The sequence below is a fragment of the Nicotiana sylvestris genome, chromosome 5 (assembly GCF_000393655.2).
Source record: "Nicotiana sylvestris chromosome 5, ASM39365v2, whole genome shotgun sequence".
Classification (NCBI taxonomy): Eukaryota; Viridiplantae; Streptophyta; class Magnoliopsida; order Solanales; family Solanaceae; genus Nicotiana; species Nicotiana sylvestris.
Genome location: NC_091061.1, coordinates 164558423 through 164630511, shown reverse-complemented (window position 1 = coordinate 164630511; position 72089 = coordinate 164558423). Strand labels below are relative to the sequence as shown.

Sequence of the window (72089 nt, the reverse complement as noted above, 5' to 3'; positions counted from 1 at the left end):
ATATATTTAGAGTATTTTCTAATATAAATATAGTGTTTAAATAAAGTTATTAAATTTGTCCGAATCCGGAATTAAACCCCTGCTCTTGGTTCTTGCTGCAGCAGTGTTAATAAACATTCCTGTTTAATCAGAAAATAAGAAATTCGGTCAAAGCTTAATTTTAGAAGAACTCAGATTACTGATAATCAAATATAAGACAAATAAGAAGAATTGACTTAAATGATAGATGAGTAAGTAAAAAAAAACAAAGTAAATCAGTGTATTCCAATAATATTCTCTGTCCTTACAAATGTTTATTTCTCTCCTTTTATAGCTATTTCTAAGTAATACGTTTCTTTCCTCTCATAACAGAGCCATTATGAGCAATTAATGACATTAATGTAACGTTATAATTGACAATCGTTACTGTTTCATGAAAATTCTATAAAGTTTTCCATCATTGATGCTCATTAATTACGGATAATATGTATCTGTACTTTTTGCTATCTAGGTTCATTACTCCGATGTCTCTTCAAATTACCAAGAGGTCCGAGTAACCGCTCCTTCCTATTTTCTTGAATTTTTGCCTGTATCTATTAAGGCTCGTGTCTCTTCGAATACTCTTTGCCAACTGTCACTCTTTCATTGATCCACGTGTCTTGACATGTCAGCACATAATTAATTCCATATGTTAACTTGATTTTTCCCAATACAGATAGTCCCCCCACTTGCCATTTATTCATCAATTGAATATTTGGGAAGTGGATCTCATTAAAGCGGAAATTTTTGCCGCCATTCTACGTATCATTATACCTTCTCCAGAACTAACGCTTCGCATGTGACTTCCATTTAATGCATGTGACACGTGATGACGTTTGATTGGTTCTGCAACTCTTTAGTGCCTTTTAAGGCTTTTTTACGGCTTACATCAATCACGAAGTGACAGTTTCTATCATGACGTTCTCATTATTATCTTTTTGTTTGACGGTTGCTTCTGAGTATAAATATAACCTTTGTCTTTTTCTTTCTCATAAAAATTTTCCATCTTTGAATATTCAATTTTTCTTTTCTTCCTCGTACAGCTATGTCTTCTTCGAACCCTAACCCCCCAAAAGTTCTTATTGTTGATGAACTTCCTCTTGCTCCTACTAGAAGCAGAAGAGGGGAAGATTACGCAGTTTAGGATCAACATCTACTCGAGGTGCTTCTTTGCCTCTTCCTAGTTCTACTCCTCTTTCTTCTTCTAGAACTATGGGTTCTCTTCCACATAGATCTTCTGCCAGAAGTAAGGACTCTAATGAACCAGTTCGTGAACCCATAGTAGACAAAATTATCCCCTCTGAACTTTCTTTTTAAACTGATAGAGAGTCGATTAGGAATCAAGTTTTTTCTATGTCCTCTCTTGATCGTGTTAATGTTTACCCGTCTCAGATTACTAAAGGTTTGATATCTGTTGTCCGTAGAGATCGCCATTGGAAATTTAACTTTCCAATTATAATTCCTAATGCAAATCAAAGGATCACGTCCTTCAAGGTTGGCTTTTATTTCGTGTATACGCATCCCTTTACACTGAATTTTAGACCCCCCATTGATCCTGTTATCATCGAGTTATGTCGATTTTTCAATTTTTGTTTAGGATAAATTGGCCACATTGTGTGGAGGGTTGTTGCTTGTCTAAGGTACTTGGCTAACTTGGCTCAATTTCCTTTTAACTTTTTTCATCTGACCTACCTCTACTCCCCTAAATTGTTCCGACATGGGATCTTTACTTTGGTAGCGAGGAGTAAGAAGGTTTTAGTCAGTCTTGAGGATGACAAGGACCATGGCTAGTACGCCAGATTTGCTGCTGCTCCTATTGTAGGGTTAGTAGGTGAAGAAAATATACCATTCCCTGAAAAGTGAAATTTTGCACGTAAGTGTAATTTTACAACTTTCTCTCTTCTCTTTTTCCCTTTTTTTTAGAAAAGGGTTTGTTCTTCCCGTGACTGTTTCACTTTTCTTTTTTCAGCAACCATGGGAACTGTAAGAAATTCCCAATTTTCGTGGTTGGGTAGAGAAATTATTGACCATTGCTCCGATGGAGATTAGATCTTAAAAATACCTTTCAAACAGGTTTGGTTGGAAGGTTAAGACTCATAGTAAAAACTTTACTTTTTTTCTTTCTATTTTTCTTCACTCTTCCTTTAGAATGTATTTGACCCTTTTTTTATCAGGGTATTCTATTCGTGGTGTTAGTGCTGAATCGATTGCAGCTTCTAGACTTTCTTTGGCAAGAGCTCAAGAGATAATCTTGGGTTCTTCATCGAAAAGGAAAACTGACAAACCCCAGGATTCTGAGGAGGAAGAGGAACGGGATGTAAGTTCTTTGGTTAGAAGGACACGGGCCAGAAGACGCGTCATTTCGGATGACGAAGCTACTCCTCCCCATTCTGTTCCTGTGATCGAGCCTGTTGAAGCCACCTTGGTGAGTTCTGACGAAGATACTCCTATGGCAGCTCGTGACTCAGTTGAACAACTTTTTTCACGTGGGTTTAATAGTGAAGGTTTTAATTTGGTGTATGATGAAGTACCTCTTGCCTCTTTCCCCGTGTCTATCCCAATGGAATGCTCTTTGCTTGTTTTTACTTCTGCTGTTTCTCCCCGCCTCAAGTTATTATGACTTCCTCTACAGTCCTCACTGTGAGCACGTGATTTTTGCCTTACGAAAAACTACTCCAAAATAAATCAAAAATAAAATAAATTTCTTTTACTGTGTAATTTCTGAATTTGCGTGGTGTTAAATATTTGTTTATGTCCGTAAATGTTTACTTTGTCATGATAAGATGAAAAATAAAATAAAATACATGTTGCATGCATATAGGATATAACTATGCATTTTAAAAGATAATTGAAATAAAAAAAAACATATGCGTTGGTTCTATTTTAAATATCCCACTGTGTGTTTAATGTTTTTGACTATGTGTTAAATAATTGTTATAAAGTAATTAATATTTTTGTGTAAGGTTAAAAATTGTTTTATAATTTTTATTATGATTTTTTATAATTTAAATAAAATTAGAAAATATATATAAATTGTGAAAGGAAATTGGACCTGGATTAAAATCCAGGCCCAAGTGAATTAATTCCCCCCAGCCCAATCCAAAATAGCCTGTCCGGTCCAATTCAATGCAGCTACGCCAAACGACGTCGTTTGGTGATCATTCATCAAGGGCCGTTGGATTAAGTCCATCCAACGGCCAAGATTTCATCACCCTAACCCGTGATCATTACCCGATCCACTGCCCCGGTTCAACCCGTCCCCCAACTTAAACCAAACGATGTCGTTTGGTTAAGTGGATTGATCCTAGCCATCCATTCTACTTTATCCAACGGACGATACCAATCCACCCCACCCCTATATAAATCCCAAGCCTTACCCCGGCCCCTAACTGAACCCCCCCTCCTACACTGTTCATCATCGTCCCCCCAAACCCCCACTCCTAACCCTAGCCGCCCTAGGATTCCACCGCCTGAAACCCGGCGGCATCAACGCCGCCAGTCACCATCTTGACACCCCAGAACCCTCTGAACGTCCCCTACACGAATATGACCTTAGATTCCTTCGAATCAGGCCCCAACCCTTCGAATCTTAAATCGAAGGTTGGCCTGAAAACCTGATCTAAACCAATCAGCACCTAGTTAACACCATAGCTTCCCCTAGTCATCCTGAGTATGGATCTGTTGTTTGTTTGGCTCGAATCAGTTCCGAGCTTCTCGAATCTTCTTTTGAAGATTCGGACCAAACAAGAACAAGCTCAGATTTGTTTTAAGCTGACACCAAATGACCCCTAGGCTACCCTCACCCTTGTGTCATGTTTGGTTCTTCTCGAATCTGACCAGAAATGGTTAAATCCCAAATCGAATTTTTAAGAACCCTAAAAATACCAAACTTTCGGATTCTGTTCAGATTAAGTAAAGATTGAGGTTCAATCGACCTTAGTCGAAGTATTTTCAGTGGAAAATACTTCGACTAAGGTCTGTTTGATTTCAAACAAAAATCCAAATCCAAGCTGAGTTCGAGTCGGATTAAAATTGAAGATTCAAAGGTATTTTTTCTATTATTTTGTGTATTCTACGTGTGTTGTTGTTTGTCTTAATAGCTTGTTAATTTTTCACGATTTTATTTGATTAATTCTGTCACTTTTGTCTCATGCCCGTCTATATGGTCAAATATGAAACTGTTTCAATTGGTTATGATTGTTCATAATGTAAGTAATCGACTCGATTAAGTTCGTCGATTAGTTATATTATGAATTCTCACTTATGATAATGCTAATAAAAAACAGTCTGCTTCTATTGTTTTAGACTAATTATTGACAGATGTTGTAAATAGTCAACTGATTAATACTCGTCAATTAAATCATGTTTGTTTGTGAATCAGTGAATTCAAATGTATGCTGTATATGTTGTTTTCTGAACAGGGCATTGTCAGTATATTGACAATGCTCCTGTGTATGTTTGATCTTAGTTCAATTATAAGTTCAGTTTGCATTATTATGCTGAACCCAGTGTAATATTGTCAAGTTTGAGTTCAAGTTTACAAATGATGATTAGATGTAATTGTGATAGAATGTTTACATTCTTAGGATTCAGTCCAGAACCTAAGAGAATTGGTATTAGCTGTGTTAAATCAGGTTGATAATTAAGTTTGAACAGATTTTTAAATCTGTTTTGTAAATTCTGTTATGATTTTTACATTTAAGGCAGTAATAATAGTGATCACAGTAGGTATTTCTGGGTTAGAAACAGTAGGGTAATGTGATAATAGTAGTGGGCTGAAAGTGGAATGTAATGGCTATAATTTAAGTAATAAAGGGGAACAAGGGATAATGGGGCTGCTGAAAATCATGTTAGGATCACATAAAGTATTAAAAAGTAGTTTTAATGGAAACTTTTTAATTTTTAAAGGGAAAAAGGGTCCAGCCACCATGAAAAAGGTGCAACCAGCCCTGTATAAATACAGGGGCTGGACAGACCTTAAGGCAGACGGGAAGAGATTTTGGAAGGGAGAAAAAATCAGTTTCCAGAGAGAGAGAAATCAACTTTTCATAATAGAGGGCAGTCAGTTTTTTTTTTGACTTTAAAGGAGTTTTAAGAGAAAAAGAGAGTATGAAATTGGGGAAGCAAACAGATTTTTAGGATCAGTTTTCAGACAGAGAGATAGAGCTTAAGGCAGATTTTAGGAAACCGAAAGAAAACTGAAATCTGATATTATTTCTTTTCAGTAAGTCTGTTCGGATTTGTTCAATAACATTGTTCAGTTAAAAATTCTGAAAATTCTTAAAGAGTGCTGTCACTGTGCATCTGGGTTCTTTGGGTCTTATTATTGTTTAAATCTGTGGGAATACTGGTATTTTGCTGATTTAGTTACTGCTGCAACTGCTGAAACTTACTTCTTCTACCTCCATTTCCAGGTACATATCCTTTTAAATTCTATGTTGGAAAGAGATTCAGTATGACGGATAAAATGAAGATTGAATTGTAATACTATCTTTATTCATATGAGTTCTTTAATTAAAAACTCAGTTTTATTTTCTGGATCAAATAAGTAGTATATGTTGATAGAATGACTGTAAATTAAATATCTTTTATTGAAGACTGCATAAGTGTTGTAACAAGGTTAATTTTTCTAAATTTTCATTAAAGTATGGTTGTGATTAAGATTGTCAAGATAGGAAACAATGGCATAAAGTGGGCCATTATTTAAATTTTATGGTGTTGTTAGTTAAGTAAAGAGTAATGTAGAAATATCAAGAAAACTACACTACTAATTCTTATTGTTAAATAAGGTTTAGATGGTCTTGATGGTATATGTTTATAAAGATAATAGATGTGTGTATAAGCGTTGGTGAAAGGTGATATGATATAGCTTGTTACGATATTAAAACATTATGAATGTTTACGAAATACAGTTAGGTTGTATGTAAGGTAATTTTATTGAAGTAACTTGTATAATAACTCCTTTCCTATAAACTCGATGCCTATTTGCCTTCATAAAACAAAGTGACCAAATAATTAGGCCTATTAGATTAAAAGCGAGTATATGAGAATGAAAAGAGATGTACAAGCATAAATTGCCACACTTTACATCAATGATAATTAGAAATAGAATTTGCATTAAGTAAATAATAAAAATTCTCGGAAAATATTTCCTTCCTTTATGAATCATTTATTTTCAGTTTCATATGCAATTTATTCTTTGGCATATATATATATGACATATTTGTTTAAAAAAATCATATTTTTATTCTGTTCTTTGAATTTGAATAGTTGGAATGAATATAATTTATATTCGGAAATCATAATCGACGAACAACCGTTAATAGATTGCGAACTCTTTTCAAAGAATTTATAGGCCTCTAAATAGGAGTTTCTCATGATTTTCACATAAAAGAAATACATGAATATAATAAACAATTTGTGGAAAATCCCTAAACCATTACAAATATTTTGCGCAATTAGGGATACGTTCGCGTACCCTGATTATATTTTTAAAAAATAAAAATTCGGATTATGCGTACGCGCAATTTCGAACGAATATTTAATAAAAGGATTTTTCCAAAGGCGTTAAATCAATTTCATAAAAACCCGAGATGTACGGTTCACTATTCAAGAAAAACAGATATTCTTGATTCGACACAATTTTGAAAAAGGATTGCTTAATAAATATATTATCAAAAGTTATTGTGTACACGTACGCGTGACACAAGTCCGCAATTTTTAAAACACGAATATATGTACGCGTAATTCGATTCAAAGAAGGGTCCTCAAACACAATAAGTATAAGCGGTAGCAAACAATCATGTAACATCAATATATTTAATAAAAATCAAGATAATTAAGCCAATAATAAAAACAGTTAAGCGACCGTGCTAGAACCACGGAATTCGGAAATGCCTAACACCTTCTTCCGGATTAACAGAATTCCTTACTCAGGATTTCTGGTTCGCAGAATAATAAACAGAGTCATATTCTCCTCGATTCAGGGATTGAAATTGGTGACTTGGGACGCCTTAAAATTCCCAGGTGGCGACTCTGAAATAACTAAATAAATCCCGTTTCGACTGTCCTTTAATTGGAGAAAACTCCCCAAGCGCCCCGCGGGCGCGGCAAAAAGGAGGTGCGACACTCACTACTAACGTTTCTCGAACTGAAGTTGGTTCTTCAATTGGAAGTAGAGTGATGAAGCAAATTACCATTGAGGTTCCTGCCGATGGTAATATTCTAAAGAAGTCTGGCCAAGATGACGTATGGTTGAAACCCATGATTGGTTCCGTTGAAAAGTCCAAGCTAGAAAGTCATAGTTCTTTGACTTGGATGAATGACATAGTGCAATCATCACTGAAGGTGTTGATGTTTTTTTCATGTTCTATTCCATTTTCTTTCTACTGAAATTCTTACCCCTTTGCTTATATATAGATCAATCACATCGATAAAGAGATGATGAAAAGGGTTTCCCATATAGAGCAATTGATGCATGATTACCAGATTGAGGCAGATAATTGGAAAGAACAGTATGAAAGTCTCCAGCTTGAGATGGAAGTTTTAGAAGAAAATAAATGTACCTTAGAGCAGCAGTTGAAGGTCATGGCATTGGAGTTAGCAGTTGAAAAGGCTTCTTCCAACCAAGCAGGCAAGGATAAAAATCTCCTCGAGTCATCTTTTGCTGAACAACTCTCCAAAGCCTCCGAGGAGATCAGAGGTTTGAAGGCCTTGTTGAATGAGAAAGAGGTTTATGCAGGTGAGCTTGTTCAAACACTCACCCAGACCCAAGAAGATCTCCGTGTGTCTTCTGATAAGGTCAAGTTTTTGGAGAGTTCCCTTGCCCCTTTACAATCTTCTTACGATGCTGCTTTGAATGAGAGGGAGGAACTCAAGAGTGAAATTGATCATTGGAAAGAGACTACGAGGCTATTGAGGACAAAGCTGTTGTCGAAGTAAGTTGGGCCATATACGCGCCATGATACCCTTATGGAGGTTAGCCAAGAAGGTTTTAACTTGGATGCTGAGTTAGTAAAGATTAAAGAGACCATTGAAAAACTCAGCAAGGCCAAAGTTTTTCTTCTCCCATGGCTGATACTCCCGAGAATGTTGAAGCTGATCCTGGTGCGGTGGATGTCCCAGCTCCTTCAGACCAAATCGAGCCTTTTGTTGCTAATGATGTCGTCTTGAACTCTTCTTCTGAACCTATTCCATAGTGAAAATTTATTTGTGAAGTTTGACTTCCTTTTTTTTCTTTTTTTTGGTGGAATGTGTAGTGGTATTACCCCTGGTCTCACTTAGGGGTTACGTTTTTTGTAACAGTATGTCTCCAGTTCTTTTCGAGGCTTTTAGAATGACAATCAGTTTATGACTAAGTTCATACTTAGTTTTAACTTAATATTATAAAGTTTTCGTTTTAACTTAATTCTCTCGAGTTTCTGCTATACTCTTTTAGTAATTTGCCTTGCTTTTTTATAAGTCCAAGGTCTTGCTTTTTAATACATGGGTTTTTGCTTTACCCTTTTGACTTTTTGCACTTTTAGAAATGCTTAATTAACTTCATGGATTTTTTGAATCAAACATGAATTATAAAATAGGGCCCTTTTATATACGACATTTAATGAAGAAGACGTCTCAACTTCATAATGGTGTAAACATATGAAAGGAGAAATAGGAACACACATGTTTCTTGGAATAACTTTGATAAAGTTTTCATTTGAACTTTGTCAAGTTTAAATAACATCTTACATGTATTTAAATATCTTCTATTACGCTTCCATAACTAATTTCTTTACAACAGATTTGCAAAAAAGAAAATCTAAGGGTTTCTTGATGACCCATGGCTAAATACTGCCTTTAACCTAAACATTCGTGATTTTGAAATTCGTATCCACGAGTGTATTCTTCATAGGTTTTTGGTTCCGGCTTGCATTTTTGGCTCGTGACTTTGCTCTGAACTTGATATTTATTGAGTAGACTTTAGGCTTGACTTGAAATTTAATTGTTTTAGCCTTCTTTTCCTTCCTTATACATATGATATATGTATATTATATAGTCCCCCAAGTGTTTGAGCTTTGAAGTATGAAATCTCGAGTACTTGATTATTCCTTCTATGCGGTCCTTTTCCTGAAAAGGAAAAATATACGGGACTCGGAGGTACGATTTTAGATGAAGACTGCTTAATCCATTTAAATTTCCATCAGAATAGTTGTAACCCTAGACTAGGAATTATGTTCTTTCCACATGTCTTTCAGGTCGTGATTCATCATTTATTGCGGGCTAGCTTTTTGCCTATCATCTAAAATCGTTAGTAAATTTAATTATTCAAAAATAAAAATCGTGAGTTGGGATACCTGACCGTTGGTATTTCTTTTCCTTAGAAGTAGTATCTCTTCAGATGAACATCATTCCAATTTGAAGGTAGAATCTTGGCATCTAATGTTTCAAGCTCGTATGCTCCTTTTCCTGCGATACCATGAATCTTATAAGGCCCTTCCCAATTTGGACTCAACTTTCCTGCGTTGGTTGTCCTCGTGGATTGGAAAACTTTCTTGAGTACATAGTCCCCAATCTTGAAGTATTTTCCAATTATAATATCATTCAATAATTTATTTTTACGCTGCCATCTTTATTAATGCAGTTTCCCTCCTTTCTTCAAGTAAATCCAAGTTTACCCGCATCTCCTCTGTTCGATTCATAAGTAGCTTGAGTATATCTCGTACTTGGTTCCCCTATCTCGACTGGAATTAAGGCTTCAGCCCCGTATACAAGTGAAAACGGTGTTTCTCTCGTACTTATTTTTGTTGTTGTTTGGTAAGCCCACAAGACTCCAGGTAGTACCTCAGGCCAACTACCTTTAGATTCTTCCAGTCTTTTCTTCAAGTCGTTAATAATGACTTTATTTGTTGATTCAGCTTGTTCATTACCCACCGGATGGTAAGGCGTTGAGGTGATTCTTTTAATTCGCTAACTTTGGAAAAATTCTGTGATTTGTGCACCTATAAATTGCGGACCGTTATCACAAACGATTTCCTTTGGCACCCCGAATCGGCATATGATGTTTCTCCAGATGAAGTCTCAGACCTCTTTTTCTCGTAATTGTTTGAAAGCTCCCGCTTCTACCCACTTAGTAAAATAGTTAGTAAGCACTAACAAAAATCTTACCTTGCCTTTGGCTTGTGGTAGTGGGCCTATGATATCCATTCCCCACTTCATAAAAGGCCATGGAGCAACGACTGGATGTAATAATTCAACTGGTCGATGCATGTTGTTACCATATCTTTGGCACTTGTCACATTTTACCACAAAATTTTCCGTGACTTTTTCCATTTTTGGCCAATAATAGCAGGGTCTAATCATGGTTTTTACCAAAGATCTTCCTCCAGCATGATTTCCACTATGTCCCTCATGTATTTCTCCCATCACATATTCCGTTTGAGAATGCCCGAGGCATCTTGCTAGAGGATCACAAAATATTTTTCGATAAAGATTGCCCTGATTTAAACAGTAACGAGCAGCTTTTTTGTGAAGTGCTTGGGCCTTTTTATTATCTTCAGGTAATATTCGATACTATAAAAAATTGACAATCTCGTTCCTCCAATACCAAGTTAGATTATTGTAATTTACCTCATTTTTGTCTTGATCAAGTACTGAATGAAACAAATGAATCACGGAAGCGTTTTTTTCATTTGTTACTTCTGCAACATATGCAAGATTAGCTAGAGCGTCTGCCTTCGCATTTTCCTCCTTTGGTATCTGCATGACTTTCCAAGTTTGAAATTGCCTCACCAAATCCCGTGCCTTTTCTAGGTATTGTTGCATCCTCGCCTCTCTGGCTGTATAAGTCCCCTGCATCTGGTTAACTTCAAGCTTTGAGTCGTTTTTTATTACGACATGGTATATTCTGAGCTCTTGTGCCAATTCCAAACCTGCAATCACACCTTCATATTCTGTCACGCCCCGAACCTGGGCCTGGACATAACACGACACTCGGTGCCTGACTACATATGACCGAACGAACCAACTAGCTGGCTGAATCAACATGTGATATCAGAACATACTAAATGCGAGAGATAAACTAACACATGCTGATATTGAATATGATAACTGATAACTGATAAATGAAATGATAACTAATAAATGATAACTGGACTGATAACTGGTAACTAAACTGATAACTGGTAACTGATATGATAACTGATAACTGATAACTAAACGGTAACTAATAATTGAACTGAAAGGAAGTAAGGATATGAATACTCCCTCTTCTGAATGATGAACAACATGTTTATCTGAATATTAAACTGTAGCCTCAGGCCCAATATATATATGTGCACAAACTGCGGCCTCAGGCCCAAGTATACGTATATATAACTGCGACCTCAGGTCCAAAATGCATAAAGCATAAACTGCGGCCTCAGGCCCAAAGATGCATAAAACATAAACTGCGGCCTCAGGCCCAAATACACGTGTTCAACATTCAAGGATTTAAAATTAGGAACTGAGAATCATACTGCAATATATGATAGTAAAATACTGAATCACATTGAGTTACATAATACTGGAATACTGGATCACACCGAGTTACATAATACTAGAATACTGAATAGGACTAGACTGAGACATTTATTCTTGAACTGATTATGAACACTGAAACTTCAACTGTTTATGGCATACTGAGTAATCTATACTAAGACGCGGGGGCATCAAGACCAAGTCTATATTGAATACACACTGTGCTCACAACGTTCAGAATGAAAGTCATGAACGAGTTATGAAGCTAGAGAATAGAAGCTCTACAACTATTCAAGGATCTAGGCTTAACTATATTTTTGAGGCAATTGATACATCGTAAAAGAAACGTAGTGTAGGGAGAATCATTAATCCCAAACATAGAGAGTTAGTCTCACATACCTTAACTTCCTGCTCTTGAGCATAATACAACATTCGCCAACACCTTCAACTTCAATCTATATCAATACAAATCAAAAGGATTCCGTATTAGCAATAATACTCGTGTTTTGGTCACTTAGGCATTTTCTCAAACACTTGGTGGAATAAAGCTTCATAGTCCTTATTAATGGTGTCTCTACACCCAATAACCCATTCTCTTGCTCCTAGATAAATTCTAAAGTCTCAAATAGTTATAATCAACATTATTTTTTATCACCCATAAGGTAAACAACACCCTTAACCAATAATCAAATATCAACAAGCCAAACCTATAATTGTTCATGCTTTTCTATCAAAGCCATCAACTCGTATCTCATGAACTTGAGGCAATAATCATTAATCCTATGCTAGAATCAATTAGAGGGTGAAGACATTACCTTTTTGACGATCAATCTTCTTGAATTCGAGTTCTAGGGTTTCTTCTCTCAACAATGATGCCCCAAACGAATATATAATGATATGGAGGGTTTACACATGTTAATAAGATATTGGGATATTGAAATTAACTTAGAATCACCATTAGAACTTACCTTGGGTGGTGGAAGGACCCTTAAGGAGTTAGGTTTTTGAGAGTTCTCCTTTCTAGAGCAAGTTTTTATGTTTTAGGGCTGTGGGGGACAAAATATAGCTTTAAAATGACCCCCACTAGCGCGCCCGCGCATCTGGAGGCCTTCCCGCACTACTGACCGCGCTAAACGGCAGTAACATTGCCTCAAAATTAGCGCGGCCGCGCTACCGGCACGCATATCGCATACTGTTCTGTAAAACGTGCATAACCTTTTGCACAGAGATCTGTTCAGGTTCTATAATATATCGTTGGAAATACATTTCAAAGGTATACAACTTTTATTCTTTAAATTTTCCCAAATTCCTTACTCATTTTCACTAAAACCTGCTGGAATACAAACCTTCTGCAAACTTAGTCGATTTTGTCAAATCTTATGCACCTCACTTTCCATCTTGATTTTGAAATAACTATTTTCACCCATAATCATCCTGATGGGACTTTACATGTCCAAAATATAACCTTACTACTCCTTTAACTCATTCATACCTGAGCCAAATTTACGGGGTGTTACATATTCTGCCTCATTATTAGTGATTGGATGTCACTTTATTACTTGTCTTATGGTTTCACCCGTAGGTGGTACCAGGACAATGCCCAGACCTGCTCCTTTTACATTTGATGAACCGTTAGTAAATAAGATCCATGTACCTAGATTAGATCCGTTAAATATCTGCAGTTTGTTTTTTGCTTCCAACTGTATCCCTTGGCTAAAATCTACCACGAAATCTGCTAAAACTTGTGACTTTATTGCAGTTCTAGGTTAATAGGTAATGTCATATTCACTTAGTTCTATAGCCCACTTGTCTAATCTACTAGATAACTCTTGTTTATGCAATATATTACGTAAGGGGTAGGCGATTACCACAGAAATAGGATGACATTGGAAATAAGGTCTTAGTTTCCTAGATGCCATAATCAAAGCTAATGCAAGTTTCTCTAAATGAGGATATCGAGTCTCAGCATCTAGTAAAGATTTGCTAATATAATAAGTCGGTGATTGTTTATCTTGATCTTCTCGAACTAATACGGCACTTACCACCAGTTCTAAAACTGCAAGGTAGACAAGTAATTTCTTCTCATCTTTTGGTTTGGCTAGTAATGGTGGATTTGACAGGTACGCCTTTAAATTTTTAAGCGCTTGTTGACATTTTTCAGACCATTCAAATTGGTTTTGCTTTTTTAAAGCTGAAAAGAATTTGAAGCACTTTTCTGATGACTTGGAAATAAACCTGCCCAAGGCTGCTATTCTTCCCGTCAGCCTTTGTACTTCTTTTTTGCTCGTGAGTATATCCGGAATTTCTTCAATAGCTTTAATCTGCGCAGGATTTATTTCAATGCCACAGTTAGAAACAAGAAATCCCAAGAACTTACCTGATGAGACTCCAAATGCACATTTCTCAGGATTTAACTTCATGTTAAATTTACGAAGAATCTGAAATGTATCAGTCAAGTGTTGAATATGGTCCCTTGTTTGTTGTGATTTGACTATCATATCATCTATATACACTTCCATGGTTTTGCCTAAGTGTTCTTGGAACATTTTGGCCTTTGGTATGTGGCCCCAACATTCTTTAAACCGAATGGAATGACTTTGTAACAGTAAGTCCCCCTATCTGTGATGAAGGAAGTTTTTTCTTCATCTAGAGGATCCATTTTAATCTGATTATAACCTAAATAGGCATCTAAAAACTTAACAATTCATGCACTGCTGTAGCATCAATTAGTTGATCTATGTACGTTAATGGGAAAGAATCTTTAGGGCAAGCTTTATTCAAATTAGTATAATCTACACAAACTCGCCACTTACCATTCTTTTTAGGTACTACAACAGTATTAGCCAACCAATCTGGATACTTTACCTCGTGGATGGACCCAATTTTTAAAAGTTTTTGCACCCCATCTTGAATCACCTGGTTTTTAAAGGAGCCTTGCTTCCTTTTCTTTTGTTTAATAGGTGGGTACGATGGATCTTCATTTAATTTGTGGGTCATTACCTCCGGTGGTATACCTGTCATATCTGAATGGGATCAAGCAAAACAATCTGCGTTAGTCTTTAAAAATTCAATCGACTTACGTTTCATTTCTGAGCTGAGGTTGGTTCCAATGTAGACTTTTCTGTCTGACCAATGTACAAATAACACCACAGCTTCTAGTTCCTTGATCGTTGTTTTGATATTTTCATTTTCTTCTGGTTCCTGAATAGTATCGGGCCTCGAATCTACATCTATTTGCCCATCTTCAGTTGAGGTTTGTGTTGATGTGTCCTCAACTGCATTCTGTGATTGCTATTTTTTGTCACGTTTTGTGTTTGAAACTGCCACGGAATTAATGCTTCATGAAGCTTGCTAGTCACCACGGATTTCTCGTATCCCCCATTATGATAGAAACTTGATAACTTGATGTAAGGTAGATGGAACAATGTCCATTTCATGAATCCATGGTCTGTCGAGAATTATATTGTAAGCCATATCCATTTCTACCACCTGAAATTTCGTATCTTTGACCACTCCTTCTGCGAATGTGGTGGGTATTATCTCCCTTTTTGTTACGACGCTCGAGTTGTCAAAACCAGACAAGGTGTGTGCCTTGGATATCAGCTTATCATCAGTTTGCATCTAGTTTACCGCTCTTACTAGAATGATATTCACGGAACTACCTAGATCAATCAAAACTCGCTTTACATTAGTGTCATGTACAAGTAAAGATACTACTAGTGTATCATTATGCGGGGTTAGTACGCCATTTGCATCTGCATCATCAAATGTAACACTATCTTCTTCCAAAACCTGTCGAACTTGCCCGTGTGTAACTGTAATTTTTGACACTTTCTTTGATGTCGTATATGTTATGTCATTGATCTCTTCTCATCCACTCATGACATTAACCGTCCTTTTTGGTGAAAGAGGTTTTGGGGGCTCCTGCATGTTCTTCATATACGTTTGCTTTCCCTATTTTACTAAACAATTTGGTTAAATATCCTTGTTTTAATAAATGTTCAACTTCACCTTACAACAATCTACAATCCTCCGTTTTATGACCGTGATCATTGTGAAACTCACACCAAAAATCAGGATTTCGCCTGTTTGGGTTTGATCTCATTTCCTTTGGCCGTCGTACCTTGTCTCCCATGCTCCTTAAAACATCCACAAACTCGGATGTGCTAATATTAAAACTGTAACCCCCGATCTTTGCCTTCGAGCTTCTGTCATCATCTCGTGTCTCTCGCATGTTTCATTTTTCCCGAACCTTGATGATGAACCTGACTCTCTATCTCTCGATCTAAGATCGTACCTTGAGTTTTCCTGTTTTGAACGCGAGTCTCTTCCTACTGGTCCCATGTAGGGCTCGTACCTATTTTTACCGGACCTTTTTTTAGTTTCAGCTCGTCTTGAACTTACCCTTTCATCTTTTTGAGACTGAATGATGGTATCTTCTTCTATCCGCAGCTTTGTGTTGTATCTATTATAAACATCATTCCAAGTTGTTGTTGGAAATTATCGTAAACTTTCCTTGAGTCTCCTCGTGGCTTTTGAACTTTTTTCATTTAGATTATTGGCAAATGCCTTAGCCGCCTAGTTATCAGGTACACGTGGCAACATCATCCTCTCACGCTGGAATCTATCTACGAATTCCCTGAGCAGCTCCGTATCTCCTTGTTTTATTTTGAAAATGTCCTCCATTCTTTTTTCAACTTTTTGAGCTCACGAGTATGCTTTGATAAATGAATCTGCAAGCTCAGTAAAAGAATCTATAGAATTTTTGGGTAAAAGAGAGTACCATGTTAATGTTCCCTTAGTGAGTGTTTCTCCGAATTTTTTAACCAATACTAATTCAATTTCTAGCTTGGTCAAGTCGTTTCCCTTTACACCGGTTGTGAATGCAGTTACGTGATCCCATGGATCAGTTGTTCCATCATATTTCGGAATATCAGGCATCTTGAATTTCTTCAGAATTGGTAGAGGAGCAGCACTTGGCTTCCAAGGTTGTTGTGAGTATTTGTCCATACCTATTCCCTTGATTACAGGCGGCACTCCAGATATTTGCTTTATGCAGTTGCTCTTCTCCTTGAGCTGTTTCTGCAAAGTTAGAACTAAATTTTGTAAATCAGAATTAACTAGGTTACTTGGCCCTCCATCACAAGATTCGCTTGGGTTCCACCACTGCCTGAGTTAACGAGTCCTGAGTGAGGATTTTCTAGGGTGTTGTTGTTTAGAGTTGGTGTTAGCGATACAACCGACAACCGGTTGGTAAAAGCCTGAAGAGCATTGCTGACCTGTTTAACGATTAATTTTTTCAAAGCTTCATCGATAGCTTGATCATTTGCAAGTCTGTCATTTTCATTCGATTCAGATCTGTCATGAGTCCTCTCTCGTGATTGTCGAGGGGAATGTTGTGGTGAGGGAACTGGAGTTCTGTCACCTTGTTGGTTCAGCTGATGTTGTGGATCTTCTTGGTGTGGTAAATTTTGTTGGTTGTTGTCGTTGACATTCGACATGATTGTTTTGATAAACGAATTGATTTGGAAAGCAAAAGATTATCAGATTTACGGTAACGAAACCAATTTGTTTAACCAGAAAACAGGAATTTCGGTCAAAGCTTAATTTTAGAAGAACTTGGGTTACTGATAATCAAATATGGAACAAATAAGAAGAATTAACTTAAACGATAGCTGAGTAAGTAAAAGAAAGCAAAGTAAATTAGTGTATTCCAATAATATTCTCTGTCCTTACAAATGTTTATTTCTCTCCTTTTATAGCTATTTCTAAGTAATACGTTTCTTTCATCTCACAACAGAGCCATTATGATCAATTAATGGCATTAATGTAACGTTATAATTGGCAATCGTAGCTGTTTCGTGAAGTTTCTATAACGTTTTCCATCTTTGATGCTCATTAATTACGGATAATACATATCTGTACTTTTTGCTATCTAGGTTCATTCCTCCAATGTCTCTTCAAATTACCAAGAGGTCCGAGTAACTGCTCCTTCCTGTTTTCTTGAATCTTTGCCCGTATCTATTAAGGCTCGTGTCTCTTCGAATATTCTTTGCCAGTTGTCACTCTTTTATTGATCCACGTGTCTTGACATGTCACCACATAATTAATTCCATATGTTAGCTTGATTTTTCCCAATACAATTCCGCATTGGTGACAGCCCATATGTTATGGATTAATGATCACGCCCAACTATGCCTTATAAAAAGGACAATGCGGTCGTTGCAAATATAATCCGGTTTACAAGTCCGGAGTCGAATCCCACAGAGAACTAAGGCTTAGCTACAACTGTTCACTATCACCAAGAAGACAAGCTTGAACAGTTCCTAACTTATAGATATTTAGATTCTTGTATTTAACTAATTGATTAAAAAATTAAAATAATAAATTAACAACAAAAGATACTAAGAGTTAGAGACAAGATTAAGGAGGTCTAGAGTTATCGATTCCCCAATTGTCGGAATCCTTCCCGCTATGTCTTCTATAATTTCGCCTAAGTATTCTCTACCGATCATGAGCACTCTTATTACCGTAAATCTCTCCTGAGTAATCACGACAATTTACTAGACACACTCTCCCGAGCTACGCTAGCTGGCTTTTGATACAGCTCACTTCAGATCGCACCCAAGACTTCGTTATCCCTAATCCCGCCTTTAAACCCTTGGTTATTGATCCCTCATATACTCTGGGAGTGGTGTTGTTCAACAATTACCTAAATATGCACTCTCTCCCGAGTTATGCATACTAAATAGGCACAGCTAATTGAGAGCTCTTCAATTAACTACAATAAGAACGTAGTTGAACAAATAGAGATTATACTACGACTCAATTATATAAAAACATAACAAAAATTTATCCTATAAAAGATTCTATCAAAACTCTAGATAACAAATTAGCTATTCATAATAGTATGTAAAACTACATTACTAAAAGTCATAACCAACAACGAAAAATAGGAAGAGGAAAGAAAAAACTTGTAGAAGAATTCCCAAGCCTTGCTCCTATTGTGTCTCTGCATCCTTAGGTCAAATCTATGTCAAAAATATGTCCAATTCCTTTTCTTGGCAGGCTTCCTTGATTTAATATAGGGTTTAGGGCTTAAAATCCCGTGTTTTACACTTTGGTCCCTGAAATTTACGCATCCTGCCGCGGTTCCACCGCGGTTACGCCGGAACCGCGGCCAAACACCCTCTCAGGTTCTTCATTTGTCCGCGACTGCCTTCTGACGCGTTTCTGCCGCGGTCCTACCGTAACCGCGGTTTTTCACCCTGTTCCGTTTGGAATTTGGAAAAACGTAAATCCTGAAAGTTATAGCCCTTTGACTTATCTTTCCCACCATATATTATGGAGTCCAAATAGATTTCTGAGAAAAAGGTTATGTCTATTTTACTAGACAGTGCGCAATATGCCTTCGAGTTTTCGTTTTGTTGTTTTATCATCCGTTGATCCCCAAACGCGATCCCGGCTTAATTCCTTGAGCTCTTACTCAGACTTCAAAGCTCCAAACCACTTAAATTCATTCCATAACATCTATATAGCTCGGAATCACACCTACAAGGCATAAAACACACAATTAGTGCAAAACACTAGCGATTAAAGTGCAAACTCAACTAAAGTGCAGTAAATTAGTGTGTAATAATCGACTAAAATACGTAATTATATCCTATCATCAAAACCCCACACTTAAACCATTGCTCATCCATCGAGCAATCAAACTACATTTTTTTTATAGACACGACCTTTTTAAACAATTCTCCTAACTCATCACACCAAGAGTATTTAAAATAGACTAAGCACAAAAGCGTAACATCTTCACTTCAAGATTTGACTCATAAGTACCACGCATTATTCACAATTCACCTACTTACTCTAACATAGAGGTCACTAACATTACCTTTCTTTCATGAATCAAGTGCCTTCACACAACAAAAGAGAGTAGTTCCACACAATAAAATTTAAGAACACTTAGGAACTCAAGATAGAAAGAATTCACTCACTCTCAGAAATAACATTCATATGCCACAAAGATGCACCATAAGCTTGCCCGTAGTGTACTACTCTACTAATGGAGCTCATTCAATCTAGGATTAATTAGGACTTTATTTGGTTGTAATGTAGGCTATGGGACGGGTATGATACATTTAGATATAAGAGTAACTACACCTCCCTAAGCACTTTAATACATATACTTTAATATTCAAACCCCATACTTATGTCAAGCCAAACTCCACCTTCACATCAATATACATCAACTCCCAAATTATTTAAGCCCAATTATATCAAGAGTCACCACTATCAAAGAATATATACTTTTTTTTACAGCAATACAACGTTTTTTTTCTTTTTCAATTCAAGAGGCTCTTGCTTTTCAAATCAGTGCACCCTTTCTCCTTATTTCATTAGTTCCACTCAAAAGCCAAACCAACCACCCCACACTTTAACTTTTGCAAAGTTCATAAATAATTCAAGTGCTCATGAGAGGTTACAATGGTTCAATAGATGGTTAATTCAAACAAATGGGTTAGGCATGTAATGTGGTTGCCAAAGAAACAAGATTACAGGCTCAAAGGGGTTAACTACAATACATAACAATTAGGTGGGTAACATATACATATTTGGCTCAACAAAGAAATGTCTATATCACTTCCTAGACTGAATAAAACTACTATTTCACTTTGCAAACATACGGGACAAGTTCTAGGCATCAAATGCAATGCACAGAATATAACAAATTCTTGCACACACATAGCACATGACTCACTCAAGATTGGATCATCAAGACACTCTAGTCAAAGCAGTTAAGCAAAGTTAAGATCATACAATTTAAGGTACTTCTACTAGAGTCAAAAACTGAGCCTAAGAGTCACAACCAAAGTACTCACTATTCTCAAGGCATAACAAAGTCAAGAGATATTGCTTCACTTCAAAACACAACACAATGGCTCCTACTCCCAAAAAAACTAACTACACCCGGTTCAAATAAAACCCTTGGAAAAGAACTGTGGTTTAAAGAAAAATCAAGGGGGAATTATTACACTACCTAACAAAAAAAAATCTTTTTGTACTTTTTCTTTAGACTTAAATCCCTCAAGAAAATTGTCTAATAGATCCATCGTCGGGAAAAGTCCAATCTTTTCTATTTAAAAAAAATTATTAAATTAAACTAACACAACTAAAATAGCATAGAAAGTCACCTAGACAATCTCCTCACCCCACACTTAAATTTGTGCATTGTCCCCAATGCACACCATACTAATAAGAGGGTAAAAGAAACTCCCTGGTAGGCCAAAGGCCGAAGCATTAACAGCTCATGGGGTACACAGACTTCTCCCAAGCTTGGTCTTTTGTGCGGGTACCTTACACTTAGTTCCAACCATTTGGTTTGCTGTTACATCCTTCTAATACCTTTGCTTTCCATGCTCCTAGAAAATAAAAAATTGGCACTACAAAAATAATACAATTAAAAAAATAAAAAATAAATAAAAGAAAGCAATAAAGTTAGTGTCACGACCCAAACTGAAGGGCCATGACTAGCACCCGACCACACTTGCCGAGCACCAACGTACATTTCATCTAACCTTCATTATTATCTTTTAAGGCTGACGAGATCAATATAAATGGTAGACCTAGATCATGGACAACCAGCAATAAAATATGACGGCATGAACATACATAGCAGGGGATGACCAGACAATCAAGAAACTACGTATAAGGTATGAGCTACCACGCTACTATGAAAGACTATACAACAAAAACTAGCCGACAAGGCATACCAAACTATACATGAGCCGACACCTGTCTATGAGCCTCTAAAAGAACATAAGTGTTGCAACATAGCCGGAACAGGGCCCCGACATACCCATAATGTCTATAACAAAAATTGCATACCAAGACCAAGGCAAGTCCGGAGAAGGGATCTCGCCAATCACCGCTGATCTACTGTGGTGGGGGAGCTGTACCTGCCTGTCTATCAGGACCTGCAGCACGACATGCAGCGTCCACAAATAAAAGGACGTCAGTACGAATAAAGTACTGAGTATGTAAGGCAAGGAACCATAAATACGATCAGTAATGTAAGCAAGGATAGAGAATATACAACCTGTAACATCTTAGTACCTCTGAGGGCTACTTACATGAAATGCATGATACATATGTATAAATACATAAACCTTTAAAGCATTCGCCTCTGTGGGCATCATCATCATCATATCGTACCCGGCCATAATAGGCTCGGTAGAATCGTACCCGGCCACGTGGAGCTCGGTAAAACCCAACTGATCAGTGGTTGCACAATAGGTGCCGTACCCGGCCAACTATAGCGTGGCTCGGTAGAGTAAAATAGATACATATATATAATGCATGCTCGACTCATGGAATCACATTCTAAACCTTTCGGAGTGACGTAAGGTCGGTATCCTCTGTACACGTTATTAGGACTAACTCTTCACTATGAACCTTATAAGAATCAGGAAGTACCAACAACATTGATAACATAAGAATAAGAGAAGCAACATTAACATCAATCGTTCCATAAGAGGGAAAACAATGTAAGTACTGCTAGCTTCTAAGAGTAGAGTATCTTGGAAGATCGTTCATTACATTATGTGCAATCGGAGTCGTGCAAAAGAAGGAAAGGGATAGCCTCACATACCTTGTATATACTGCCCCAATCTCAAGCTATGCTATTGTCAAAACTCCTTAGTCTACAATAAGATAAACGATACTATCGTTATCATTTAAGCGTCATAACTATTATGTATCGACCACAAACTATTTTACGATGAAACGGACAGCACCTCCCCTATATATATGACCTCACACCATTCAAAACAATCACCAAACAGCCCAAACATCATCAATAATAAACATATTGAGCCTCCCGAAATAGTCCACACACAGCCTAATCACTCCATACATACGACGACCACCGTAGTCGTGTCAAACAACCTGGAAATGTTACGAATAACTATCAGCCCATAAACCTACATATATATGGTGTTTCTCCACACCCTTCCTCCTCCAAAACTCCACAAGATAGTAGTAAAATACGCAGCCCAACAACAACGCAAAACAGTCCACAAAACAATAACATTACTTCCAAGCCTTTCGATATATATTTCACAAGTTCTAGCTTCAATGGCTTAGCTGCAACTTGGATAATCTTAAATACATATATAGTAAGAGGTTCCTTACCTTTATACAGAAATAACAACTCCAATTTGACCTTAAATTTCCATGAAATATCCCTCCAATGCTGCCACAACAACAAAAAAGCGAAACTAGCGATCAATTAGTGTTTTTCGGCACTAGAATCACTTTAGAAGGCTTGAAATCACCTAGGATTGATATTAAGAACATGAGGGAGTATTTACAGAACATAAACCCTTTAAAACAACCTCCCACACGAGCTGGAACGACACAAAAATGAGCAACAACAAGAAGAACAAGAGACTTACTAGCGCCACGGAATTCCCGACACTTGATTTGTGTTGTTTGCCCTTTTTTTGGGTCTTGAATCTTGAGAGAACCTTGAGAGGATGTTCCTAGGGTTCTAAGGTCTGAAAATAGTGAAAAGAAATGACTTAAAATGGGTTGGAGGCATCCTATATAGGTCCAAATATCTTAAACCGACTTAGTGGGCCCCATAGAGAGGTGCTTGGCGCAGTCTCGCGAAAACGCGAATATCTCTCTACTCCGAGATCGTATCGATGAACGGTTTAATGCGTTGGAAACTAGACTCATAGATCTTTAATTTGGTGGGTAGATCACCCCATAATTCCTTGTAAATTATGAGAAAAGATTAGAAACATTTGACCTAATGTTTAAGTAAAATTATGAACCTAAGTTGCGACAACTTTTGTCGACTTTTGTTTCATAACTCGTTTGACTTCAAGACTTATGATACAGATATTATATGATTAAAATACCTTAATAAATGACCTCTTGAGTGTATTAAGAACCGCTAGATTACCTGAAAATACGAGTTACAACATCCTTGATTCGTTTAACTTCTAATACTGGTTAATCACCCTTATACACTCTTGTATCACTTAAGACCAATAGGATTGACTTCTTATCATCTCAAAGATAATTCCTTCTTGGATTTATGTTAACTAATATATGGCATGAACTAACACATGTGGATATGGGTTGTAACACCCTCCCCCCTTAGGAACATTCGTCCTCGAATGTAAGGGTTTATGGGGAGTTTAAATCATCGTGGATTCCAATGGAAATTTCCGATCAATTTTCCCCTATAAAATGGTCACTAGCAAAACTTGCATGTAATTAAGCCCAACATATGGCTTCACAAGGCTACACAAAGCATTATGCGTATTTACATTATCTACATATCACCATTTTGTATTAAGGAGGAGTATTCTCAAATTATTGCTTACCTCATAAAGCCGTTTCTTCTTCCAATGTATCCTGTCTTCCACCAGCATCCTTGTTATCTTCATTCTGGAATAAGTAAGGGTATTTAGACTTCATCTCCTCTTCTACTTCCCATGTCATTTCTTCCATATTTTTGTTCCTCCACAATACTTTGATGGAAGCTACATCTTTTGTTCTCAGCTTGCGGACTTGCCGATCTAATATCGCCACTGGCACTTCTTCATATGATAGGTCCTCTGTAACTTGTACATCTTTGATAGGGAGGACTCGAGAAGGGTCTCCAATACATTTTCTCAACATAGATACATGGAATACCGGGTGGACAAATTCCAATTCGGATGGCAATTCTAACTCATAAGCAACCTGTCCAATCCGTCGAAGAATTTTATACGGCCCGATATACCTTGGACTCAGCTTACCTTTCTTCCCAAAACGCATAATACCCTTCATTGGTGAGATCCTCAGGAAAACCCAATCACCAACCTCAAACTCTAGATCACGACGTCGGACATCAGAATAAGATTTTTGCCTGCTTTGTGCCGTCCTCAATCGCTCCTGTATCACTTTCACCTTCTCAATAGCTTGGTGAATCAAATCTGGCCCATATAATTCTGTTTCACCGACTTCGAACCATCCAACTGGTGATCTACATCTCCTCCCGTATAGTGCCTCATATGGGGCCATTTTAATACTGGAATGGTAGCTATTGTTATAGGCGAATTCTATGAGTGGAAGATGATCATCCCAATTCCCCTTAAAATCTAGAACACATGCTCGTAGCATATCTTCCAGTGTCTGAATGGTACGTTCAGCCTGTCCGTCAGTCTGCGGATGAAATGCAGTGCTGAGATTTACTTGTGTGCCTAAACCCTTCTGGAAAGACCTCCAAAAGTTAGCCGTAAATTGAGCTCCTCGGTCTGATATAATAGATATGGGCACACCATGAAGCCTAACAATCTCCTTGATATACAACTTCGCATAATCTTCAGCCGTGTAAGTTGTCTTCACTGGCAGAAAATGGGCACATTTTGTAAGTCGATCAATTATCACCCAGATGGAGTCAAACTTATGATAAGAGCGAGGTAATCCAATAATGAAGTCCATATTAATCACCTCCCACTTCCAGGTCGGAATCTCTATATTTTGAAGCAATCCACCGGGTTTCTGATGTTCTATCTTTACTTGTTGACAATTGGGACACTAGGCTACAAATTCTGCAATAGACTTCTTCATATTATCCCACCAATATTGCTCCTTGACATCATGATACATCTTTGTCGAGCCGGGATGGATGGAATATCGGGATTGATGAATCTCATTCATAATCTTCTCTCGCAACCCTGCCACATTAGGCACACACAATCGGCTCTGGTATCTCAGTGCCCCATCTTTTCCGATCCCAAAAGCCATACTTTTACACTGTTGAATGCTTTCTCTTAATCGTACTAAGATAGGATCTTCATATTGTCGTGCTTTTACCTCTGCTACCAAAGATGATTCTGATGTATTCTGTACAGTAACACCTCCATCATCAGAGTCTAACAATCTGATTCTCATATTGGCTAGCTGATGAAGCTCTTTAATCAACCCCCATCTACCTACCTCAATATGTACTAAGCTTCCCATTGATTTACGGCTGAGAGCATCTGCCACAACATTGGCTTTACCGGGATGATACAATATCTCGACGTCGTAGTCTTTCAATAATTCAAGCCACCTACGCTGCCTCAAATTCAACTCTTTCTGCTTGAAGATGTATTGTAAACTCTTGTGATCTGTGTAGATGTCAACATGGACGCCGTATAAGTAGTGCCGCCATATCTTCAAAGCATATATTACTGCAGCCAATTCCAAATCATGGGTTGGATAATTCTTTTCATGCTTCTTCAATTGTCTTGATGCATAAGCAATCACATTCCCACGCTGCATCAATACGCACCCCAAACCTATACCTGAGGCATCACAATATACCACATAACCTTCTGTTCCTTCAGGAAGAGTGAGCACTGGTGCAGATGTCAATCGATTCTTCAACTCCTGAAAACTACGTTCACAAGTGTCAGACCACTGGAATTTGGTAGCTTTTTGTGTTAACTTAGTCAATGGTGATGATATAGAGGAAAATCCTTCTACAAACCGCCTATAATATCCTGCTAGCCCTAGGAAGCTGCGGACTTCTGATGGTGTTGTAGGTCTCGGCCAATTCTTTACTGCATCGATCTTCTGAGTGTCGACACTAATACCCTCATCAGATATCACATGGCCAAGGAATGCTACTGAGTTCAGCCAGAATTCACATTTGGAGAGCTTAGCATATAACTTATGATCCTGAAGCGTCTGTAATACTATCCGCAAGTGGCCCGCATGTTCCGCCTCCGAAAGAATAAATATGAATGTCATCAATGAATACAATCACGAACACATCAAGATAGGGCCTGAATATAGTATTCATGAGATCTATAAAAGCTGCTGGGGCATTTGTTAGCCCGAACGACATCACCAAGAACTCAAAGTGCCCATATCTTGTCCGGAAGGCCGTCTTTGGAATATCCTTCTCCCTAACCCTCACCTGATGATACCCTGAACGTAAATCAATCTTAGAGAAATACTTGGCACCCTGGAGTTGGTCAAACAGGTCATCAATTCTTGGAAGTGGATACTTGTTCTTTATAGTAGACTTATTCAACTGTCGATAGTCGATACACATCCGTAACAACCCGTCTTTCTTCCGCACGAATAGGACTGGTGCACCCCAAGGTGAAGTGTTAGGCCTAATAAAGCCCTTATCCAGCAAGTCCTTCAACTGCACCTTCAACTCTCGCAACTCTGCCGGGGCCATTCTGTATGGAGGAATAGAGATCGGTTGAGTGTCAGGCAACACATCAATGCTAAACTCAATCTCCCTTTCAGGAGGAAGGCCTGGGAGTTCATCTGGGAAAACATCTGGGAATTCGTTGACCACAGGGATTGATTGTAAAGTAGGCGGTTTCGCCTCCGCATCCCTAACGCGAACGAGATGATAAATGTAACCTTTTGAGATCATTTTCCTTGCCTTAAGATAGGAAATAAACCTACCTTTCGGTGTAGCAATGTTCCCTTTCCATTCAATGACGGGTTCACCCGGAAATTGGAACCTAACCATCTTCGTACGACAGTCAACATTTGCATAGCATGAGGCCAACCAGTCCATTCCCATTATCACATCAAAATCAACCATTTCTAACTCAAATAAATTTGCCGAGGTTTGACGACTACAAATCATCACAGTGCAACCTCTATATACCCTTCTAGCAATCACAGAATCTCCTATCGGAGTAGATACCGCGAGGGGTTTACTTATCAATTCAGGTTCAATGACAAACTTATTAGCCACAAAGGGTGTAACATATGATAATGTAGATCCCGGATCAATCAGCGCATATACATCATAAGAAAACACAGATATAATACCTGTAACAACATCTGGAGACGACTCGAGATCCTGTCGACCTACTAGAGCATAGGTTCGATTTTGAGCACCACTCGAACTCGGCACTGCACCTCTACCCCTACCACGACCTGTCGACTGCTGAAAACCCCGTGCTGGAGGTCGAACTGATGAGGAAGAACCAGACACAGATCCAGTCGGCTGAGCCATACCATCACCTCCTCTATTAGGACAATCCCGCATCATATGGCCAGGCTGCCCGCACGAATAGCATGCATCAGAACCTCGACGACACAGTCCAAAGTGGGCCTTGCCGCACTGATCACAATGTGGTGTTGGGGGTCTCATCTGACTAGTATCCCTGTGATGTTGCGAGCCAGATGCCCGCGAACTCTGACCTGGACCAGAATAGGATCGATCATATCGAGGCCTCTGAAACTGTGGAGGAGCACTAGCTACAGGTGGCGCCGAACTCCTCGAAAACTGTGGCCTGATGCGGCCTCTGAAGTCATCAGAATACCCTGCAAATCTCGCCCTCTTATGCTGGCCTCTATCCTGCTCCCTAACTGCCCTCTGCTGGCGCTTACGATCCTCTAGGGTCTGGGCATAAGCTTGAATACGGGAAATATCCATGCCCTCCACCAAGGAGGCTGTCGTACACTCATTTATCAGATGTGGTCCCAACCCATTCACGAACATATGCACCCTATCACTCATCTCGGCCACCATATGGGGAGCATACCTTGCCAAAGAATCAAACTGCATACTGTACTCTCGTACACTCATATTACCTTGTCTAAGGTTCAAGAACTTATCAGCTCTAGCTCGTCGTATCTCAACTGGCAAGTAGTGACGAAGAAAGGCCTCAGAAAATTCCTTCCACACAGCTGGAGGAGGGTTCGGACCCCTGGATCTCTCCCAACTATCATACCAGAGAACCGCTAAATCCCGTAGCCGATAAGAAGCCAACTCTACTGTCTCTGTATCACTAACATGCATAACACGAAGTGTACGATAAACCTGGTCAATAAACGTCTGTGGGTCCTCCTTGGGGTCTGATCCGGTAAACACTGGAGGGTCTAAATTAATAAAATCACGAACTCTTGTACTAACTGGTTTCTCAGCAGCACCTGTATTCTGCCTCTGAGCCTGAGCAGCTACCAAGCTAGTCAATAACTGCAAAGCACTCCGCATATCCTGGTCTGGAGTGTCAGACGAAGGAACTGGAGGCGCTGGGTGCCTTCTAATATCCTCTGGAGGAGATGGAGTAGATGAGGTATGAGAGGGCATCTCACTTTGAGCCTCAATTTGTCCTGCTCTGACTTGGGGCACCTGACTGGTACCCTCTCCCGCTGCTGTATCAAGCCGTCTACTAATCGTTTGCTTCCTAGTCGAAGGCATCACTGAAAAAACAAGGTGAATATTAGAGACGAACACTTACGACTCAACTCTACGCACGATCTAGATTCAGGAAGAAGGTAACAACCCTAGATGTCATGTAGCCTCCTGATTATAAATGTGGCGCGCTACACATCCATAATCAAGACTCTACTAGACACGGCTCATAGACAACCCCTAGGACAGACTTGCTCTGATACCAAGTTTGTCACGACCCAAACTGAAGGGCCATGACTAGCACCCGACCACACTTGCCGAGCACCAACGTACATTTCATCTAACCTTCATTATTATCTTTTAAGGCTGACGAGATCAATATAAATGGTAGACCTAGATCATGGACAACCAGCAATAAAATATGACGGCATGAACATACATAGCAGGGGATGACCAGACAATCAAGAAACTACGTATAAGGTATGAGCTACCACGCTACTATGAAAGACTATACAACAAAAACTAGCCGACAAGGCATACCAAACTATACATGAGCCGACACCTGTCTATGAGCCTCTAAAAGAACATAAGTGTTGCAACATAGCCGGAACAGGGCCCCGACATACCCATAATGTCTATAACAAAAATTGCATACCAAGACCAAGGCAAGTCCGGAGAAGGGATCTCGCCAATCACCGCTGATCTACTGTGGTGGGGGAGCTGTACCTGCCTGTCTATCAGGACCTGCAGCACGACATGCAGCGTCCACAAATAAAAGGACGTCAGTACGAATAAAGTACTGAGTATGTAAGGCAAGGAACCATAAATACGATCAGTAATGTAAGCAAGGATAGAGAATATACAACATGTAACATCTTAGTACCTCTGAGGGCTACTTACATGAAATGCATGATACATATGTATAAATACATAAACCTTTAAAGCATTCGCCTCTGTGGGCATCATCATCATCATATCGTACCCGGCCATAATAGGCTCGGTAGAATCGTACCCGGCCACGTGGAGCTCGGTAAAACCCAACTGATCAGTGGTTGCACAATAGGTGCCGTACCCGGCCAACTATAGCGTGGCTCGGTAGAGTAAAATAGATACATATATATAATGCATGCTCGACTCATGGAATCATATTCTAAACCTTTCGGAGTGACGTAAGGTCGGTATCCTCTGTACACGTTATTAGGACTAACTCTTCACTATGAACCTTATAAGAATCAGGAAGTACCAACAACATTGATAACATAAGAATAAGAGAAGCAACATTAACATCAATCGTTCCATAAGAGGGAAAACAATGTAAGTACTGCTAGCTTCTAAGAGTAGAGTATCTTGGAAGATCGTTCATTACATTATGTGCAATCGGAGTCGTGCAAAAGAAGGAAAGGGATAGCCTCACATACCTTGTATATACTGCCCCAATCTCAAGCTATGCTATTGTCAAAACTCCTTAGTCTACAATAAGATAAACGATACTATCGTTATCATTTAAGCGTCATAACTATTATGTATCGACCACAAACTATTTTACGATGAAACGGACAGCACCTCCCCTATATATATGACCTCACACCATTCAAAACAATCACCAAACAGCCCAAACATCATCAATAATAAACATATTGAGCCTCCCGAAATAGTCCACACACAGCCTAATCACTCCATACATACGACGACCACCGTAGTCGTGTCAAACAACCTGGAAATGTTACGAATAACTATCAGCCCATAAACCTACATATATATGGTGTTTCTCCACACCCTTCCTCCTCCAAAACTCCACAAGATAGTAGTAAAATACGCAGCCCAACAACAACGCAAAACAGTCCACAAAACAATAACATTACTTCCAAGCCTTTCGATATATATTTCACAAGTTCTAGCTTCAATGGCTTAGCTGCAACTTGGATAATCTTAAATACATATATAGTAAGAGGTTCCTTACCTTTATACAGAAATAACAACTCCAATTTGACCTTAAATTTCCATGAAATATCCCTCCAATGCTGCCACAACAACAAAAAAGCGAAACTAGCGATCAATTAGTGTTTTTCGGCACTAGAATCACTTTAGAAGGCTTGAAATCACCTAGGATTGATATTAAGAACATGAGGGAGTATTTACAGAACATAAACCCTTTAAAACAACCTCCCACACGAGCTGGAACGACACAAAAATGAGCAACAACAAGAAGAACAAGAGACTTACTAGCGCCACGGAATTCCCGACACTTGATTTGTGTTGTTTGCCCTTTTTTTGGGTCTTGAATCTTGAGAGAACCTTGAGAGGATGTTCCTAGGGTTCTAAGGTCTGAAAATAGTGAAAAGAAATGACTTAAAATGGGTTGGAGGCATCCTATATAGGTCCAAATATCTTAAACCGACTTAGTGGGCCCCATAGAGAGGTGCTTGGCGCAGTCTCGCGAAAACGCGAATATCTCTCTACTCCGAGATCGTATCGATGAACGGTTTAATGCGTTGGAAACTAGACTCATAGATCTTTAATTTGGTGGGTAGATCACCCCGTAATTCCTTGTAAATTATGAGAAAAGATTAGAAACATTTGACCTAATGTTTAAGTAAAATTATGAACCTAAGTTGCGACAACTTTTGTCGACTTTTGTTTCATAACTCGTTTGACTTCAAGACTTATGATACGGATATTATATGATTAAAATACCTTAATAAATGACCTCTTGAGTGTATTAAGAACCGCTAGATTACCTGAAAATACGAGTTACAACATCCTTGATTCGTTTAACTTCTAATACTGGTTAATCACCCTTATACACTCTTGTATCACTTAAGACCAATAGGATTGACTTCTTATCATCTCAAAGATAATTCCTTCTTGGATTTATGTTAACTAATATATGGCATGAACTAACACATGTGGATATGGGTTGTAACAGTTAGGTTGCATCCCAACAAGCGCTTGATTTAACGTCGCGGCACGACGCCCTCCACCTCGAGCTTATGTATTGAACCCCAAGTTTTGATTCAAGCTTATGATTATGGTCATGGGGCGGTGGAACGAATCTGACTGGACCAATAAAATAATGTAGTGTTCTGCACTTCTTGGCCTTTAGATGAGGTGTGTAATCCCGACTTTCTGGAAAGAAGAATTCCAGAATGTAAGCATTTTGTTCCTCATTCCTTGACTCCTCAAGTGGCTCGGACGACTCTATTTTCATATCATCATCTAAACACAATGTGGAAAAATGCTTGGAGTGAGGACTAATGCGCTCAACTACATGAACATTGGGACAGTCTACATTCTCAACACTAATGACAATAGAGTCAACTAAATATGTATCCTCAATATCCTTGGTTGACTATAGTATCTCCTCTACGACATCAGCATCCTCTAAATCTAGTTCGATTGATTGTTGGTGTTCTACTCTAGCCTCCTCTTCTAGCTCATCCTCGTATTTTTTTAAATCCTCCAGTAATATGGCAAGTTCTACAGCCCGTTCTTGCTCATATTGGCTACTATCCACAATGTCAACTTGTTGCGCTTTACCAGGTTCAATTAATTTATTCGCTTGAGCCTCCAAGTTGTGAATAGTTGCCCCTTTCCTTTGTACCCGCAGTTGTATCTCATCATATTATTTCGTAAGGCACTTTAACATATCCTCGATCTCTTTCAGGTCCTCATACCTGAGTTCTTTGCTCCGATTATCCTAACAAGAAAACATGGAATCATCATAATAAGGGGTTGATTCTATGTTTGAATAGTGTGAATTCCTAACAAGAAAACATAGAATCATCATAATAGTGTGAATTCCATGGGCACATTCATATACACGAGTTGTGTAACAGTTAAAAGCCCAAGTGTGAAGATATTGTTTATTTTTGTGGCTTCGTATAATTTGTTCCTTTTGACTTTAGTCCGTCCAAAAGATACTTCAACAGTTGAATCTTGAATGCACTTTCCATGCAGCACCAACTTTTTTCTTTTATTCCGAGCGTGGGATTTGCCTAAGAATAATCTAATAACAAACCCCTTTCCAAGCAAGCGACGACAACGATTATACAAGGGATCTTCTTTTCCTACTACCACCATTAGAATTGAGTTTAAAAAATGAGTCAATTTCCTCTCTTGCCTTGATCTCGAAAAACTGCAACTCATCTACTAATTTGAAATTACCTTTTTAGGTTTCTTGGGCGCGGGTGGACTGCTGAGAATTTTTGGAATAAAACACGTTGGTGATTTTGGGATTAGAAGAAGTTATTTTTACCGTGGGTAATTGGATTTCCAAGATATCTTGTCGGAATTCTAGATCTGTAGACATGGTTTAATTATTATGGGTAGAATATAAATATTTGTGGAATTGTGTGAGAGAGAAAAAGTACAAAAGTTATATATAAACAAGAGAGATGTGTATTTGTTTTAGGGATCAGTATATTATTATACATATATATTTGTGTATATATATATATATATATATATATATATATATGTTGGAAAAGGAAGGAAGAGGTGAAGGAGAGGCGTGCATTAGAAGCCAATTGAAGAAAGGGCACCTATTTTAATAATTTCCGTAGGGTAATACAAAATGAAACAACACCCTTACTAAGGGGTAGGGTGTGATAGACGAGATCTGTGAAATTTTTAACCAGAGATTTCGAGTTTGAACTTTAAATATGAAAAAAAAAATCTTTAGTAAAATGTATTTTCCTCGACCCTCTTAATAGACTCTACATGATGCGAATATCATCAATTAATCACATTATCCGAATACAAGAAACTGACATCGGTACAACTTTTCTTCCATGTCCATTTCATATACTGTTACATTAATTTACGTAACTTTATTAGTTATCACTTCTTAACATTCTTTAATTATAACGGTGGTATCCGAAGTAGATCGGATGTATCTCGATCATTTTTCCGAATATATACTATCTCCTATCAATATATATATAAGATTTCTAGCTTAGACATAAGTCACTCTCAATACTTTGATGGCATTCCTAATTAGTTCATGCAAATTATATGGTGAGTTAATTTTCAACTTATTTTGTCCTTGGGAAGATTTTCAACTTATTTTGTCCTCATTAAGGAATACTTTAATGGCATTCCTTAATTGATGGCATTCCTTATTAGTTACATTCGCTTTATTTACTCTCTTGCGTGATTTAGTATGAGCCATCTATGAAAAGAGAAAAATCAAGATGAATGCCTTGAGGTAATTAATACAAAGATTGTTGTTGGAAATAACAATTAGGAATTAATATACCATAATATCTAGATTGTCTTTATGTTTCTTTGAGGATCTGAAAGCAATGAATATAGACTTAAACTTGAAAACCAAATCTTAGAAACATGCATAGATATACATGCATGTGACTCAAGAGACAAATACAATATGATTACCATACTTGCGTTCAATCAACAGATAAAATAGAAGTGATAATAATACATAAGACAAGATATAAATATATAAATTTTGAGGGAACAATCTTAATCTGTCGGATCTGAAATTCATGATTTTCACAGGTTTGGGGATTGCTGTATGGAAGTGGAAGTTATGCAACTTACATTAGAACTCGACATAATTATTATTAAAAAAAAAAAAAAAAACGACAAAACTTTGATTTATTTAACAAAACCTTGGCACATCTCATCCCAATAAAATGAGGTTTAAATTAATTTATGTATATCGACTAAGAAAAGCAAACGGTAATATCGGTTGCCGGCTATTTAAAGAGTAAAAAATGACACACATATACAAGAAAGTAAAGCAATAACATATTGTATTATGAATTTAAATTATATATACTGATGATAACGTAAAAAAGAAATTATAATGCCGAATTTTTATTGGGCTGCCCTTGATTTTTACTTACTAATTTTTTTAAGTTGCAAAATTCCAACCTTAGAGAGTACGTCACTCTCAAACGTGCATAGGATACCTTTTGATGGAGCCTTATTTAATTAAAGACCTAACAGATCTTTTTGTCCAAAAAATAAAATATCTCTCTGTCTGTTTTTATAATTAACCGTAAAATCAAGATAAGGATTTTTGGTTGGGTTTACCAAATAATATATCCACCACCCTCTAACTACCTAATGAATCTTTCCACGTGAAATGTCTCCCCTTCTTAACCTATTCTTATTCTTAATTCTATGATTCCGTTTTATCTAGTTTACTTATTGGAAAAACGACGTTATATAACCGTTGTAAAAATAATAGCAGAAAAAATATATAAAATTTGTATATTTTTTGTATACATATATATTCTGTATGTTATATAAAAAAAATTATATAAATTTTATATGTTTTTTCGGCTATTAAATATAAATAGTTTCTAACGCGAGCTAAAAGTGATAATACCCCTTACTTATTCTTGATCTTAAATTCGACCTTGTCAGCTGCTAATGAAAGAGCAAAATTTAGATATATAGCAATACCTATTGTGGGTAAATAGATGGAGATAGAAAGAAACAACTCTTACAATTTAGAATAAAAAATATCGATAAATTCTTATGGAGTACAAAATTTAAAGAAAAATCAACTGCTCCAATTTCATTTCTATCAAATTTTACTATTAAAATAGCGGATATAGTCATGATTCAATAGGCCATATCCACTTACTTTTTCTTTTCTTTTTTAAAATTTCTAATGCAAATTAAATTTGAACTTTATGAGTTTAAATTCAGAATTTATCACATTGCATCTAATTTATTGGACTGCTTATGGAATCAAAGACAACCAACACATTTTTATGTGGGGTTCCACTCTTAATGCTATTGAAAGACAATTAATTAATGTGTTTCTATTTTTTATTTTGTTTTATGAATTTCATGCAAACTCAAAATACTAGTAGTATCTATTATGCCTTAATCTATGTCCCAATGATTGTGGGCATTTTATCTCCTTGGTAACAGTAAACTAAGCTCTATAGGTTGGGCTATCAAGAAAATATCAATAATATTCTAATGTTAACTTGTTTAACTACCACTTTAATTAATTCCTTGTTATCAAAGTTTTCTTAAGAATCCAATCTTTTTAATTAGCCTTCTCTCTTTAAAATATTTTGGCTATCAGCACAAGAAACCAGAAAAAAGACACTAGAGTTCAACACAATGATCTTAAAAATATTATTTAAGGTTATTGTTTTTGGCTGTCATGTCGCCAAAAGAGACCAAGTATAAAAGTGAAGCGGTTAGTACTTCTCCATCCTAAACCAGAGGTTTAGGTTCAAGCTGATGAAGTCGCTTCTAGTACGTAGCACTTTACCCCCAACGTGGGACGTCTCGTCACGAATCCAGATTATTTGGACTCTAAAGTAAATACCGGACATCGAATAAAAAGAAAGTATAAAGGAGGATTTGACCATCTTAATCTTTTTCCCATCAATATGTTAACTGATTTTGGGATCATTTCTTTTATGGTTTCATTTGCTATACTTTTCCAGTTATTAAGCAAGCATTTAACATGTGGGACACTGTTATAATTCATCAAAAAGATATAGGAGTAGTGTGTCCAGCTATTTTTATTTTATGTAGCATGGGCTGTGTACTTTGCTATAATGAACAAGTAATTTTCATTATGTTCTTCACCTGTTATGTCTCATTGCACATGGTAGTGACCTGTTGGTTGTACAGTAAAATCATCATAATAGTACTGAAATATTCTAACTAGAACAAATTAAACTTTGCAAATATTCACTATTGCTGCAAGTTTGAAGAAGTGAGTCTTGAATTCCGAATCTGAAAATTGAGTTTAAATCAAGTCGGTGTTATTGGAAAAGCTCGAAAACATTAGCAGGGATGAAAACTAACAAAGTGGCTATATAAACTACTCTCAGTTTCGGACAAGCATGTTCGAAGGAGAGCCTTGACGCAACTGGTAAAGTTATTGTCATGTCACCAGGAGGTCATGGGTTCGAGCAGTGTAAACAACCTCTTACAAAAGCGCAAGGTTAGGCTGCATACAATAGACCCTTGTGGACGGTCCGACCCTTCCCTGAACCCCGCGCATAGCAGGAGCTTAGTGCACCGAGCTGTCCTTTTACGTTTGAAACTTCAGATATTAGATATTCAAAACTTCAGACATACATCATACATGCTTATAGTTGGGGACTGCAAAGCTAAACTACTCTCTTGACATGGACTTAATCTATTTATTTCTGGAATTCAGACTTGACATGTTCATCATTCATGTGATGAATTGATCTAAAAATACTTGCTAAAACTAATCAGGCACATGCCCTGCATCACAACTAGCACAAGTTCCTAATATACAAGATATTATCCTGACCGGCAGAAAACCTTGAGATTTTGGTCTGAGAGATCTTTGTTGTAGAGTATGTTAACTTCTATTTCAGTTCAGAGATTATATAATTCGAGAAAGTCACTCTCCCATGAACCGAAAATCACTGCAGCAACTGCTAGCAGGATCTATAGCCACTCTCAAAGTACTAAAAGAAAAGGTAAAGAAGCTATTCTTCGGTCCAAAATTTCACAAAAGCCGTGATACATGCCTTCAATAATGCCAGGAGTGGATTTGTTTCATGTTCCTTGGATTTTGCTGAAGCGCCTTTCCATGTTTCACTAGAGAAATGAACGAGCAAAAAGTAAATTAGTGGGAATTGTATTGCAGGAATGATGAACTTGTTGACACTAGAACTAGGAAGAAAATAGAATGGAACAGCGTTTAGCTCGTCCAAGAGCTTTCTTAAGGTACTCACAGATGAATCCTGTCTAGTGGAGGACTGCCTACTTTCTGCTGGCTGCTATCATGTTGAACGCTGGCTTTACCTTTAGCCTCAATCAACTCGTCAGCAGCCGATTTCTTAGAAGTGCCATTGTTACTACTGCTGTAAAAAGTCTCATTAAGCATAGGACTAGACGCCTTGACAGTCTGCAAAAGTTTGAAAAAATGGAACATAACATGTTAACAACAAATAGAGAAAAGTTCTACAGTAGGCGATCATGGTCCAGAAGTAGATGAGAGTAACAAACCATTTTGCGTATATCATTAATTGGACCTTTTTCTTAATACAGCAACAAGTTACGCTGGTTAGTTAAAGTTAGCTGCAGAATACAAAATATGACAACCTTAATACCTGAATTTCATCATTATGATCATGGTAGAATAGTAAAAGTCTAATGCTATGCAAGTGTTTATGCAAATCTGTAAATTCTAAACAAACATTTAATTAGACATCATGCATGACAATGAGATGAAATTGTGTATACATGTGTTTCAAAATTAATGCAAAATAGATAAAATCATGCTTTCTTCTCCAAACGTGAACTAGCTTGCTTCTAGAAAATTCGCTCAGCCACTGAAGGAAAATATTCTTTTATCAAAATCAAAGAAACCATAAAAAGTTGGAACATCTCAACCTTCTAAACCTTATTAAAATCATAAAAGTCGAGGCCGTAATAGCATGAAGTGACTAAGTGAACTTGGGAAAAGGTAAAACTACCCATCTAAAGATAATATTTGCTTTTGAATCTACTAGCATACTATACCGCAGCGTTGTCTGATTCCATTATCCGCATTCAAACCAACATATAGTTGTTAGGCATCTATCCCATTCACTACCAAGAAACAATGTAAGCCCAGGATCTCAAACCAACCCCACCCCCGACCAAAAGAGAAAGGAAACACAACAATAATATTACTTAATAGTTACCCTACCTAGAGCAATAAGGGGTTAGATACACTCCACTTTGTTGGAATAGCCTTAATTAAGAACCTCTATAGCACATTCGCGAAATCACATGCCCTACCCTTACTTCTTCCATAAAAACTTCAAATTTCCTTCTTTTTTTCCCAATTAAAACTTAATACTAGCCATTACAATACTAACAACGATAGATGCCAAAGAAGAAATATACACATCCCTCATCATTAGGGCATGTCCGACGAGATGAATTTGCAGACTTCAGGTTGTGGTTGAAGTCATGAACTCTATTTCCCATATATTTGTCATGTGTACACCCCAAACCAATGATGAGTGCTTTAAGAGTTTAAGACAAGCACCAGTGGAAATAAACCTTCAAACCGAGAGATTAATTTTTATAAATAAGAAAGCAAATGCAGGAACTTTGACACTCTACCTACATCAGCATTGTTAAAGTTTACCGCTTAACAAAAGCTTACCCCATTTACTGTTGATGACGCCTTAACTATAACATCCGTGGCAACGGCTGGTCTTTCTTCGGAGGCACTTGAAATTTCCAATGATGCATCCCTAGCTTTCAGCTCTGCTTTCTCGTCCGACAGTTTACTGGCCTTTTCTGATGTTGGATCAGCTGTCATGACGTCAACTGGCTCACTTATCAATTGAGCATCTTTTTCTGAAGAGGTTATTATGTCCTGTTCAATTTCTGTTTCTGTGGACGTTTTTTCCACATTGGTTGTTTCATTTAATCCTGAATCCAAGTCATCTAGTTTCTTAGAAATGGGCCGCAGGGGAAACTGCTCCACTAGTAGTTCTGTTGTTTCAAGAGGTTTAGATTTTGATGCTTCCAGTTCATTCGTTCCACTTTCAACATACAAACTCTCTCTTACCACTGACTCTGTAAATATTGGTTCTTCATATGTTTCATCCTTTTTAACTGTAGGATGGCACGCATCGACCTCACTGCTAAGACTCTCATTCACAGGGTCAGAGATGATCTCAAAAGAATCTAAAACTTGTGATTTGGTATTTTGATGATTGACAGAGAGGTTGTCGAGTAAGTCAGCTTTACCAGAAGTTTCATTTTCTTCGGTTGTCTCATAATCACCAACCATCAGTTCATTGCGCAGCTCCTGGTCAAATCCATTGATCCCACTAGAGTATGAAAACTCATCCTTGTTTATTTGAGGATCAGATTGAGAATCAAATATGTGCGATTCATCAGATTGTTCAATTCTTTCATTGAAGTCACTTGTGCTGGTTTGTGGTCCATCATTTGCAACCTTCGCTTCAGCTACATCAAGCTGTGTGTTCATGCCAAAATCAGCTTCACTTTTACCCATGTAATGAATGGGTGCAAAAGTTGACATAACATAGCTCTCCTCGGATAAAGACAAACTTTGTGGTTCAGTTGATATGGATCCTAGTGGATATTGTTCTGCAAACTGGATATCATTTTGCTCTCCGGGAGGCAACTTAGCTGGACCTAGAACTTTATTTTCCTGAATTATCTCACGAACTATTTCTCGTACTGTGTAGAAAGAGCCACCAACTTCCTTGTGCGTCAGATTAAGTGACGGAAAATTCCCATTGTTTGACGTCTGATATCTGCAATCAATAAAGGCAAGTGCAGATAAGATGCCATTCCATCGATCCAACTGCTGTTAAGTAAGATTTGGTGCTCAAAGAAGATTGAAAATTTTACTTCCCTAGCACCTTCTAAAGATGTTCACCTAGTTATCGATGACCCAAATAACAACCTATGAGAAACCGATCATAAACATTTATCCTATTATTAAGTGTTCTGGCACCCTAAAGTGCCCTATCAGGCTCAAAATTGGTGACATGATTACCTTTTTGTAGTTGATACAATTTGAAATTGGAGATTAACTGTATCCTTTAGCCGTGACTTATTCAAAATGATAATTAAATATTTAGAAAATCTAACACTTTTAGTAGATAGAATTTTTTACTCTTGACTATTCGAGTTTTATTTTCAAAATATGAGCTAATACCCCTTAATTTGAAAATTAAAAAATTTTCATATTAAAAATCAACTGCACCACATAAAATGAGAGGATATTACATTGCAACACTGCTATACAACTTTGAAGTTTGATGCTGAATATGAGAGCAATGAGGGGATGATGCCAACCGATGTTTTAAACATATTGTGAAGCTGAATAGGAGAACTATGACAAATGATTCTACATCCTACTAAACAAATAGGATTTTACATGCCAAGATCCGGACAATTTGTAAGGTTAGAAATAGAAGAGCTTTTGAGTTTTGATGGAAAGGGGTTACCATTCTCCCAAATGTCTAACATCTTGTTGTTTTTCTACATATTTCTAAACACACATAGGATTTCTACATCTATAAAAAAAATTGGAATTCGTGGTAGAAAGCAACATGTTTTTGCAGCCTGTTCTGTACACTTCCCATAAACGAGAAAAGACACTTTTAGTTCAATGGAACCTTATTTACTTGCAAAGAAACAATGGACGGAGCACATGTCTTACATTTCAACTTGTTCCCTTTCTCATCTATAGCTATCTAACATATCAATAAACTTAATTGTTATGTGAAATCAGCAAGCATAGACCAAATTGCTTAACCAGGGTCCAAGTACTTGTCATTGGGTAATGTCTACATTCACCTTAGCATCCAAAGACTTTTTTATCACTATGACCCATCATATGCAGACAACATCAACTAAATATAATGACAAGGGGCAATGTCAACCAGTTGTGAATTTCCATCTCTGCCCACTTGCCAGAAGCCATTGAGGACACCTAGAACTAGGGTCCGCGGAAGTCTTAATCTGTCAAATTCGATAATACTATAACATAATCTCTAGGTCAAAAATCAAATATGTATCGGATACTCTTAAGGAAAATATCATTCAAAAACCTGCTTTTGGACAAGTTCACACACAGATAATAAGAGGTGATTCATTAGCTAGACTAAAGCATCTGAAGAATTTGAAAGAGGAATAGGTTTTGAACTACTAGAACTGTGAAACACAAGTGTTATTCTAAACCCTGAACATATCGGTCCAAATCAACTTGACTTGGCAGAAATTATCGGAATCGCATGGTTTATAGAAGTAATGAAAAGGCCACTTACTTCTTTATAAAAGTTTCCACCATAGACCTCCTCTCCTCTTTCGAACGCCTAATCCTAGTCTTCCGGCCGCCAGAGTCATTGTAAGAAGCAAGTGCAAATGTTTGTCCAACCCAACCACACTTAATTGTCTGCATATTTAACTTTCAGCTACTCATGTAAAGCTGAAATGCTGAACAACAGACAATGTTAAGCCTCGACATCAAATTATGAAACTCCAGAGCTGAATTAACAAATAAGGGAATTTCTTTTTCTTTTTCTTTTAATAAATATTAACAAAATGAGGGAAATAGAAAGAAAAAGAAGAAAAATGGATTCCAACAAATTACATACAGAGGCTACATTACATGTAACATATTACAGAAGCACTTAATTCTAAGGACTATTCAGAAACGCTAAACTTACAAATACTCTTATTCAATTTCAGCTACAAATACTAATTTTTTCAAATCTCAACTAAATCATGTCCAAACGCCTACTAAGTAGAGTTTAAAAGTACAAAAGACAAAAAAATCAAAACTTTCTTTCCATCTGTAAATTCAGGTTTTTCCCCTTCATCTCCAGCAATACATAAGTACAAAAATACTGCCAATAAGAACAGGTAATGAAACCTCAAAATACAATATGAGAAATTGGAAGTGAAAAACAAATAATTTTTTTTTGAGATGGAAGTGAAATTCAAAATTGAACTACCAAGATTATCACAAAATCATTAAGAAGCTAAAACCCCACCAAAAAATCTTTCTGTTATTCTCCTATTCCTGTATCTTTTGAGTTCTAATACTCAGGAAACTAATCAAAATGAGCAAAAAGAAAAAAGAAAAAAGAAGGACTATAACCCCATTTCCACATTCAGATTTTCCACAATTCCATAAAGCTAAAATTGTTTAACTAAGCAGTTTAAAGTTACATCAGCCCAAAAAAAAAGATTGTAGAGCAAAATTTACCTGGGTTTTTTCTAGGAAGGAAGAAAGAATCGAGGGGTTTGAGAGTGATAAACCCTACACAGTGAAGAGGAGTGTGAGACTGCTGTGCTGAGTCCTAACATTCCCATTTTCTATTGGTCCAGCGAGAAGGCGGGTTGATTATTAATTTTGAATTTTTTTATTGAGCTTTTGAAACATGAGGGTGGAAAAAATGAATTAAAAACCATAATTCACTTGAATAATCGAATTTCTAACTTAAACATTCTATCTTCATATTTTTCACGACCTACATAGGGAGTGTTGTAATAGCTTGTTAAGATTAATTTTATTTTAATTTATGTTACACTATTACTATTGGCGAGTCCAACAAGATTATTCCTGACTCATCAACTATTATAACTTATTCTTTTTATATATGCAAATTTTATAGTACAAATTTTGAAATTTTATGTCCGATCACATAAAAAAAAATTAATGATCTCCATACTCCGAAAAGAGTCAGTGTCACGTTAGTACTTTATAAAGATTTCAAAAGCATTATTATGAGTGACATTTTAAATCATGTATAGCAACCTCACCTAGGAGCATTTTTTTTGTTTGGGGGGTTGGGGGGAGGAAGAGGGGGGGGGGGGTTAATTACAGCTTTTATATGCCAAGGAAAAATACGTACAAGTAAAATAAAAATTTATTAACTGAGGGTAAAAGTTCAACTTCCTCAGCTGTCCAGCAATCTTCTTGTTGTAATTCTCTCGACATTGCATATCCTGGAATATTAGCTTGCTAATTACTTCAACACTTCTCAGTTTCTCTTTAAAAGTTCTTTGATTTCTCTCTTGCCACACATAGAAGTATGAGTGGCAATTTGAGCCCAAACCCATCTAACCCGCTCAACTCGCCCAGAAATTAATAAGTTGGGTTACAAACATTTAGCTCATGGGTCAATTTTAGTTGAGCCCAAAATAACCCATTATATTTTATAGTTCATTCTGACCCATTAAGCAGCCCAAATACAACTCATGAAACTCACCCAAAAAGTTTTTCGACTTACACATTTTAAGGAAAAAGACTTTTTTATGCGATATGAGCATGGTTCTAAAATATGGGTCATGTTGGGTTATGACCCATTGTTTAGCGCATCTTGATTCAGCCCATATTAGCCCAAGTACACTTTGGGCTGAGTTGAGCAACGACCCATTTATTGACCTAACCCATCTTGATCCGCCCAAATTCAGCCCAACCCGCCCATTTGTCACCCCTGCTGATAGAACACACTTCCAATCAATATTTTTCTTTAATTCTTAGTTGTTGCCGCCTAATTATTGTTATTGTTGTAATATTAAAGTCTTTGATAAATACTTGCAAAGTTGTACTTTTATGTGTGGGCCATGAGTTTATGTGGAAATTTTATTTTTTTAAATAGGAAATAGAAATTGCCTGAAAATGTGCAATTCAAACATTTTAACTTCCGCTTCGAGCAATATAAATATGCAATTTTACAGGTTATCTTTTATAACTCTCCTCTTCTATCGAAAATTAACAGTTCTTAAAAAGAATATGAATGAAAATCTTCAAGAATCGCTAACCATAAATTTCGGAGACTTTGTTGTATCTTGTAGCTAATTAATACCTTCATCTAACCCATCCGTTTGTCACTTGTAGCTATTCAAATGTTTGAGGCAAATCCAATATCCAAATTCAGCTGATTGATCTTGGTATATGTATACATTTTATAGTTTTTTCATCATATGTATACATAGTTCAAACCTAAAATGTATCTATTCAATTAAACTCGTAAAACCAGCCCTAAAGCCGGCCTCTATTCATGTTCTCATGCTTACTCAGATTTTGACTGTCTAGATTGAATTCTAAATATATTTATTCCAGCCACTCAGAGGTACGAACAAATTTTAAAAAAACAAAAACCAAACACTGCTGTGGCAGAACTGTCTCTCCAACTCATAAGCGCAGAAGACTCAGAGAACCATCCAGAGCATAGTAATACGAATTTGCATTTTGCTTTACTGCATAAGAATGTATATACACTGTCGAAAGAATACAATTTCTGTGGATGCTCTGCGCGTTTCAAATATTGCAGAAATGAAATCTCCACTAGAGAATGTGCCTCTTGGAATCAGAGACTTGTAACAAGCCGCATACGATATTCGTTACAAAAGCTTGCAAAACTGCTTGCGAGCCACACATAATGTACTCGCTCTCCCTCCATATGAATATATGCAGTTAGGTCAGTCTAGTATGTCAGTGTCCTTATGTTGATGCAGTTAGGTCGTTCTCTTTCATCCACAAGCCCAGAGCAAAAATGAGCTTGATTGCCGTGTTAGGAGCCAAGTGGTTCACAAATGGTGTCAAAAAGCTCTTCTAGCCAAGATGTGTTATCCTCCCAGTGTCTTTTGTTTATATCCGTGTTTCATTCTTTCGAGTAGTTTCTCTCTTGTCTTTCTTTTCTTGTCCATTTTTTGCCTGTATCTCTCTTCTCTCTCCCTTTCATATATCCCCTGCCAATATACCTCTCCCGTTAAAGGCCACAACCACGTTTCATATGGATGGACATTGTCATCAGCAGCTTCTGCCAAGTCTTCATCCATACTCTTCAACAATGTTATGTTGAAGTACTTTGCCCACATATATCCTTTTCGCTGCTCAATGGGGTGCTGCTCTTCCAGCACGCCTGAGTGAGGATTAATGTAAACCATCTGCCGTGCACTGTGATAGGCCCAGACATTCACCAACAGTTCCAAAACCCGACAGTAACAGTGCTGCTTCTGTTGGTCGGAAACAATCAAACATAAGAAGTCATCCTTCTAACCTGCATTACTTTGTACCAAATGTAAATTTATACCAATGCAACTTATGTCTATAGGCTTACCTCAAATGTCGAGATTGCCAATATACAATGAGTCCTATTGTTTGAATTCACGTGCAAACCATCCAGAGCATCGACAAACATCCTGGAATTCAAACCATTTCAGTTCAAATATACAATTCATATTTCGAACTCGAATATGCAAATTTATGCAAGTAATGCGAGACCCACTGTTTATATGTTTGTTGCCTAGATTACCTGGAAAACATAATGAACTCCAGAAACGAAGAGGTTGGCATAACCCAGCTATGTAGTTCTGACCATCTCCCACCATCTTCTGGCATTGGTGGGAGAGCTTCTATATGTGACAGTAAGCCATACATTCTACGAAATGTGTCTTGGAAAGCAGTTCTGAAAGAATGTTAAAGGATGAGAGTTAGCTGAGACAACTTTGAAAGGCCAATCTCCATTAAAAGAAAAAGGACACCCGTCCCTCTGCACATAAGGTGAAGATATTTTTATTCAGAAGTGCAGGGTGCAAAATTTCCAGTTTCCCATTTAACTCTCTTCTTTTAACATAGTACATTCTAGGACATGAACTTCTGAAATCTCCAATTTCCAGCTTTTTGGACCTCAGAACATGAAATCTATTATAGTATTTTATATTAGATGAAACTAAATAAATGGATCATTCATCCAAATTTCTGTAACAGAGATCAAGATTGTTCAAAGTACAAGAAATCTATCCACCAACAAGGGAAGGAGAAAGTGCTAGCAGAAATGAGTAATGTTGAAATAAATCAGTCTGTTCAAACCCACTGTACACCACGTAATACCTGCAGTTGCCTCCATTCAAAATATCGCACATTGACCAGAAAGTAAGGGCATCATTGTTTCCTGTAAACCCACCATCCACATCCAAATGTGCCCAATAGTATATTACATCACCTTTAGCCTTTGCCTGTATTGTTTCTTCTAGGGCCAGCTCAGCATTTTTAGATAATGAAACCTGAAACATTAGTACAGAAGCCAATATGAAACTTGTTAACAAGAAAAGAGTACATAGAAGATTGTATGTGAATATGACAACGCCAAGTTTAACATTACAACAAGAACAAGTTCACACAGCAAAGATTCATCAAGAACTAATAACATACTTTTCTCCCAGTAGCTCGCCATGACTGAAATCCAATCCAGGGTCGCTTATGAATATTATCTAAATGGTTTGCAATTGAAAACATGCCACCCATCTCACAGAGGATATTCCGGTAGTAGGTCTCATTCAAAAGGGTAAGCCGGCCAACTGCATCAACATCATCTGACCTCGATCTCCGTGCTTTAGTTGACTAAGAGAATATGACATAGTTAGAACCAAAGAAACTAGAGATGTAACATAATGAAGTAAATAAAAGCTAAGGGAATGTACTTGATCGGCATTAGCCGATATGAATAACATATATCATTGTATTCTTAAAAACTTCATTTAATTTTTCTGTACAAAGAGACCAATAAAAAAGAAAGGAAACCGTAAGAAACTGAAACACAGAGAATAAGCAACAGGAACTCACTAGGCTCAATCCACGGTACAAAGAGCCATGATGCAAAAATGGCCATGCTCCAGCTCCATTATAAACCTCATAAATGCATACTGGTTGCCCAGTCCTTTCCAGCTCTCCTTCATCCCTCTCATTAGTTTCAAAACGAAGCTTTTCAGCTTTTCGAGCATTACGATATATTTCATCCCACTCACCAATGTCCTTTTCCATTCTTTCCTCAATCTACATATTGACAAAACATGCTCAACAGATGTTGCATCAAAGGGAATTCAAGAAAAATAAAAACATAGACAAGTAAAGATCGCCTTTTCTATTTTTTTTGCTTTTCCTTTTCTTTTTTTTTTTGGTTATGGTAGTGTGGAACGGACCAGGGAAGACTACTTGTCAGTAGAAAGTATAATCATACCTCCTCCATCTCCAGTCTATTTACTTCCTCAGAACGCTCCATTTCATTCAAGATGTCCCAATCCAACTCACTTGGAAAGTCCTCTAAAGCCTCTGAATTATCTCCAGAGACATTCATCAAAGGAACAAAACCTGTCATGTCTACTTCAAGGTCATAAACAACACTGGAATTTATTGGATCCATATCCTTTACTTGAAGATCTTCTATGTCATTACTCTTCTCTACATCCTTTTGAAAATAACCCCACTCCCATGAGCCCTGCTTAAGCTGAGAAGTGTCTCCTGGAAGTATGACATCAGATGGGAAATTTATGACATTCTCCAGCAGCTTTGCGTACCCTGCAATGCATTCAACTGCAAGCATGTTCTTGGAAAGCAACCTCCCAGAGGATGCAATAGTGTGAGCGAATCTCGTGAGTTTTCCATTAGATATAAGTACTGAGAAATCTTGCACCAATGCATTGGACTTGTGTTTAGAGAAGATGATTCCATGAACTTCATCAACAACCTGGATACAGAAAGTTCTTCAGGAAAAGACAAAATAAGTAGCAAAGTATTAATCGACTTACAAAGGTTGTCAATAATAAGATTAATCTACTTACATATTTCTTAATGACAGGGTGGTCCGGTGCAACGATTGGTATCCCAAATGACATAGCTCGTATCAGGATCGGAGGAAATTCTTGTTCGTATTGAGAGGAAGAATAGAGGACAATGTCAGCAATCAGTATAATACCATTAACGTCACCCTTCATGTCATGGTGTGAAAGAGATCCCTCACGAAGTCCCAGACGAGTAGCAATATCCTACAAATTTTGAGACATATAGTTGTTTTTATTTTATGGCATAAGATAATAGTCAGTAAACCACACATTACTGCTACCACAAATGTTGTGAAGTGAAGCATCACTCAATGTCACTAGAACTTTCATCTCAACCAAACAGATAACACAGTAAAGAACTTGCAAGAAATGAAGACATCGAAAAATGGAAATGGTATCTTATAGATGAAAAGAAGGATGAAAATTTCAGGTAGGCACCTAAAAGAACAAAGCACTTTAAAGTGTACACTCAAGAGAAAATGATTTAGAATTTCCTCAGCTAAAAGAGTTTCAGTTGTTATGCTAACGTATACCTACGAAGCTTTATCCTTTTTACAGTTCAAACAACAAAACGTTTTTAACATCGAAATAAAACAATAGTGAAGCAGAGAAAGGAAAAGGTAAGCCATCAATTACAAGGATAGAATAAAGAGTGAAACAGGATGCAGAAATTAAGAATTACTAACACAGCATTCAAGACTTTTACCTGCAATGCCTCATTATACCCATCACTGGAATTTCCTGACACGAAAACGAACTTCAGTCTCTCTTCAACATCGCTACTTCCAGCAAATTTGAGTAGCAAAGGTTCTATATCATGAATAGACAAAGCATAATCCCAAGACAGCTCATTGTAGAGAATGGAACTTCCAGCCACCAAGACCAAGAGATCATCTTTGTCAAAACCATATTCCTCCCTTAACTGAGATTTTGAATGTCTCCTATTATAACTGTCAGCTGCCCAACTGTCTTTTGGTGATGCGGGGATCACAAAGAAGTTTCCAGAGTCGAGCACACTATATAACATCTAGAACAGGAGAAATGTGATGGTTGAGTACATGAAAAGCTTGATGAGCATTAAGAATTCTGAAAAGAAAAAAGAAATCAGAACAAAAAACAGAGAAGAATATTGTATATACCGGCAAAGAGTAATCTGGAAATACAATAACATCAGCCCTGCGAAAAGCATCTTTCCAATGAGAAATAAGACGCTCCCAGCCCATGTTTTCATAGAGACGAAGGCGACTTGCTAGAGTGTCTTGTTGAATTATCCATACAAGGGGGACAGAGCAAAAAGGCTCCTGCATAAGGCTGCATAAATATAGAACTCACAAACCATAATATCTCAAACAAAATATAGAGAATGCAAAGAATTTTTTAAGTTCAAGATCAAGATTCATATTTGCTATGTGGTCTCCCTGTATTGCCTAGACATACCCATGTCAGGCAGGAGTGACATGGATATGGTACTTTGTATGCATCATTTAGAGTACATCAAGAATGTAGCGTTAAAAATTGGACATAATAGTGCTGACATCGTCTGATAATAATGTAAAGTCCGTTTGACTATTAGGATTGATTTATTCTAACATCTTATAGAAGCGTTCTTCCTTCAAATGTTATTGTGACACTAGGTTCAAGAATATTTTCTTTTAGGTTGTACAAGTCAGCATATGCACTAGTAATGCTTAAAACTCTTGCAAGAGAACAAACTTCAGAATAGAGGACAAGGATACTGTAAAGAGCACTCATTGCTCGTACATGTCACATTAAAATGGCTAAAATTTCCGCAATAACATCAGATTCAGAAGTGAATATCATGTGAGCACTATTTACCTATAACAAACTGAATTGTGGGTTTGACCTTCTATTTTCAAAAAGATTCCTTTTATTTTGCAGATAAACTCTGAGTGGAAGTTATCCAGAAGAAAGCAAGCCTTCAAATTTCCAAGCTCCAAGTCCAACTCTAGGTAATTCCAATTGTGAATTTCTGACCATTTTTAGTTTTAATAATTGGACATATCAGCTCGCTTTTTTGAGAAGTTGGACATATCAAGTCACCTAAAATAACTGCTTCCCAATTGAAATATGCATGATTAGCTAATAATCTGCTAGAGTAATAGAAAGTAAGTTTCATCTAACAGGCTAGCCATACCTTGATATAGCATTTTTATCTTCAAGTGAATCGGCAATAACACCATCAAAACTGCACAAATGAAAATGTAGGAACTAATATATACCAGGCTAATTAAGAGTTGCGATAGAAAGTTACAGAAATGGACTGTCACGAGGATCCAAGATGGCAAAGCATGCTTACATTGACCAGTCAATGTGATCATATCTTTCAGCGGTTAAAATTGATATTTGCCCTCCTATTTCTTCCCATATGGACCTCGCAATGCCATCCTCCACAGCATATATCTGCAAAGAAGAGTTTTAAGTGGGATATATGCTTGCACATAATCATTATGCACCACTATCAAACAAGGTGCGTCACAACTTAGATCTGGACACCATATTTCGCGCCTATCTTAGCTTAATCCCAAGTTTTAACATAGAACAAATGTCTTATAGACATATTAAAATGTCCATAATTAGATATGTGATGCGATTTTCATTTAGAAGATACAGATGGGAGAAAGAAAAGTAACCTTAAAAAATAAGAATGACTATAACTCAAATTAGAAACTGTAAAGTAAATGGGGAGAACAAATGATAGTATGGTTCCATTTAAAACCTAATTCCACAAATATGCCAGATCAGTCCCCTCCCAGCTCCAAGAGAAGAACCTACTTCTATTTCCCCAAACTTTAAGTGTATTAATCTCAATGGGGCACACGTTAACCCAGTTCTCAGCTCAATTACTTCACATCCAAATTTTCACTCAATCGTAAATAAAAGTTGGTCATATATGAATCTCAAATAAAATTTTCAGGTAAAAACAATCTTTTTAGCTGAAATACCATCTGAAATATAGAATAGTTGCAATGTAGATGCTTAAAGTTTTTATCTCTATAGATAGTACATATATATAGGATACAGCAAACAGATATTATAATTTAAAGTTTCCAGAAATTACCTTAATCATATACCGTAGTCCCCGTAAGTTCTTCACCACAGTAGACAGCATCAATGACAGTGGGTCCTTCTTCATGTTTCCTAAGACCTTACACAATCAAATTGAAGCATGGTTAAATTTGTGAAAGCTACAGAGACCAATGGCAAAGTGCATCTCAATATAGGAAGCAATACGGAGGATAATATAATATAATATGAAGGAAACCAAATAAAAAATGGAGACTTGATTCTCAACCATTTTATTTTTGAGAAGAGATTCTCAACCCAGTCTTATCTCTATGCATTTTAAAATTAGCAACTGGAAATGCATAATCCATGTAAAAAAAATTCACTCACATCTGCTAAGATTGAATAACTGCAGAAACCAGGTAAACATCACAGGTCGTGAATATTGAGCAAGAGGGGATCTAATATATTCTTAAACATGTCAAAATGTTCTTCTCATATTTTATTTCACTCATCTTCCTCGATATATAAAAAGTGATCGGATATCCCCCAAATTCAAGCAAACATTAAAATTACAGTTCCAGGCTAGTAAAGAGATGGTGCCACTAGCACAATTCACGTGACGGTATGAATTTCTTAAGTTTGAATCATCTGCCATCATCTCCAGATCTCTAAATCTCTAGTACAAACTGCAGTTCCATGCATCTAGATCTTACAGGTTCAATCAAAAAGAAAAAAGAAATACAATCTACAAGTAATGCTAATTGACAATTAAATCATTGATTTGATGTGCATGACACCAATTTTATTTTTTATATTTTTGGGTTTTCCATCCATTGCATTTGTGCGACTAGAGGTTACAAGTCAGAGGAATAACTCCAAATGCATTGTTTGTAAGTAAACATGAATGTGATAGCACTCATACTTACTTACCAAAATAAAGCATTCCGTATTCATGAACCAAACTGATCTGTAAAACATATTTTAAATTGAAATTTTAAACACGTATCATCCAATTGCTCTCACATTGACGTGAAAAAACATATCTATAAAATGTCAGGTTCATATAAATTTATCCAAGCTCTATCATTCAGTTACTCCCCTTAGTTACTCTCTTTTGGAAATACAATGAGCAGCGGAAGTTCTTTTTTTTATGACAGTGATGTCGGGACCAGCTTGCGCTCACCTCTACTATTCCATGTTACGTGCTGCCTCCCACCAGCACAGGTACCGAGCAACTCTGCCTAACTAAAGCTTAGGCAAATGGGAAGAAATCACCCGGCGAATTTTTGCCTCTACTGGAATTTGAACCTGAGACCTCATAGTTCTCCTCCCACTTTATTGACCACTAGACCACACTCTTAACGCTAGCTTAGTAATCACTGACTAAGGTGGTTGCATTACCATATGTTTATGTAAGCGCTTAGCCTATACTAAAAAATAAGTTTCAGTCTCTTGCTATGTTGTTGTAATCTTTATACTATTAGATAGATTGACATCAGAGTTCTCGCACCTAGTAGCCCTTATATAGCAATAGCAAACAGCCAAATTATAGCCTATCAACAGGCTAGTCAATATCAGTAGGGGCCTCTTTCCTAACGGAGTCAGCCCAAACATGGACAATGATAGGGATACCAAAGATCTACGACGAGAGAGAGAGAGAGAGAAAGAGAGAGAGAGGGGTGGGCTTGGGGACAGACCGCATCATAGCTATTCTATTCCTTCTGTACTACAGTTCAGTGGAGAAATTAGAAGAGAACAATTTCAATCCGTGCTCTAACAGAGTGTGCATGAGCAGCAGGAGTTCTTCCGAGACATAAAAATGTTGTATCAAAGAAGAGAACTCTAATTCTATCCAACAATTGAGCATGATCATGTAAGTATCAACTTCTGCATTGACTTCTTAAATCTTCAATTGGAATTTTACCACAAATTAGTTATCTGGTTAAATTTTAACTTGCTTTCTTCCACATCTTTAAGTGATCGCTGTAGCTTCCTGAGTTCTTCTACAGTAATTCTGAAATAACTAATAAGCAATTCTCATACTTAAACATAAACACAAGGCAATATAGAGTTTCTTACTAGCGCAATCCGAGGAGGCCGAACACCAATTCTAGGCTGATTCCTGAGCAAGTCTAAGCCATTACGAAGCTGAAAGCTCCGCTGTTGAACAAACTCCAATGAACTCCCCAACTTCAAATCATCCCTAACGGACCACCGCCAACGAGCTCTCTCATTCCCTTGCTTTAACACCGACATGATTGAACTCTGTAACACCATAGACGCCAACGCAAACACAAAAATAACCAAAAATATGCACAAATATAACCACGATCTCTCTCTAAAACAATAAAAAAACAGCTTCCTAGTGTAAGATCGGTTATAGTGATGGTGATGGTGATGATGAGATCGTGCCGCTGTTTTCCACTGCCGATCCGGCGATAACGTCGGCGACGGCAGCGGAGGCGATGGTTTATGTGAATTTCTCTTGAAGCGAAAACGGTCACGGATCGAGTGAAATCCACCGCCGGAGTTGATGGCATTGTCATCGTTATTATTATCGTCGCCGGAGCTCGCCGAGCTACGGCCCATTGTCATTGTTAATTAATCGACGAGTATTTGATTCAGTGAGTTGTATTTGGAATTTGGCATTGAAAAGAGTGTGTGATTTGAATCGGATAAATGGCGAAGTGTGAAATGTTAGAATTCTGTTTTTCGTTTTGCTTACACAGCTTCTTCACTCGTTTTTCTGTATCTGACTGTGATTTGCTCAGAAAATGACAAAAAAGTCTCCTTTGTTAAAAGTGAGAATTTTAACTATTTAAAAAGATTTATGGAATTTTATATTTGGAGATTAAACTTTTGTATTTTTAGTTTATTTCTGTTTCTGGTGCAATTTTTTTTTTTTTTTTTACTTTTTCAATCCATTAGTTGTCGTGGTTACTAGATATATCTGGTCCAAAATAGTTGCCATTTAGAAAATAAGGTATAATTTACTATTTTTTCCATCTTGCCTTAGCATTATTGAATAATTAAAGATATAAATAATTATAATTAAAAAGTCTTTCTTATTTACTATTAATTATTTTTTAAGTAATGTATAAGAGAAAGACACGACAATTAAAGTGGATCAAAGGGAGCAAGTGTAATTGATTAATTTCTGCTATTTTTTGTTTATTTTTCTATGTTTAGTGTAGCTTTTTTAGAATTTTATTTATTAAATATTTTATAGGGGTTATTTTTTTCTGATTTTCTTCTTTTGTTTGAATTGAACAAACAACGTGATGAGATGATCTGTGGGCTCTACGCGCTTTGCCGGCGGGCAATTATGGTCAGATTATTAGATGGGTAACTGAAAAGTTATAGAATTACCATTTACTGAATAGATGTAGTAAATGAGGAAAAAGAAAGAATAAAGATGTTTAAATAAATACCTATAAAGAGAAAATGATCATTAAACTTTTCTTGTACATATGTAAATTAGGAGTAATTATTGCGACTCATAATGTTAAATTGCTAACTTTAATACAATTATTGGGTTCCAATTGAAGTTAATTTTTTTGTGTTATTTTAGTCAACAATTTAATAGCGATGGACCTCTCATTTTAGTTATTTCCACATCATGAAAATAGTTTGTTAAAAACGTGAATACCATTCACGTTCTGTTTTTTGTCACATTTAATGTGAAAAAGAAAGCACTTTTGCCATTAATAATTGAAAGAAAACACCATGAAAATTATAGGAATTTTTACATTCTTATGCCATATAGTAAACTATATTACCCTCTATGCTTAATTTTTAATATAATTACCTTTTATATACTTAATTACTATTTATGTACCATTTTAGAATTTTAATGGTATTAATTAGTCTCCTAATTTTACTCAACCGTATATTCTCACTCCCTCAAATTTCTCTCTCCAAATCCCACCACCTCACTCACGTATCAAACCACACCCACGATTTCCTCTTTTAAAACTAGCGAAAATCTGTAACGCCTCCACCATTGACAACCATTAAAAAGTTTTGAAGCTTTGAATTCGAATTTGGGTTTTCAAAAAATATTTGTTTGTTTGGATTGGATGTTGTTGCAAAGAATTGAGAATTTTCTTTACGTCTCTCTCTATCTCTCAATCCCAAATTTTAGTAATATAAAACAAAGGAAAAGAGAGCAGCAATTCCACCATTGACAACCATTAAAAAGCTTTGAAGCTTTGAATTCGAATTTGGGTTTTCAAAAATCATTATTTGTTTGGATTGAGTGTTGTTGAAAATGATTGGGAATATGATTTGGAGTTTATATCTCAATTTTGAGGGGTTTTGGTGAAGTTAAACTTGGTTTTGGCTGAATTTCAGATTGAAACTCGAAGAAGAAGAAGAAGAAGAACACATGACATACATTATATTGTAGAAATTATAGAAAAATTGTAGACTGTTGTTTATTTATTTTTCTTTTATTCATTTAACTATTGTATGAAAGTTGAACAACATTATATAAAAATTATATTTAAGCGGTATAATATATAATTAGTTGTATGAAATTTATTTTTACTATGTATAATTAATTGTATGAAATTTGCTTGTCTTGGTATACTTGTCCTACTTCAATAAAAACTTGGTGTACTATCTGTTATTATTATACTTTCATATTCCTCTATAACGGGAGATGTTGGCATATCAAGTAACTTTAATGTTCCAGACGTACTTGCATGAAAATAAAGATAAATTCAGTTATGAACAATTTGTAGAAATTTTGTAGAAATATTAAAATTCTGTATTTCATATTAATTTTTCAAATGATATGTAGTTTTATTGTAGGATAAATGTAGAAATTTTGTAGATATTGTGAAAATCCATATATATATATATATATATATATATATTTACTCTGACATGTAGTTTATTTTATAGATAAAATGTAGATAAAGTGTAGGACATTGATATACAACCAGAATTTGATAGAAAATGGAACAACACAAACCTGCAACTGTGTTCTCATTGGTGATACTCAATTCCATATTGAAATCGCGAACAGTTATACATAACAGATACGATTCTAAGTTTTTGTTTTCCTTTTTCGTCTCCATATATACACAACTACAATATAATACCACTTAAATACAATTTTTATACAATGTTGTTCAACTTTCATACAATAGTTAAATGAATAAAAGAAAAATAAATAAACAACAGTCTACAATTTTTTTACAATTTCTGCAATATAATGTATGTCATGTCTTCTTCTTCTTCTTCTTCTTATTATTATTCGAGTTTCAATATGAAATTAAGCCAAAACCAAGTCTAATCTTCACCAAAACCTCTCAAAATTGAGATATAAACTCCAAATCATATTCCCAATTATTTTAAACAACACCCAATCCAAACAAATAATAATTTTTGAAAACCCAAATTCGAATTCAAAGCTTCAAAACTTTTTAATGGATGTCAATAGTGGAATTGCTGCTCTCTTTTCCTTTGCTTTGTATTTGATTTCTATAATTTTTTTGGATGTATCGATCATTAATTGTTGTGCTATTGTAGAAATCAATAGACTATAACTCGCATCCTCATCGACTACAATGCCATCGACCTGAAGTTCTCTAAATCTCCCATAGCTATCCAAATTCTCATTCAGTTGTAGTATAATTGGGATTTTGGACATAATTGCATTTGTTGCAGAAGAATTGTAGAAGATTTAGTCGTTTTTGATTTGTGAAATTAGAAAAAATGTTGAAACCCAGTGTATCGCAAAAACAGAGTCGCTAAATTTTGAATTGAAATAGCTGATAATATTAATGCGTGATTTGGGTTGTAAAATATCTGGAAAAATATTTAATTCCCCAATATTAGCGCGCCTAAGTAAGGAAGCCTACAATTACAATGATTCCTTATTTAATGAGTTATTTATATTTTGTCGAAATACTATTAGCATGACGGGTAATATGCAAACTATGAACATATTTGATAATATAGTTTCCTATATGGTAGATGAACGAAAATTTGATAACAGGAAAACATAACATGGAAAAATGTTGCGAATTTCAAAATATTATAGATGATTTTCGTGATTCAGTTTATTAGATTGCCGAATATTTTGGGGGTATTTTCAATTTCGGGTAACAAATACAAAATAAATTTCTTTAAAAATACATAAACAGGTACTTTAATTTGTTTTTCAATCCTCTCAAAAGATTGCCTTAATGAATCACAAGGAAAAAGGATAGAGTAAAATACAATATTGACCGGACAATTGAAATTAATTGCACTCGCTAGTCAAAAAAATATATTAGAAAATATGTATATTATATATATACAATACGCATATATTAAAAAAAATACATTTTATCGCTATTATTTTTGGGAGCGGTTAAAAATACATATTTCTCAACCAAAAAAATACAGATCAACAAAAAAAATGACGCTGAGCCTTAATGCTTAAACATGTGATTTGGAATATAAAAAGTTAGATTAGTGTTGGATTGTGACTGTTTCTCACCGACACATTGTAGATTATGCTTTCTCTGCTTAAATATGTGTCCTTGAAAAGAAAATCATTCTCTGCTTATTACTATTTGACACTTGGATTATGCATTAATTATTCAAAGTACTTTACTAACTTCTATGTAATTATAAATTGATGTCACATGAAGGAATTTAAAGCTTTTAACCCTTTTTAGGATCTCAATAACTATCTATCTTTTTTTTTTTTTTCCCTCGGGTACTTTATTTCAGTTTTTTAACTTTTATTTGGTAAGTATTCATTCATTCTTAATCAAAGATTTGGAGTTCCATTTCTGGATATGAAGCTGCCTTTGTTAGAGAGCGTGAATCCTGATTTAGTGGGGTCCCAATACGTATACTGAACAACAGGTGGAAAACCAAAAAAATAAGAACATGAAAAGTTAAGCAAGGTCTTCTAATGACTCATCCTATTTATTTCTCTTCTTTAGAAATTTCACCACATCAAAAGTTTGTTGCTCCACCTTTTGAACTTTTATTTGAGATTTAATGTTAAATCTAGAATTTTTAAGGAATAATCTTGGTAAGTTATCAGAATTTTGTCGACTATTTTACCATTAAATGTGGATTATAAGAAAGATAATATACTCTTGTGCTTAAATTGACTGCCATTGCACAATAAAATCACAGCTTATGAAATGAAGAGACAGATGACAAAGAGGAAGAGAAGCACTGGTGGAGTAAGTTACTTCACTAAAACATATAACTAATGTTTATTCCTGTAAACGTATCATACAACTGGTGTGGTCATACTACAAACAGCTACATCTTACATTGCATGAATTATAGCAAATTATTGGCTAGCTTACAATTATAACGTGTATATAGTAAGTATATGCTATGGCATCGACTTCATTCTTCGTCTGGATAAGCTTCAAGAAATTCCCTAATTATTAGCCTTTCGTCTGAAGTAAGATCAGGATCATCACTAGTGATCCTATTCCGAACTGCTGCACTGATGCTGTCTGGATTGTCGTCAAGAACCTGCTGGCACGTCGTGAAGTCAAAGAATGGTAACTCTAGAGTTAAAGGTCAGAGTAAATAGACATTCGACTTTTTAAGCAGTTCCAACAGAGATAAGGCTAAACACTCTTCACTGCAGCATATGATGGCCAATGAGATGTCCGGTGAAAAGTATGGATAAACAATTCTATCTAGTTCCAATATCTGGTGTATGCTAGTCAGTGTTTTATCTCTTGTGCCTCGGAAGAAGACATTTCGACACGGGAATAATAAATAAAACACCAACTAGTGAAACAAGAAGTCCAAAAGAACAAAGGCACAAGTAAGAAGAAACTATAGGACATGGCACCTCTCTCTCTATAAAACCAGGCAAAATCAGTTCCTTACCTTTACATAGTTGTTGACATGTCCATCTTTGTTGGGAGAAGTGATGGGCTCAAACTCACTGCATGTCCATACACCATCAACAATATACTTGTATTCATAGTGTCCTTCCTGTTAACGGAGAGAAATTAGGATTGACAACCTTTACAAAACATTTGTTGTATGTTCTCCAACTAATTTATAACAATATATACTTTTTATGTTATTAATTTATAATAGTATATTCTTTAGATGGTTTTGGAATAATTTCATGAAATTTGATTGTTAATGTCACAGCATTCTAACACGAAGAACCATGGGGTATATGGCATGTTTGAAGTTTAAAAGATTCAGTAGGTTGTGATGAATATATGAAATGTTTCTATAATTCTATTTCCGTCATTGTAAGAAAGGAAGAAATACACCAAGCCTAAAAGAACATACTTACAGGCAAATCCCTCTGGAGAGTCCACAAACCTCGTTCCTCATCAAATTCCAAGGGTATTCTCTGAAAACATTATAGAACAGTTGTTAAACTAGCTCTAATATAAAGCATGGAATAATGCAAAGTTGCAAAGTTGCATCAAGTGAGAAGAATATTTCATGAACCTTCTTTCAAAACATGTAAAATGCAATGGAATGCTATAATAATGGAGACACGTTATTCTTAAAAATGTTCCTTCCCAAGTAGTAAGAGCTCTTACTATATTGAGGACAGGGAATGTGATTGCTATAGAGTAATCTACGTGTAACCAGTGAATTGATCTTAGATAATATTAAAAGACAACATTATTGAGAAAACTTTCTAAAAAATAAACGGTAACACTCATCTGACAATTCATATTTTTTTACTATTTTGAATTCTCGGCCTTCATTATAAAACTACAGAAGTATATCCTAGTGTCTCAACTGAAGTTTATTTATCAGGTTTTGGGCAACTGACAGTCGAAACTTGAAAAAGATGAACTTCAATATTTTCTGGTCAGCAATAAAACTGTCATACATTCGGAAGAAAATAACAAGGTACCGTTTGTGAGACGTGACTATTACCTGGCCCCAGCCAATATCAAGTCCAGATATTTCCACTGTACTACAATCATCACCAGACCATGTCAACGTGGCAGGCTTCCTTTTAAGGCCTGTAAGCTTTAGAAACGAAGATACTTAGCCAGGAACAGAAAAGCATATATGAGAATAACCACCTATCATAATTGGAAAGCAGAATGTGAAATGAAAAATAGATGTAAAGGCAGCTGGGGAACAACACTGTTTGCGGAAGACATATCTAGCTAAAACAAAGATGAAAAGTCTTCCATGGTGTTGTAGAAGATTGTAATGCAACAAATATTATACTATAAAATCTAGTTTCTTTCTGCACGTTATAGCAGTATTGACCATTCACCAAAGAAAAGAATACTGTTGTCAGATATACATAGCACTATGGATCCTAACTAATGATTCAAATTACATATTTAATTTATTAAGTGATAAAGTGCAATATATATTACCATGCATCCCCCATCAACACCAAAAGCCACAAGGGAACTATGGGAACGATAAATTGTTAAAACAACAGTAGAACTCACAATGTCTGCTGTGGCACTTTTGATGGCATCTAGTTTTGGAAAGCAGGAACGCTTGCTCTGAAAAAAGATAGAGTTGGTCAAGATATGTAAAATCCAGTTCGAGTTGAAAAAAAAAAAAAAACAGATTACGCTATATAAAAGGGAAAAAATAGTAAAAAGAATCAGCTAAGTTTCAGTGGCTATGGTTCATAAAAATATTCCGAGGAAATTTTTATTGCAAAAACCAATAAAACATCGTATTACTCTATCCTCAACAGGCTATAATCAACTTCAAAAACTTTGGCTACAGAAGCGATCCGCATAAACTCTTTCCTCAGGTCATCAGCATAAGGATTTTTAGTGCAAAGACCAATAAATCATGGTATTACTCTATCTTCAATAGATGATATCAACTTCAAAAGTTCGGCTACAGGAACCTATAAGACAAACTCGTCCTCCTCAAGGACCATAATTCATGGTAACTCATCTCAAAGAACACTTGGTGTTATAGCAAGCCAGACAGCAACAACAATACTTTCAAAAAGTGAAACTACATAACCAACATAATAGGGAAAAATTACCATGAGTAAATTGAAAGCTTCACTAAGCTTATAGCCTTGAACCCAGAACATATATGTCAACTGCAATTCAAAGTTCCAAAAAGAATATAAGTACAATCACAATGTAAATTATACAAATAAAATATTTCCATCCAATCGTGATTGCATTTCAAGTACAAGATACTTTTTCAAATAAGAAATTACAAGATACATTTGATAAATAAAACAACACAGTTCCAGGTGCATATCTGTAGAAATCTGAAATAGTTTGCATTTTCTTATTAAAGATCACATTCTCCTTAAACGCTACACTAACACATGGTTTTTTTTGCAAGCAAAATCTCAGTACTGAAAAAGTCTCATGCCCGCGAAGATCTGTTATGAGTCGAAAGCAAAGGTAAAGTTAATAAGAACATTTTAGAAATCATTCTGCAAGTCCTAGTTCGCTAAGGAGGATGTACAAGGAGGACTGCCAAAATGTATGAAAGAGCTTTTGCCGCAAAAGCTTCAGGCAATGTCGCACGTCACAAACTCAACTTGTAAGTAATCATACAGTTCAACATGGAATCAAAGTACGCAGAGGTACTAAGTTCAAGTCTCACTAGCATCCTTCATTAAGGAGAAGTTTTCACATGCTTGAACCATGAAAGAGAATCAAGTTAGCACTTGAGGGGTGTGTTGAAGATATACTTAAGTAAATAAAGTGTCCTCTCTAACTACTCAAACTTTTGAATGAGGTGATTGCACGGCTCAAGGCATGAAATCGGCCAAAAGTCTGATTTGGAGTATGACCAGCTATTGAATGGTTTCTTCTCCTACTTGTGTGCAGCCTGCAAGCACCAGAGAGGTCATTGTCCAAGACGATTCACCCGACATCTTTGAGGTTTAGAAGAAGGCAGAACATGGACCAATGCAGACAGAAGGGACCCCAGACAATGATGAAATTTCGGTGAACTTTTCCACTGCCCTTCTACGGCTCTTGCAATCATTAGTCCATTACAAACACCACAAAGTGGCAAAAACAAAAGAACAAATGCAAGTACAATCACCAGATCAGTATAATAGAGCAGTCACAATGGACTTCTAGCACAAAGCAAAGGCACTGAACTGCTAATTGAAAATCAAAGAAAAGACAGAATCTGCTCAAATTCACGAATTTGGATCAGGTGTTTTCCGAATTGTGGCTGAAAATTGGAGATGGGAACGGAAAGTGTTAGGACTGGGATTTGGAGATGAGGGGAGGGGGAGTGCAGAAAGGAAACTTTTTATCATGGAGTTTGATTCTGTTGTTGCAAGAACTTGATGTGTAATGCTGCAATGCTCCAGGGCAAGCAATGAGTGTTAAGTTTGGAAAGGAGTGGTGGGAATTGATTCAGGTACAAAGATTGAGAGGAGGTCTAGCTGACATAGAATGTTGGAGACGAAGAGACAGGGAGATGAGGTGAGAGGAGCAGAGACCATCAACAGGAAAAGACTGCTACTCGGAAGATAATAATGTATGAAACACACTTATTCAGACAAGGGAAATTGATTGCATCATTTCATATTAAAGAGGATGTAGGCCACTTAGATATTTAAGGTCTTGCATTAAGCGCAAGTAACGTATATTAGTGCATCAAAAAGTCTGTCTATGGATAAGCAAAGAACAAACTCAAGTAAATGAAGAAAAGAACAAGTATTATGCTAAAGTGACAGCAACCTTCTTCTACGCAAAAACACAATTTCAGATCTTCCCAGAAGCCAAATCTACATTTATCAATTCAAGGTTGACTGGGAAAAAGTCATTATTTCAGGAGCAAGGATACTGTGCTCTATATCATTAAAGTGTTGAGAAATGATCCTAAAAACACAAGCAAGAGGAGGAAACTTCCATGTTTAATTAGTACTTTAATGCCATTGCATCTGTCAGGCGACATAGAGAAACTCATAAGCACTTACCGCAACTGCCGGAGCTCTGCCAAGTCCAGCGGTGCAATGTATGTAAGTCACACCCCCATTTCTATTGACGGCCTTGCTCAGTTTGCTTACAACAGCTGGAAGCCGCAACCTCAAATCAAATGCATCAAAATCCCTGCGTCATCAAGCATCAACACAATTAGGAATTAACTTTTGGAAATACCTCGTGGCATCACATATTCTAGAGATTATAAAATTTTATAAATACGCATTAGCAAAATGCTTGTCCAATTTTTCGAAAAAACTTTTTCTGTTTTCATCTTAGCTTGGGGTAAGAATGAGAATGCCAAGACATGTCAGCCCATGTAATGAAGAACCTCTTTTCTAACACAGCAAGATAAGGCAGAGTACATTTAGCAAATATTCTCAAAATAAAAATAACTTCATCTTTTAGTACTGTGCACATATGCTGTTATAATACAAGCATATTGCTGCTCGCAATCAAATTCCAATCCTGATTATTCCTTCTTAATATGGGTTTAAGACAAGAATGCAAAAACAAAATAATTTCACATCGTATAATATTATGTTGTAAGTCTTGTAGACCTAATGTACTTAACACAAAAAGTGCATACACACTTGCAGTTATATTTATCAGCCATAATAAAAAGTATAACAATTTTGGTATCTGTAAAAGATTTCCGCAACTGCCAACCAAACGACTAGGAAATAAACAAGTGTGCTTACTTTAGTGATTGCATTTCTTGCAATTGAAGGAAGAAAAGGAACTGATTCATGGGCGATATGGAGAATAAATCTTTTGCAAATGAATGCAAAACTTAGCCCAGTAATAAATGTTTTCTTTCTTGTCCTTTAACCTGTTATTCCATGTTCAAAGTTCAAACCAACTCTAAGCCTTTAATTTATTTCCGTTTAAACCTAAAAAGTAACAGAAAGAAGAACATGCATTTCTCAATGGCATAAACTCCTGCACTAGTTGTAACATCAAAGAAGTGGTCAACTTTCATACAAATGAAAAGGGATAGATAGAGATACAGAGAGAGAGAGAGTGTGTGTGTTTACATTGACAAAACAAGGCACTGCAGAACTTTTTTTTAACTTCTGCTAAACTAACCTTATTTCGGCACGCAAGTGTTCAATATCACTGCATTTGTTGGCATATTCACGAATTGCACCGATATCAACCCCAAAATATCTAGAGAACACTAATTAAGGACTTGTAAAAAGATGTCGTAGATTGAGGGTGAAATAGATTGGTTGATCCAACATGAAATAAACAATCATGACATATTTTACGGATACTCGAGATCTGGATTTTGCTGCAAGCAAAAAATAGTTTTTACTCCAATGCTGCGAAGCTTGTCCACATCCTCAGGAGTCTGTCAATTTTGTTGGAGTCAAAAAAAGAAGTCAAAAGATCACCTCGAGAAAAGGATAATATGTTCTAAGAAAAAGGAATTACTCGTCACCTGTAGACATGACCCAACAATCAAATCTGGACGGATGAAGTTGTAGTTCATTCCTAACTCATGCCTATAGGTTAAAACTGCATTAAAAAAGTTAGTGGCGATATGAGTGCCACACTTGTTAGTTAATAGAACTCTGCAAATTTTCTGATTAATTACTGCCTAAAAGAGAATGTCATTAAGTTAGATGATCCGGACATTATGCTAATACAACTGAATCAGGAGCAAACTTGGAGTTGCAGTTTGCATAAGGAAAGGATCTTCAACAAAGGGCAAGGCAAGAAGGAGAAACAAAGAAAAGTAAATAGTAGAAAAAGATTGTACATAACTTAACCGATTCAGCTAGCATGTAATGCAACTTTATAAAATTGCCAGGGGCAGGGAGACTAATAAGTTTTCCTTGATAAGTCAAACTACTAAGTTTAATAGCTTTCTTATTCATATTGGAAAGGCATGCACCAGAAAAATCCTCAATGTGAAAGAAAATAAAGTTCACAAACCAGAAAATGTGTAGAAAGATAGACTAACCAGCTCCCATGGCTGCAGTCATGTCATTACTGTATGTATCAGATTTTACCGCATCCTTCTCTGTTTCATCCTTCTCTGTACTAGATTCAGAACCAGATACAACCTAGAAAGAGAGCAAGAAAGCTAATGCCAATTCAGAAATGGATTTCATAGATAAAAGAAAGAGTAGACAGCGAGAGAGAGGAGAAGAAGCTGCAGTGAACACTTAATAAATGCTACTCCTATAACATATTCGATTTCAACAAGAAGCAGAAAGCATGTTCAAATTTTTTCGCAATTTTTGGCCATATTAGGACTTCACAAACTAGCTTTAAGATATGAAGAAATGAAATGTTGGATCGAGTTCAAATCTATACTTCCACCTCATAGAAACTTTTAGCTCGGAGAGCAGCATGTTGGAGACTATATCTTTAGAAAGATATGTTAATAGATGAAAACAAAAGCAACACTTCGTCTTGTCACGAAAAGTAAATCATGTCCTTTTTCACATCCATTATCCACAACTGGTCATGCCAGCAAATAAGATTTTTTGGTATTAACACGCATATAACTGCTACTTCTATTGTCTTATTTCTTTTGTTGAGTTTATAAAACAAGAATATCTGACATCAATATCCATTTCTATGATGGCACCCAAGGGTGTGGACTGCGGCCTAGTGGTCAATAAAGTGGGTTGAGATTAATGAGGCCTCAGGTTCAAATCTGAGCGGAGACAAAAACACTAGGTGATTTCACCTTGGTAGACAGAGTTACCCGGTACTTGTGCTGGTGGGAGGTAGCAGGTACCCCATGGAATTAGTCGAGGTACTCGCAAGCTGGCCCAGACACCACGGTTATCAGCAAAAAATCCATTTCTATGATGGATAATACTAGCGAAATTGATGTAAATTTTGGAAATGACAAAATCTAGATTCGTCCGGTACTTACTGTTAGGTACATAGATGGCTAATAACAACTCCAGAATGTAAAAGGGAGTAGGTTAATCATATAAATAATCTGATCAATCCAAAAAAATGTAAAGCAAAAAGGAACTACCAGTGAATGAGTCATCATTTGCCAATTCAAATCTTACCTGTGCCACAATACTTAGACGCTGATCAGCAAATTTTGTCATCCCCTGTAAATGAAAATGATAAGGTTCAATATTGATCACAACCTGTAGAAATTACAGATCACCACTCCTTCCTTTTCAATTGTATAACATTTCCTGACGTCCCAAACGTTTGATACCATTCAATTTACATACTACTTTTACAACTTTGAAAATATGTATTCTCTATCAAACGAACGTTACAACCATTACTTAAATATTTAATTGTGAATTTTAGCACACAAGAAAATATATGCACGGCAAATAATAGCAATCTAAACCTAGCAACAAGAGACAATAATCAACGGCAATAAAAGAGTAACAAGGACACCAAGATTTTAATGTGAAAAAACCTTCCCAATAAAGGGAAAACCAGCAAATTAATATCACTACATTAACAAATTTACACTTCAAAATCTCGAGTAAAATACTCAATAGACCACTATACACTTAAAAGAAATAGTCCTCTTTTGAAATGCACAACTTATTATAACATCGCTCACCTTCTCAAATTTTCTGACAGACTATTTTCTTTCTCACTGTATGCAGTAGCGAAGTCAGGAAATTCAATAAGGGTGTTCAAATTTTGAATACCCTTTGCCAGTGGGCTATGTAAGGGTGTTCAAAGTCTATTTTTAATAGATAACAAGTAACATTTTACCTTATACGTAGTATAATTTTTCGGCGAAGTGTGGTCAATAGCTTCGCCCCTGACTGTATGTGTAGTGAAATGAGAAGAGCTGCCCTTTTTATAATAGCAAAACTGTGATCTCTAGCTAGTAGAAAAGGAAAACAAAAAATTCCAAGACTTTGTCACACAAACCAAACTTGGTGTCTTGGTCCCACCCAAAGACTGTGAAGTGGGAGGAGCAATAGTCAGGTGCGCGGAAGCTGGCCCGATTAGTCAATTACAACCAAATGGGATGGTATGGACCCCGTATATTTTTCTTCCAATATGACTAACTAATATAATATAGAAATCAAATGAACGTGTGCAATCAAATCTAGTCATCAGGAGAACAAAGAGAGTATAAAAATAAAAAATGACCAATTAAACAAATGCAAGAGATCATTACCAGTGAAACAACGGGGAAATAAGGCTTTTTTGTAGTGCCTGTGAAGTTTCTCAGTGATAAACCAGAGGATCTGAAAACCACATTAAATTGAATTATTAATAGAAAAAAAAAAGAAATTAGAATTTAACAGAAGAAAATCGAGTTACAAACCTGGGAAGATTCTGAAGGCAATTCATTGGAAAATAAATGGAAAAAGCAGAGAGAGGAATGTGAATCTGAGTGTAATATAAAACTGTGAAGCAGAGGAAATGGAAACTGTGAACAAACTTTATTTTATCAGTGTACAGTGTACTTTTAACTTCTGACTGATATTTTTCTCAATGTTTTGGCGTTTTATAACTTCTAATCAAAACTCAAAAGGTACCTTTTTAAAGATTCTCTATAATACCCTCAGATCTTTTTCTTTTTTCCGTAGGGTCCTCAGATCTTTTTCTTTTTTCGTAGGTTACCAGCTTGGAATTAATATTTTCCTTTTCTATTTTTTTTCCTTTCCTTTATAAAAGTAGTGCAAATGTAAAAGATATGGAGTAGTAGTATTTTGAATGGATCACAAAATATGTAATTTGTATATTCCTAATAGAATAGAGGCAACAGTTTTTATTTTGTGTCTAGCTAGTGTGAGGATTAATTTGGTAATCTCAATTTAAACTGTAAGTAATTTATTATCTATCCCTTTTTAACTTTTGGCTATTACATTAAAATCTCATAGAAGACATATAGTGTCTAACTTTCATATCTCATGTAGTCCTTTAAAACTCACGCCTTCTCGATGAGCTATTTCTTTACAAATCTTCAAACCCAAAGAAGTCTTTTCATCGGAGAAACGCTCTGGCACCACTTGTTAAAATATTATGTGACCTTTTCGTACTATCATATAGATACCAAGAGAACATAAAATACAAATATACTATTCTTAAGAACTCTACTTTTATATAGCATGAGGAAGAAAATATTAGAATTTTTTTAAAGTAAGATAACACTTAAATCCTCAAAATTTTCAAGAAAAGAGATGGAGGAAGAGATGATTCTATTTCGCAACTTGAATATCTCAAAATAACTAGAACTACGGCTTTCAGATTTGACCTAAGCCCAAATGACCAGCCTAACTTGCCAAAATTGGGCTGGTTATTGACTCAATTCATCTCAACCCATTTAAAGTTGGAAATTTTACATGAATTAGATAAATAATGCATCTTATTTATTATAAACCAAAATACTTTTTAAAATATTATTATTTGTAGTTACTTTTTATATTTTATAGCAAAGTACAAATATATACAACTAATCCCTCAATTTTTCCCTCAACCCTCTCTTTTCTCCCTCAAATCTCTCTCCCTTTTCCATCTCTCTTCGGCAAGGTCATCGTCTTCTCCGGTGACTCACCGCCATGGCCAAATCTGTTCATATTTTCGGCGACTCTGCTTCAGATTTTCAAAAACTCAATTCGTAGTCATGGCCAGATATGTTCTCCTTCTTCGCTCCAGATCTATCCATGGCGCGATGGAAGATTTGATACACTGTATTCAATTTACTCAAACCTAAAAGTTTTAGATCTATGTATCATTTGAAAAGTTAGAGGCGCGATGAAAGATTTGAGGGTCGGATGTTTGTTCGTCTCCATTTTTAGTTTTAATACAATATATATAGTATTTTGCTTGGCCGGAAGATACTATCTCCGGCGAACTTTCTTCTCTTCTTTGCTATTGAGTCACATACAATGATACAAATACATTGTATTCTGTATAAATACATTCAAATATATTATATTTCTGTACAAATACATTGTATTTTCGCATGTATTTATGTATTCCGAAGGTTATTTTTTGTGACAGATCCTTGTATTTTTTAATTTTTGTTGTTTTAATACAGCCAAATTAAATAGAGTATAAAAGCAACCACGAATGAATATATTGAACTAAATACAGTCAAATACCACTATTTTTTTGATTTTTTGTTATTTGAATATAGTCGAATTGAATACGGTGAATTGAATAAAATGTATAATAGTTAACAATGAATATAAGTGAATTGAATACCGTGTATACAACCGAATTGAATCGAGCGGTATACATCCTATTTCTTAATTTTTTGTTGTTTGAATATAACTGAATTCAATATAGTGAAATTTAAAACAATTCAATATTGCGTTTTCCGTTATTAAACACATGTAATCCCTATTTTTAGGCGGATTACCTCACTATAGTTATAAAATATATTCATACAGGAAATACAGAATTAACAGTTGTAATTCCAATTTTTCAGGCGGATTACCTCACTGTATTTATAAATATCTCACGCGAATAGATGAAATTCAATACAACAATAACGAAATTGTAGCTACTACCAAGTAATATGGATATTGTAGCTATAGCATGTTAATTGCCATTTAACTATAGTGGCAGGCTAATTTTTAGCCCAAATTGATCCATAAGTAACTTTGCCAAAATATCTTAGAAATTATTGTTTTTTATATATTATATATGACCATAACAAAAGAAAAAAAGTCTTATTTAGAGCCCTTTTTGAAAGCTACAAGGGAATTGGATTTGGGTATAATTACACACTTTGACATATTTGTTTGACCAAGTAACTACTTGATTAGTGAGGAATTGGGTGTAATTGGGAGAGAGTAATTACACTCTTCAATTCTCGAGAGGGGGTAAAGAATTGGAGGTAATTATATTATGTAATTACAAGGCAACCTTTCCAATTCCTTTTTCCCTTTCAATATATTTTTCATCTGGGAAACAAAAAAGGCAGAGTATTCCACTTCTTCCCAACGTGTCTTGCAACTTGTCACGACCCCGGTTCGCCCTCCGTGAACCATCATGACGGCACCTAGTCTTTACGACTAGGTAAGCCTAACAAATACGAAAAAATAAACGAAACTTGCGGAAGATATAATCAAAAGCCAAAAATAACCGAATGAAACAATATTTGAGATGTCCCCTGACATATACAACACAACTTCTCAGAATCTAATACACTATCCCAAAATCCGAAAACTCACGGAAACACAAGCCTTTGGAATATCTAACAGTCTAACTCCAGAATATCTAACAAGAAAGAAAAATATAGAAGGGCAATGTTTAACAGCTAGAATAGAAAGGGACTCCTCGGTCTGCAGACGCGGCAGATGTACCTCGAAGTCTTTAGAGCAATCGCCTTCCTCAAGGATGGTAGGCCTGAGTAGCGGTACCTGGATCTGCACATGAAAAACATGCGCAGAAAGGGCATGAGTACACCACGGTGATACTTAGTAAGTGCCAAGCCTAACCTCGGTTGGGTAGTGACGAGGAAGGTCAGGGCCCTATTGAGGTTGAATAAAATATAAAGATCAACAATATAGAACATAACAATATAAATAAGTACAACAGTAAAATAACACAGGGTGTACAAGACAACAACAATTATACAGAAACAAGGTAAACACGGAAAAGAATTACAGCTTAACACCAATAATAACAATCGGGGATCTCCCAAGATACCGTCATGTAGTCCCATATGTACATATCCAATGGATCTCCCGGGATCCTGTCCCGTAGTCCAACTCATAGTGCGTGGGGATCTACCAGAATCCCGTTCTGTAGTCCCAAATATAAATACCCAGTACTGGAGAATCTACCGGGTGCATTCCCGTAGTTCTATATAACTGTGCAGGGGGATCTACCGGAATCCCACATCCGTAGACCCAAAATAAACAGACAAGGGGGAGCTACCGGAATCCCACATCCGTAGTCCCAAAATAAATACACAACAACAATAACAAGAAAATATACAGAAATGGCAAAATTTCATATTAAGGCAACAAGTGATTCTAGCCTAGCATGCTGCACAGAATTCAAATAAGGCAGGTTGAACAAATAAAGCAATTAAGTCACTTAGACATGCTTTCCTAAGCTAACAACAAGCTTATGGTGCAAGTAATAGAAACAGAAAAGGAAACATACTAGTAATTACTTAGAGAAAACTGATTTTCCAACAATTAGCACAAGTACACACTCATCACCTCACGTACAAGGCAATTCAATTACCAAATATACCAATCCTAAGAGGAAGGTCCCCCACACAAGGTTAGACAAGCCACTTACCTTGAACCGACTCAATAATCAATACGAAACCACGCTCTTGCCACGAGTACTCGACTTCAAATGGCCCAAATCTATTCAATTCAATTTCATAATGTAAATAACACTTCAAGTAACTGATTCTACAATTAAATTCTAAGCTAATACGCGAAATTAGGTACAATGACCAAAACGCCCATCGGGCCCACATCTCGGAATCAGGTAAAATTTATATTTCCAGAACCCTCGCACTCTCATGAGTTCATTATATCAAAAGTACCAAAATCGAACCTCAATTTATCCCTCAAATCATCACTCAAAGATGTCCAATTAGACAAGCCCTAATCCCCTAATTACCACTGATTTTTCTTAATTTTTCATACTTAAATTGATAAAAGTCATTCTAATAACGAGTTTAGGGACCAAAAACCTTACCCCAATGAACTCCTCTGAAAATCCCTCTTGAAAAGTGCTCCCCAAGCTTCTTCCCGTTTTGAAAAAAGATGAAAAATGGCTAAATTTTGTGAAGGCAAGAATTTATATATTCTGCCCAGCGATTTCCGCATCTGCGGTCCCGCTTTTGCGGACCAAAGGTCGCACCTACGTCTTTTCACTTAATGGCCAGGTTCCGCATCTGCGACTTCCAATCTACAGATGCGGTACCGCTTCTGCGGAATTACAACTGCTTCTGCAATTCTTGAAGAAATCCCCAAATTCCGCTTCTATTGCGCCGCACCTACGGAAGCCAAACCGCAGGTGCGGTTATGACTGAACCAGTAGCTGAAGTAGCAACTCTAACTCCAAATATCTTTTCGTCAACCATCCGAATTCATCCTGAGGCCCTCGGGACCTCAACCAAACATGTCAACCAATCCTAAAACATCATTCAAACTTGTTCCAACCTTCGGAACGCTCAAAACAACATCAAAACACCTATTTTTCATCGGATTCAAGCCTAAGAATTCCAAAAACTCTAAAAATACGCTTTCGATAAAAAATCTATCAAACCTCATCCGAATGACCTGAAATTTTGCACACAGGTCACATTCAACACTATGGAACTACTCCAACTTCCAGAATTCCATTCCGACTCTCGGATCAAAATCTCACTATCGAACCGGAAACTTAAAAATTCGACCTTTCGATATTTTAAGCCTAAATTAGCTATGGACCTCCAAAACACA

At 36.4% G+C, this 72089-nt stretch overlaps 4 protein-coding genes across 5 annotated transcripts; 1 reads left to right on the top strand and 3 right to left on the bottom strand.

Annotated features, from left to right (window-relative positions):
* The first annotated feature begins 7200 nt into the window (after positions 1-7200).
* On the top strand, positions 7201-7959 carry LOC138869611 (tropomyosin-2-like). Its single transcript, XM_070147243.1, has 2 exons — positions 7201-7365; positions 7438-7959. Exons 1-2 carry the CDS (start codon positions 7201-7203, stop codon positions 7957-7959), a joined length of 687 nt encoding a protein of 228 aa, XP_070003344.1.
* Positions 7960-36776: 28817 nt separating this feature from the next.
* Positions 36777-42494, bottom strand: LOC104243441 (uncharacterized). The gene is made up of 5 exons (XM_009798625.2): positions 42405-42494; positions 41461-41629; positions 38811-39939; positions 37387-37559; positions 36777-37249 (listed from the first exon to the last, which is right to left on the bottom strand). The coding sequence occupies exons 2-5, from the start codon at positions 41592-41594 to the stop codon at positions 37138-37140; spliced, it is 1548 nt and encodes a 515-aa protein (XP_009796927.1). The 5' UTR covers positions 41595-41629; positions 42405-42494; the 3' UTR covers positions 36777-37137.
* Positions 42495-44379: 1885 nt separating this feature from the next.
* LOC104243440 (uncharacterized) lies at positions 44380-53561 on the bottom strand. Its single transcript, XM_009798624.2, has 14 exons — positions 52874-53561; positions 50847-50933; positions 50085-50188; positions 49923-49973; positions 48907-49078; positions 48474-48794; positions 47768-47971; positions 47167-47673; positions 46773-46982; positions 46362-46550; positions 46041-46213; positions 45463-45615; positions 45268-45349; positions 44380-45163 (listed from the first exon to the last, which is right to left on the bottom strand). Exons 1-14 carry the CDS (start codon positions 53387-53389, stop codon positions 44774-44776), a joined length of 3159 nt encoding a protein of 1052 aa, XP_009796926.1. The 5' UTR covers positions 53390-53561; the 3' UTR covers positions 44380-44773.
* A 4422-nt stretch (positions 53562-57983) lies between these two features.
* LOC104243439 (phosphoglucan phosphatase DSP4, amyloplastic) lies at positions 57984-67143 on the bottom strand. Of its 2 annotated transcripts, XM_009798622.2 has the most exons (14): positions 66989-67143; positions 66839-66908; positions 65745-65789; positions 64673-64775; positions 64148-64224; positions 63981-64057; positions 63793-63873; positions 62700-62832; positions 60783-60842; positions 60223-60279; positions 59687-59782; positions 59085-59144; positions 58661-58768; positions 57984-58294 (listed from the first exon to the last, which is right to left on the bottom strand). In XM_009798622.2, exons 1-14 carry the CDS (start codon positions 67012-67014, stop codon positions 58163-58165), a joined length of 1125 nt encoding a protein of 374 aa, XP_009796924.1. In that variant the 5' UTR covers positions 67015-67143; the 3' UTR covers positions 57984-58162. The 2 variants fall into 2 exon arrangements, with proteins under 2 accessions (XP_009796924.1, XP_070001721.1); XM_070145620.1 differs by lacking the exons at positions 66839-66908; positions 66989-67143 and adding an exon at positions 66424-66468.
* Positions 67144-72089: the final 4946 nt, after the last annotated feature.

Coding starts and splice junctions, on each gene's coding strand:
- LOC138869611 (XM_070147243.1), top strand. CDS start 7,201: ATGAAGCAAATTACCATTGAGGTTCCTGCCGATGGTAATATTCTAAAG. Junction 7,366..7,437: donor TAGTGCAATCATCACTGAAG/GTGTTGATGTTT, acceptor GCTTATATATAG/ATCAATCACATCGATAAAGA.
- LOC104243441 (XM_009798625.2), bottom strand. CDS start 41,594: ATGCAGACAATTAAGTGTGGTTGGGTTGGACAAACATTTGCACTTGCT. Junction 37,560..38,810: donor CGTCATCAACAGTAAATGGG/GTAAGCTTTTGT, acceptor AAACTTTTGCAG/ACTGTCAAGGCGTCTAGTCC. Junction 37,250..37,386: donor CCACTAGACAGGATTCATCT/GTGAGTACCTTA, acceptor TCATTTCTCTAG/TGAAACATGGAAAGGCGCTT.
- LOC104243440 (XM_009798624.2), bottom strand. CDS start 53,389: ATGACAATGGGCCGTAGCTCGGCGAGCTCCGGCGACGATAATAATAAC. Junction 50,934..52,873: donor GGCCTCCTCGGATTGCGCTA/GTAAGAAACTCT, acceptor TGATTGTGTAAG/GTCTTAGGAAACATGAAGAA. Junction 46,983..47,166: donor ATAGACTGGAGATGGAGGAG/GTATGATTATAC, acceptor GTCAATATGTAG/ATTGAGGAAAGAATGGAAAA.
- LOC104243439 (XM_009798622.2), bottom strand. CDS start 67,014: ATGAATTGCCTTCAGAATCTTCCCAG. Junction 60,843..62,699: donor GCAGAGCTCCGGCAGTTGCG/GTAAGTGCTTAT, acceptor TTTGAATTGCAG/TTGACATATATGTTCTGGGT. Junction 58,769..59,084: donor CTCTCCAGAGGGATTTGCCT/GTAAGTATGTTC, acceptor CTCCGTTAACAG/GAAGGACACTATGAATACAA.